At 38.1% G+C, this 56646-nt stretch overlaps 7 protein-coding genes and 1 long non-coding RNA gene across 8 annotated transcripts in view; 4 read left to right on the forward strand and 4 right to left on the reverse strand.

Moving 5' to 3' along the window:
• Window positions 1-3418: 3418 nt before the first annotated feature.
• On the forward strand, window positions 3419-6241 carry LOC141609384 (GDSL esterase/lipase At4g10955-like). Its single transcript, XM_074428449.1, has 3 exons — window positions 3419-3508; window positions 4211-4346; window positions 5101-6241. Exons 2-3 carry the CDS (start codon window positions 4243-4245, stop codon window positions 6074-6076), a joined length of 1080 nt encoding a protein of 359 aa, XP_074284550.1. The 5' UTR covers window positions 3419-3508; window positions 4211-4242; the 3' UTR covers window positions 6077-6241.
• An 11059-nt stretch (window positions 6242-17300) lies between these two features.
• LOC141609385 (GDSL esterase/lipase At4g10955-like) lies at window positions 17301-19127 on the reverse strand. Its single transcript, XM_074428450.1, has 3 exons — window positions 19047-19127; window positions 18789-18888; window positions 17301-18624 (listed from the first exon to the last, which is right to left on the reverse strand). Exons 2-3 carry the CDS (start codon window positions 18866-18868, stop codon window positions 17646-17648), a joined length of 1059 nt encoding a protein of 352 aa, XP_074284551.1. The 5' UTR covers window positions 18869-18888; window positions 19047-19127; the 3' UTR covers window positions 17301-17645.
• A 2639-nt stretch (window positions 19128-21766) lies between these two features.
• Window positions 21767-22702, forward strand: LOC141609386 (uncharacterized). Its single transcript, XR_012527398.1, has 3 exons — window positions 21767-22221; window positions 22373-22459; window positions 22551-22702. It is a non-coding gene; the product is annotated as an uncharacterized LOC141609386 (long non-coding RNA).
• A 1094-nt stretch (window positions 22703-23796) lies between these two features.
• LOC141609387 (putative mitochondrial import receptor subunit TOM40-2) lies at window positions 23797-28003 on the forward strand. Its single transcript, XM_074428452.1, has 5 exons — window positions 23797-23871; window positions 23969-24068; window positions 24188-24283; window positions 24514-24631; window positions 26432-28003. Exons 2-5 carry the CDS (start codon window positions 23976-23978, stop codon window positions 26440-26442), a joined length of 318 nt encoding a protein of 105 aa, XP_074284553.1. The 5' UTR covers window positions 23797-23871; window positions 23969-23975; the 3' UTR covers window positions 26443-28003.
• Window positions 28004-32274: 4271 nt separating this feature from the next.
• LOC141608610 (GDSL esterase/lipase At4g10955-like) lies at window positions 32275-33046 on the forward strand. The gene is made up of 3 exons (XM_074427951.1): window positions 32275-32584; window positions 32703-32801; window positions 33027-33046. The coding sequence occupies exons 1-3, from the start codon at window positions 32275-32277 to the stop codon at window positions 33044-33046; spliced, it is 429 nt and encodes a 142-aa protein (XP_074284052.1).
• An 819-nt stretch (window positions 33047-33865) lies between these two features.
• Window positions 33866-35335, reverse strand: LOC141608611 (GDSL esterase/lipase At4g10955-like). Its single transcript, XM_074427952.1, has 2 exons — window positions 35238-35335; window positions 33866-34808 (listed from the first exon to the last, which is right to left on the reverse strand). The coding sequence occupies exons 1-2, from the start codon at window positions 35333-35335 to the stop codon at window positions 33866-33868; spliced, it is 1041 nt and encodes a 346-aa protein (XP_074284053.1).
• Window positions 35336-42072: 6737 nt separating this feature from the next.
• Window positions 42073-44729, reverse strand: LOC141606444 (glutathione S-transferase U17-like). Its single transcript, XM_074425575.1, has 2 exons — window positions 44187-44729; window positions 42073-42765 (listed from the first exon to the last, which is right to left on the reverse strand). The coding sequence occupies exons 1-2, from the start codon at window positions 44508-44510 to the stop codon at window positions 42391-42393; spliced, it is 699 nt and encodes a 232-aa protein (XP_074281676.1). The 5' UTR covers window positions 44511-44729; the 3' UTR covers window positions 42073-42390.
• A 10400-nt stretch (window positions 44730-55129) lies between these two features.
• The window catches only part of LOC141609388 (uncharacterized), a 2988-nt gene continuing 1471 nt past the window's right edge, over window positions 55130-56646 (reverse strand). The window contains exon 3 of the mRNA XM_074428453.1: window positions 55130-55561. Within this exon, the coding sequence (XP_074284554.1) occupies window positions 55389-55561 (173 nt within the window). The 3' untranslated portion in view covers window positions 55130-55388. The remainder of the gene's footprint in view (window positions 55562-56646) is intronic.

A 56646-nucleotide genomic window follows, 5' to 3' on the forward strand; every position in this document is an offset into this window, starting at 1 on the left:
TTGCCCCGCAAACCACTATCATCATCCTCGCCCGAACCGGCCACAAGAACCCGATCACCACTAACAGGTATCCCAAGAATATGCTGGACATCATGGAGCATGATACTAATCTCTCCAAAAGGCATATGGAAAGTGTTAGTATCCGGGTGCCACCTCTCGATAAAAGCACTAAGGAGGTTATCATCTAGACCGGTGGTAAAACACCCCTTCAAAACCCCAAGCCCGCTCGCCTCTACCCTAGCTGCAACACCCTCAGTGAGAACCATGTGCCTAATCTCCCTCGCAGCTTTCGGCCTCTCGTAGAGCTTGATCCACGACCTCATATTCTCCGGGTTAGGGTCCGACCAACTGTTGAACGCAACGTGACCACCAAAACTCCGTAGGGTGCTAATGTTCCTAGGACCACCAGGAACGGGCTCTCTCAGGACCCAAGAACTATCCCTACTCGGCCTCCTCGACCTATCGGTGCTAGAGGACTCTCTAACACTCGAGTAACGTCCTCTACTATCCCGGCCCAACTTCAGACTCAACACTCTCGGCGGTGCCGGGTTCGGTTGGACCACATACTCTCCAGCGTCCTCCTCCTCCTCCCCAGAACCGTCATCCGACGGCCATCATCTCTATCATGCCGGTAACTACCAAAGAACCTCCCGAGACCTCGCCTCCTCCGACTCGCTAACGACGTGACCGGGAGTAGGCATCATAACCATACCGACGTCTCTCGAAGTGGGGGTGGCTGCTTGTGGGCTCGCTTAACTCGCAAACGACGCTTCGAGCCGTAACATAACGCCTGCCGGTACGGCGTGTATGTTAGGCGAGCGAGCATTCATGATTGCCTTTCCTCTCTCATTTCGATCCGCCATCCGCATTAGGAAATTGGAAGTTGTTAGAAAACACGTTAATCGACTAAATATCATATAAAGTAACAAAAATCGGCAAATAATAGCATAAAACACGGTTTTTTAAAAAAAAAAATTAATTTACCGCGGACAAACATTTTTTTTTTTTTTTGGACCGCGGTTGAACAAAAAAATCCCTTACTTGACGGTGGCTAAACATTTTTTTTTTTTTTTTACCGCGGGCAAACATTTTTTTTTTTTTTAACCGCGGCCAAACAACGAAAATGGATGTTTGACCACGGCCAAACCTCCAAAACCAACGTTTGACCACGGTCAAACGTGAGAATTAAACGTTTGACCGCGGCCAAACCTCCAAATCCCACGTTCCACTGCCCTTTAACGTTGGAATTCAACGTTTCACCACGGCCCAAACGTCCAATTCCATCGTTTGGCCGTGGTTTCGCCCACAAAACGCAACAAATTCACTCCCAATCCGATTAACAACAACAAATTTCGACTCAAAAATAAATCCCAATCAACTATATTTCGCAAACAACATATAACAATACCAAAATTTACATAATAACAATTAATTAACATGAATTTTAATAGAAAAACTATCAATTTCTAAACTAATTCAATTAATTTTAATAAAAACCTAACACATAACCTAATTTCAATTCTAAAACAAAATCTAATCAATTTAATCGATTAACAATAATAATAAAGGAAACAAAACAATTTAATTTCATAGTTTAATTCAATTACATTCAATTTCTAAACTAGTTTAACAAAAAAAAAAAAAAAAAAAACACTTACCTTATGTAGCAAATGCGGCGGGGCGTGGTGGTAAAAGGTGGCCGTGGTGGTGGCAGTCGCGTGGTCGTAGCAGCGGCGGGGGTGTGGTAGTGGTGGTGGACGAATGGATTGAATGTTGGTGGAAGTTGAATGTTGGTGGAAGTTGAGTTTTGAGTTAGAGAGAATAGAGAGAAATGGTGAAGTGAGATAGCAGGGGCAATGACGTCTTTTTTATGAAAAACGTCGTCGACGTTTACTAAAACGTCGTCGATATTAACGAATCCGGTATTTTAATTAGTGACCTTATTCCATTGAAATTAACTAGTTTTTGAACCCTTATATGTCCATGTTCTTTTTTTTTTTTTTAGGAAAAAGATCTTGAGAATAGTACTTTGTCAAAGACAACTCGAAAATTGAATCATATTCGAGTTGAGATGAATCATGTTTTTTTTGCTTAGGATAAAATGGATAATACTCCTTCGATTCCACTTTCATTGTCTTACATTCCATTTTGAATTGTCTTACATTTCATTTTGGGAAAATTTAAGAAATAAGGGTGAAATTATTACTGTATCTTTTTAAGAAAGTGGATAATAAAAATTGAATAAAGGGAGTAATTGGGACAAATGTAATTTTTTTTTTTATAGATGGAGAACTAGACAATCGTCTCAAATCCACGATAGTACAGGGGAATCATTATAGTGTCATTAATTTACGTATAAACTAGTATTGATGTCCAACCCTGCCCGAACTACCTCTACTTTTACTATATTCGTTATTATTATTGTTACTTTCACTACTTCCGCCGTAATTATTGTTACTTCCACTCCTGCCGCATTAATATTGATAATTTCATTACTCCCGTTGTTATTTCTATAACTTTCACTTCACCGCTAATATTGTTACTTTGACTATTCAAATGAGTGATTACTTTTATATTACTATATCCAATATTACTACAATTCTTTTCACTACTAATAGAATTACTTTTACTATTTAGCCATGCAATTTTAAAAGGCTTATATATTTATATAAATATATTACATATATGCATTAAATCAAATCGAAGTAATTATGGAATATTATATTTGTGTATGTTAAATAATTAACATCTTTATACTAATTAATACCATAAGTGGGCCATGTATATTTTAAGGAAAATCACCATATTCTGGTGTTCTCTAAATTTATACTTCAACCAAAACTATATAATATTTACATTAAAGTCACTTGGTCAGGTCTATTACAGAGCGTTACCGATTAAAAACTATATAGTATAATTAATTTGTATAAATTTATTTAATTACATTGAAATCCCTTGATTTCCGGATTATATATATAGTATTGATTGATTGATTTACGGAAATTATATTAAAAGCCTAAGTCAAAGGATCAGCAAACCACAACTCTAAAGAAGGTAGTGTGGTACTTAATTTCAGTATCATCATATATATTAACCATAACTAGTACAAAGTTTATAAAATTATTTTAAGAAAATATTTTAATTTATTATTAAGGCCCTGTTTGATAGTCAACAGATTAATTTCCACAATCTATTATCTTGAATTATTAACGAATTGGTTAGGTTTTGAGAGGAACGGGTAATTATGAAATATATCAGAGGCAAAATGCATGAAATTTAATAAAATAATGCGCGGGATTTAGCACGTCCCTACAAATATAGTAATATAAATTCTAGTACCCAAAATCAAGTAACACCCGATATGGCAATATCACTTTCCATATATAAAGCCTTTGGAACGTTCATTTGAGTTTCCTTCATTCTCTCTCTCTATATATGTTAGAGCAACACCTCTAAAGCCGCTCTCGCAAAAAGAAATACAATTGCTCTTCCCATCACCATTGATTTGGTAATTCTCTTCTTATATTTTTTAATTTCTTACTTTTTATTGAGTTTTATTATCTTGTTTATTTATTTGATTAATTTACACTCGTTGACATTTGCATGCATTCTTGTGAACCAAGTAATCTTTTCTTTATTTAATTCATGCATCCCTTTTGCTTTGATGTGTTGGTAAATGGTAATCTTGTTATTATTATGCATCTTAATATGAATTGATTATATTTCGACCATGATTTTACATATAAATTGGCACATACCGGTTCAGTTTTGGATCGGATAAACTAAACAAAGGCGTTGGAGGACTTGGTAAACCGATTATGCACCTTATAAAAGTTATTATAACCCCTTTAACTCATTTGAAGATCTGATTTGATTTAATTTTAATCAATACACCTAGTAACTCTTGTAACACACAAATCATGTACGAGCAGTGGTGGAGCTAGGCGGTCGCCCCCCTGGCGGATGAAATTTTCGAAGTTTTTAGTTAAATTTTTCGAAATTTTTTCGAGGGTGCCTTATGAAATTAGTCGTCCGCCCTCCTAAAAATTTTCGCCTCCTAAGTTCAAATCCTGGCTCCGCCACTGTGTACGAGATCATCTCACACTAAATCAGTATACATCCGTCTCTTTGTGAGTTACACGCTAATTTAATTTGAGACCGTCTCTTAGGAAACTAAATAGCTCACAACTCTTTAACCGAAAATTTGCAGGTGTTCTACATTATTGACCAAGTTGGGAGCAAATGACAAAGGGAAAAAAAGAGGAAGAAGAAGAGGAGACAAAGGCCCCTTCAGAGAGGGAGATATTTGGCGTGTGTGGACCTATCCACCTTAATATTGTTGACTGGTACTCTTCTACTTTTTCCTATTTTGTAACATCGCTGTAAGTGTGAAACCGATCTAAACTCTAATGCAACTAAAATTCTTGTATATCATTAGTAATGAACATTATACTTCCTCCATTCAACTTCACTCTACCACTTTCAATTTTCTACACTATTCACAAATATACATTCAATTTTAATTTTCTCTCAATACTTAAAGTGAAAATATATTCATGTGAGATCTTATTTGATTCGTCTTTACGAGTACATTAAAAATATCTAACTTTTATAATTTTTTAAAATACGTAGCTAACGATATTTACCGCGCAAAACACGCATTGACAAACGTGATAAAGTAAAGTGGTAGAGTGGAGTTGAATGGAGGAAGTATTAGTTAATGTTCAACATAATACTTAGATATAGTGGTGGAGCGAGAGGGGGTTAGCATGGGCGGTCGCCCCTGTTGAAGTTTGAAAATTTTGAAATTTTTAGTTAAAATTTTCAAATTTTTTCTAGGCTCCCTTGTAATATTTCCCTTTCGCCCCCGCTGCCTTAAAATCCTGGCTCCACCTTAGATAAGTGTAGCCTTTACAACGGTTTTAAGAGAGACTGGATGATTAATGACTGATTTAGTGATATTAGAGTCGAGTTTTTGATATTAGAGTCGAGTTTTTAATATTAGAACTTTAATTTGGTTAATATTAACCTGGTTAGGCCAAACATGCTCTATATATAAAATGAACTACTCATTCTTAGAACTTTAATTTGATTAATTAGGAGGGTACCTGATCAAAGAAGGTCAATTGCAGCAAGCTTGGTCCAAGGAGTGTATGTACTCGAACGAGATCGTCAAAACAAGAGAACCAACTACGAAGCACTTGCTCCGATTTGGTGGGACTTCTTCCATTTCCAATGCATACAAATCCTCGTCGATAAAGTCGATTCCTCCACATTCGGAGCCATTTTTCAGTATAAACCCTATAACCCGAACCAATATTATAACATTCCACCTCAATGCCTACCCCCCAAATATGTCATTGCCTTTAGAGGAACACTCATTAAACCCGGATCAAGAAAACGAGACATAATGTTGGATATGCAACTCGCATTAAACGGGTTAACCCGAAATACCCGATACCAAACCTCGCTTCAAACCGTCCAAGACCTAATTGCCAGAGTCGGTCCACAAAATGTTTGGTTAGCAGGGCATTCCTTAGGAGCTGCAATTGCCTTACAAATTGGAAAAACTGTGGCAAGAACCGGACTTTACATTGAATCATATTTATTTAACCCGCCATACTCGTCTGCACCGATTGAAAAACTCACTGACCCGATTTTGAAAAACGGGTTCCGAGTTGCTGGTAGTATTTTAACTGCAGGGCTCTCTGTTGCATTAAAAGGTACCTCATCCCAACACAATGACCCGTTTACTATCTTACGTCCGTGGATACCGTATTTGTTTGTGAACGAGAACGACCCGATTAGCTGCGAGTATATAGGGTATTTTGAGCATAGAGAGAAGATGGAAGCATGGGGTGTAGGTGGAATTGAGAGGATTGCGGCGAAAGATACATTGGTGAGTTTAGTATCAGGAGTATGTGGAAGAGACGGCGAGGCGCTTCATTTAATTCCGTCTGCTTTCGTTGTTAAGAATTTGCATCCTTTGAAAGATGAAGTTAAGCTTGCTCATGGTATTCATCAATGGTGGGAGTGTCATCCTTATTGGCAACCTAAATTGTTTCAATTCAGATGATTTTTTGTAATTAATGAGGTTCGAGATTAGTACTCCGTAACATGAAAATTGAGAATTGAGAATTGTATTTAATTTTTTTTTTAATTAATTTAGTTTTGATTGATCAATTGAAATGTGAAAATGGACTGATTGATAATTAGTTAATGATATTGATCTTTATTTTGACATTGATGTTGAATTACAAAACTTGATTGATAATGAGTTAATCAATATGTCTAAATTTTGTCAAGGTCTTGAAATCAAAGTTGGTTGGTGTAACTGGTAAGAGCTCACGTCTTTTTAAAATGGGGTAAAAGGTTTGATTCATAATTCTTGCGAATGAAAAAACCAATCAATAATAGAGATTGAACCAATTTAATTTGATTGAACTATCAAAGAAATTGTGTTAGAAAAATTCTGTGTTACAGGTTCTCCTTATTTGGCCATAACAGAGATAATGGGCTTGGGCCACCCAAATTGTGGGCTTATTTTATAGCAACCTGCTAAACGACATCGACAAATTACTAAATATCGGCGACAATTTATAATGACACTCCTAATCTACCTCTCACTCAAAATCCCCCATATTAACATGTTTTTTCAGGTACGAACGACATTTCCGTCACCACCGCTTTAATTCCGCCACCAAATTAAAGGAATCGACGACGCACGTAATTTAAAGTAGTTTAATTTTTTAAAATTTTGTAATTAGTTAGTAGATTTAGGTGGTTTAGAATAGAATCGTTATTGTTAGAATGGATTAACGATTATCGATTATCGCGCCCAAAACTAATCTAAGTCGAAACATGTTTTTTTTTTTAAATATTTTTTTTTCGGCCGAAATTTTTTTTCGTCTGGGACGAAGAAATTTTTCGTCCAGAATTTGCTTCCGATGGACGAGGATGATCTAAAGGGAGCTCATACTCTTCAGCAATGGTGGACACCTCATACCCAATGGCAAACTCGATGTATAATTTAAATGTATACTGAAATTATATGTAAACCAAAAGTGCCCTCCCAAACAAATTTCCTATGGATTTGGACATGTATCCTGTGTTGATGACTATAAATTTCTTCGAATTTTGACAGTGGTTGAAGGATATGAAGAAAGTGGGACTAATACCGTTGTTAAACCCGACCTCTGAAATGGTCGGGTTCACGAGGAATGACAAGTTTTTTGTGACGGGGTGTCACGGTCCGCTACTTTTGCCGGACCGTGGCGCGCACCTTTGCCGGTCTCAAGGCAAGATGCAAGCGACAAGGGTCTTCGTACTAGTGAGGGATCGCCCACTAGCACGATACTCGGGTCTCGGGGTGTGAGTCGGGATCCTAGTGTCGATCCCACCAACACGGCTTGTTAGTAAAGTGAAGGCTAAGAGTCGTTCACAACAAAGCAACAACAAGCAATACGAAGGCACAAGGTAGGAAGTAGATTTTCATTCACTAGTACTCCCTAAAGAGGGAAATTTGATTATTACATCCTGGTAGCAGGAGACATTGATTTTACAAGTTTAGTTCAGAATAGCGATATACCTATTTATGGAAACCTATTCTAAAACTACTAAGAAAATACTTACTACAAATGTACAAGGGAAATGAAATTACATAAGCGTAAATAAATCTAAGGGTTCAAGTGTGCGGATCGTCACACTCTCCCCCACCTAATCTGTTGCCGCCCTCGGCAACACAAAAAATCTTGAATGGTGCTTCATGAGACATCCTCGGTGAGCTCGACCGTCCACGCAAGTGTTGGGGATTGGCTTGTACAACTCGGCTTGAATGTGCGCTTCGTCCCAAACAATGACTGGCCTCTTCGTCCCTTCAAGGATAGGTTGGAGTTCCTTGACATAGAAATTGCCGAACATCATGTTCTCCAAGTCCACCACGTGCTCCTTGTCTCTCGGGAAAGTCCACTTTGCCGCTGCTTGAAAAGTCCTCTCTCGGGATTCCTTCAAGTACTGGCCCCAACGGACCTTCATCTTGTCTCTCGTCACTTCAAAGACTCGCATTCAAGGGAATATGAGATCTCCGGACGCCGAATCAGCATTTCGGCGCGGCCCCCTGATGGTACGAGGCCTTCTCTCTTGGGTCGACCGACCCGCAAACTAGGACGTCGATTCAAGACATCGACGCGGCCCCGATGGTACGAGGCCTTATCTCTTGGGTCGATGACCCGCAAACCAGACGTCGATTCGGACATCGACGCGGCCCCCTGATGGTATGAGGCCTACTTCTTTGGGCATCTCGGCCCTCATTGTCTACTCCTCGGTGAGGGGGTAGACTCTTCTTTCGTCTCCCAGGCCACTTAGCATCGTAGTTAGCCTGGGTCTTGTTCGCCCTCGGCTCCACCGAACCTTTAGGCATTCTCCAAGGTCGCACCCCTTGTTTCGGCGTCGGTATCACCCTCATAGCCGAAATTCGATCTTGCTCCTTGTCTTCGTCGTCTCACCGTCTTCACTACGATAGACCCCATTAGCAGCATCGATCCGTCACTCGGTTTCAATACCACCAATGCTTTCTGAAAGAACTGCATCCCGAGTACTAACTTGAAGTCATCCAGCGGAACGGTGGTGAAGTCGAGCTCCCCTGCCCACTCACCCACTTGGACTGCGACCTTCTTAGCTACTCCTTGGACGCGTCTCACTTTCCCATTGACCGGCTTTAGGCAGCTGTTGGCATCCCGCAGAACTAGCCCCAACCGATCAGCTTCCTCTTTCGTAACAAAGTTGTGGGAGGCGCTCGAGTCGATCAACGCTCGTGCTTTCTTCCCATTCACCATCAAGTCCACGTACATGAGCCCGGTTGATTTCTTGGCGGAGGAATCTTCGTACTTCCCCATCGCGCTAATCCTTTGAAGTGAGCCCATCCGTGGTTGGTCTTCACCATCACTCGAGTCTTCGTTACACTCTTGGTGATAGTCGGCCAACGCCCCATCAAGACGTTCTTGAGCCCCTTTCGGCATCTTCTTGAACATGGCATTGAACTCCGCTTGGTTCAGACAATCAGCCATATTGTGAGGACCCTTGCACACAAAACACGCTAACGGTCTCTTCGTTGTGGAAGCAGTAGATTTTCCCGCCTTCGAAGACGAGCTTGAGGGCGAGTTTGTAGTGCTCACCGATTGGGCTTGACTTCCTTGCGAGCGGAACCGATTGTTCCCAACTGAAATGGCGCTGTTTTGTGGCCTTTGTCCATTATACCCACTTTGTGACGTACCAGCATTCCCCGTTGGTGCCACAACTCTTGGTGCCTCTCGCTCCCCGTGAAAGTCCAGCAGGCGCTCCGCAGCCGATATGGCCGAAGACAGAGTTTTGGGATTTTGCCTCATGACCTCCTGTTGTGCCCACCTCTTCAATCCGTCAATGAACTCGAATGTCCTATCCGTCTCGGACATTTCGGTAATCTCGAGCATGCACGCTGAGAATTCCCTCACATATTCCCGGATTGATTTGGTGTGCTTGATTTCCTTCAACTTCTTCCGAGCAACAAACTCCGTGTTCTCGGGGTGGAAGTGATCCTTCAAGATCCTCTTAAAGTCGGCCCACGATGTCACCGTAATCGTGCCCGCATCGATTTCCTTGTACCTAGCCCTCCACCACATCTTGGCATCGTCGACTAGATACATACTTGCCGTGACAACTTCCGCGTCTTCGTCGAGCCCACTTACTCGGAAGTATTGCTCCATATCGAAGATAAAGTTATCCACCGCTTTCGAATCCCTCGCCCCATCGTAGGCACGAGGTGGAGGTGCCTTCACCTTATGGCTCCCCACAGATTTCCCGTCATTGGCCACCGCTTTCACGAGCGTGGCGCAAGTGTTCTCTAACATCTCGACCTTTCGATGCAGATGATTGATCTCTTCCTCCCGATCGTCGGGGATCGCACCACTGATCGCTTGGATGCGGGTATCCATCCCGTCCACCTTTGTCTCAAGGTCACAAACCTTCTTTTGCAACTCCTCGAGGCTCGCGGCCATCCGCATAACGATGTCCTCGAGTTTGGGAAGCTTGACGTCGATTGCGTCCTCTAAGGCATCCACTCGGTCCTCGATTGTTTCGCCCATTTTCTCGATCTCGATGAACAAATGCGGCGTGCAGAAACCCCGTCCGAAGACCGGGCTCTGATACCAAATGTCACGGTCCGCTACTTTTGCCGGACCGTGGCGCGCACCTTTGCCCGTCTCAAGGCAAGATGTAAGCGACAAGGGTCTTCGTACTAGTGAGGGATCGCCCACTAGTACGATACTCGGGTCTCGGGGTGTGAGTCGGGATCCTAGTGTCGATCCCACCAACACGGCTTGTTAGTAAAGTGAAGGCTAAGAGTCGTTCACAACAAAGCAACAACAAGCAATACGAAGGCACAAGGTAGGAAGTAGATTTTCATTCACTAGTACTCCCTAAAGAGGGAAATTTGATTATTACATCCTGGTAGCAGGAAACATTGATTTTACAAGTTTAGTTCAGAATAGCGATATACCTATTTATGGAAACCTATTCTAAAACTACTAAGAAAATACTTACTACAAATGTACAAGGGAAATGAAATTACATAAGCGTAAATAAATCTAAGGGTTCAAGTGTGCGGATCGTCACACTCTCCCCCACCTAATCTGTTGCCGCCCTCGGCAACACAAAAAATCTTGAATGGTGCTTCAGTGAGACATCCTCGGTGAGCTCTGACTGTCCACGCAGTGTTGGGGATTGGCTTGTACAACTCGGCTTGAATGTGCGCTTCGTCCCAAACAATGACTGGCCTCTTCGTCCCTTCAAGGATAGGCTGGAGTTCCTTGACATAGAAATTGCCGAACATCATGTTCTCCAAGTCCACCACGTTCTCCTTGTCTCTCGGGAAAGTCCACTTTGCCGCTGCTTGAAAAGTCCTCTCTCGGGATTCCTTCAAGTACTGGCCCCAACGGACCTTCATCTTGTCTCTCGTCACTTCAAAGACTTTTGCATTCAAGGGAATATGAGATCTCCGGGGCCGAATCGCATTTCGGCGCGGCCCCCGATGGTACGAGGCCTTCTCTCTTGGTCGACCCGACCCGAAACTAGGACGTCGATTCAGCACATCGACGCGACCCCTTGATGGTACGAGGCCTTATCTCTTGGGTCGACCGACCCGCAAACCAGGGCGTCGATTCAAAGACATCGACGCGGCCCCCGATGGTACGAGGCTTACTTCTTTGGGCATCTCGGCCCTCATTGTCTACTCCTCGGTGAGGGGGTAGACTCTTCTTTCGTCCCCCAGGCCACTTAGCATCGTAGTTAGCCTGGGTCTTGTTCGCCCTCGGCTCCACCGAACCTTTAGGCATTCTCCAAGGTCGCACCCCTTGTTTCGGCGTCGGTATCACCCTCATAGCCGAAATTCGATGCTGCTCCTTGTCTTCGTCGCTGTCTACCGTCTTCACTACGATAGACCCCATTAGCAGCATCGATCCGTCACTCGGTTTCATTACCACCAATGCTTTCTGAAAGAACTGCATCCCGAGTACTAACTTGAAGTCATCCAGCGGAACGGTGGTGAAGTCGAGCTCCCCTGCCCACTCACCCACTTGGACCGCGACCTTCTTAGCTACTCCTTGGACGCGTCTCACTTTCCCATTGACCGGCTTTAGGCAGCTGTTGGCATCCCGCAGAACTAGCCCCAACCGATCAGCTTCCTCTTTCGTAACAAAGTTGTGGGAGGCGCCCGAGTCGATCAACGCTCGTGCTTTCTTCCCATTCACCATCAAGTCCACGTACATGAGCCCGTTGGATTTCTTGGCGGAGGAATCTTCGTACTTCCCCATCGCGCTAATCCTTTGAAGTGAGCCCATCCGTGGTTGGTCTTCACCATCACTCGAGTCTTCGTTACACTCTTGGTGATAGTCGGCCAACGCCCCATCAAGACGTTCTTGAGCCCCTTTCGGCATCTTCTTGAACATGGCATTGAACTCCGCTTGGTTCGGACAATCAGCCATATTGTGAGGACCCTTGTACACAAAACACGCTAACGGTCTCTTCGTTGTGGAAGCAGTAGAGTTTCCCGCCTTCGAAGACGAGCTTGAGGGCGAGTTTGTAGTGCTCACCGATTGGGCTTGACTTCCTTGCGAGCGGAACCGACTGTTCCCAACTGAAATGGCGCTGTTTTGTGGCCTTTGTCCATTATACCCACTTTGTGACGTACCAGCATTCCCCGTTGGTGCCACAACTCTTGGTGCCTCTCGCTCCCCGTGAAAGTCGAGCAGGCGCTCCGCAGCCGATATGGCCGAAGACAGAGTTTTGGGATTCTGCCTCATGACCTCCTGTTGTGCCCACCTCTTCAATCCGTCAATGAATTCGAATGTCCTATCCGTCTCGGACATTTCGGTAATCTCGAGCATGCACACTGAGAATTCCCTCACATATTCCCAGATTGATTTGGTGTGCTTGATTTCCTTCAACTTCTTCCGAGCAACAAACTCCGTGTTCTCGGGGTAGAAGTGATCCTTCAAGATCCTCTTAAAGTCGGCCCACGATGTCACCGTAATCGTGCCCGCATCGATTTCCTTGTACCTAGCCCTCCACCACATCTTGGCATCGTCGGCTAGATACATACTTGCCGTGACAACTTCCGCGTCTTCGTCGAGCCCACTTACTCGGAAGTATTGCTCCATATCGAAGATAAAGTTATCCACCGCTTTCGAATCCCTCGCCCCATCGTAGGCACGAGGTGGAGGTGCCTTCACCTTATGGCTCCCCACGATTTCCGTCATTGGCCACCGCTTTCACGAGCGTGGCGCAAGTGTTCTCTAACATCTCGACCTTTCGATGCAGATGATTGATCTCTTCCTCCCGATCGTCGGGGATCGCACCACTGATCGCTTGGATGCGGGTATCCATCCCGTCCACCTTTGTCTCAAGGTCACAAACCGTCTTTTGCAACTCCTCGAGGCTCGCGGCCATCCGCATAACGATGTCCTCGAGTTTGGGAAGCTTGACGTCGATTGCGTCCTCTAAGGCATCCACTTGGTCCTCGATTGTTTCGCCCATTTTCTCGATCTCGATGAACAAATGCGGCGTGCAGAAACCCGTCCGAAGACCGGGCTCTGATACCAAATGTCACGGTCCGCTACTTTTGCCGGACCGTGGCGCGCACCTTTGCCCGTCTCAAGGCAAGATGCAAGCGACAAGGGTCTTCGTACTAGTGAGGGATCGCCCACTAGCACGATACTCGGGTCTCGGGGTGTGAGTCGGGATCCTAGTGTCGATCCCACCAACACGGCTTGTTAGTAAAGTGAAGGCTAAGAGTCGTTCACAACAAAGCAACAACAAGCAATACGAAGGCACAAGGTAGGAAGTAGATTTTCATTCACTAGTACTCCCTAAAGAGGGAAATTTGACTATTACATCCTGGTAGCAGGAGACATTGATTTTACAAGTTTAGTTCAGAATAACGATATACCTATTTATGGAAACCTATTCTAAAACTACTAAGAAAATACTTACTACAAATGTACAAGGGAAATGAAATTACATAAGCGTAAATAAATCTAAGGGTTCAAATGTGCGGATCGTCACACGGGGCCACTGCTTTTCAAGGGAATAATACAATACCCAAATAGAACGTTGGATTGAGATTGCAAGATATGTTCCAAGCCTAGTTTCGCCCTTTCCCATTAAGGAGCGTTCAGAGGCATAGAGATATAATAATTTTTTCCTTGCTCCTTGGCTTGTTTGAAGGCATTGTATGATGTACTCAAAAAACTAAGTCGCTTAGCTATTCTGTGACTGTATTGTTCGTCTTCAGTGTAGTCCTTTGCATTTTGTTCATTTACTTGTACCATGTCTCTAGTAAAGCCGTTTAGCCATTAATTCATCGTCGTAATACAGGCTTTTCTTCATTTGTGTTTGTTTGGCATGTTATGCTCTAGTTCAGCTCTCTGTCCTTATTTGGTGCGCTCAATCAAGTTTTGGAACTAGAACGAATTGTTCCGGATTCATCTAGTAAAAATTGAACTGATATGTACTGTGTTTTTCTTGCAACTTCGGAACAAATTCATAGTAAGCTGTGTTAATCATTTTGTATCTGAGATTAACAAAATGATTATGTTATTTATGCCTATCTGATTTGTTTGTCAAGTACCCTCTGGGTTTGCTGTCTTTTTGCCATTTTTCTGCAGACAGTCGACAACATCAGTTGTTAAGCTATCTTCATATGAGAGCACATCAATGATGGAGTCTATAGCAGTCAGCAAAGATCATCAAAAAGACGGTGAAGGAAGTCAACGAATCGCTCAGGCTCCCTTTGCTCAGTATGTGTTTGCTTCATTGCTGGCTTGCATAAACAATTAACAAAACTTGAATGAAAATAAATGTAAACAAATGAAATTAAGTGAGAGAATTATACCAACATGGAAACTTTGAATTGATGGAAGAACTTGGATAAACAAGAGAACAATTGTATTAATTTTTGAGTAAAGATTACAACTTGGGTAAGAGGAAAATTAATTTAGGGTTCTAAAATATTTGAGAGAAAGATGAACTAGTCTAATTTTCTAATCTAATTTCTAAGGTAAAGTAATGAGTAATGTGTAATGAGTGGTACTTTATACTAGTTTATTAATTAATAATATTACTAATTACTCCTAATTACTAATAATAATGATAGTAATAATAATAATAACAAAACTCATCCACCCCCTAAATTTCGACACATCTCACTGAAACAAACCAAAGGGAAAAGATCAAAAAGGGAAAGGGGAAAAACGGGACTCAAATCACCAAAAGGGTGTTCTGCCGGTCCACCGGCGGCCGGGGCTTGTGCCGGCAGCGAGGGCAGTGAAGCAAGGGACTGAAATTAATGTGAAGTGTGTTGTGCCGGTATGACGGCTGCCGGGGCACCGGTAGAGTAGACAAAGATTGATGCGGGATTGTTGATTTGGTGCGTTTTGCCAGCTAGACGGCTGCCGGTCCCTATACCGGCAGCGAGGCCATCACAAAAAGGAGGAAAAATGGGTGTGTTCTGCCGGTAGGGGATGTCGACTGCCGGGGCACCGGCATGGAGCACAAAGCTTCATAAAAGCTCGGTTTCGATCCCGAGTTCGAATCTGATTATGCATTGGAGATGGTGGGGTTGCTGTTGTTGATTGGTTATGCAGGTGAGATGGTGGTCGGAATTGGGCTGTTCCATGGTGATGGAGGCGATGTCGTCGGTGATGGTGAAATGGTGGTGAAGGAAGTTAATGACGACAATGGAATCGGGTTTCTGGGTTGTTGTCGATATTGTTGATGTACGGAGGAGCAATGGTGATGATGAACGTGAATTGGAGAGGAGGTGGAGCAGCAGCAATGGTGCAGGTGGTTGAATTGAGGATTAATGTCGAGTTTGATACCGGGTTGGTGAATGTTGAAGATGGCGTTGATGGTGGATTAATGGAGGTATGTTAATGGCGGTTGTTTGGCTATGGTGAAATGGAGAAGCAGGGGAAAAAAGACGCATGATGATGGTGATGCGAAAATGGAGGGAGACGGGTTTGATTGTTATCGTTAATGGAGGTGAGTGTTGATGCAGGTAATGGTGAAGGTGGCGAATTAATGGTGGTGACTGAATTTGGAGATGATGATGAATGCGAAAATGGTGATGAAATGGTGATGTTTGATGGATTGGTGCGGGTGGTAATGATGGAGAAGATGAATGAAGGAGGCGTGAATGGAGGAGCAGATGTTGCGTGTTGTTGATGTTGTTACAGGGAAGGTGATGCTTGGCAAGGGTGATTGAATTTGTCAACCTTTGACTTTGCTACTTTTGTTTAATACTAGATCTCGCATTGACCCGTCTCGCTCCTCGATTTCCGTCCTCTTTTATTCTAACTCGAATCTCCACTTTATTATACCGTCTCGCCTACAAATTATAATGAAACGATATTAATGTTAATATTAAATAAAAATTCAACTAATTAATAAATATAACCAATACGACTAATTATTATAAATTAGTAATTAAATGAGCTTTTTAGACAATTAAGCACACAAAATCGAGTCAGAATAAGGTATAAATGCGGGACAAAATACGACTAAAATGCTACTTATCAACGAGTCAGATGGGTATTTTGAGCGTGTTGACCCAAATTACCCAAAGTGCCATCCCAAACAAATTTCCTATGGATTTGGACATGTATCCTGTGTTGATGACTATAAATTTCTTCGAATTTTGACAGTGGTTGAAGGATATGAAGAAAGTGGGACAAATACCGTTCATATATTTTCTCGCAGTGAAAATAAGTGGAGAGAAATTAATTTTGATTTTGATTATCTTGTTATTCTAGGACGAGGAATGCTTATTGATGAAAAATTGTATTGGGTTGCTCGTAGTAATGGAACTCGGGTACTTGTTAGCTTTGATTTGGGTGTTGAGAGGTTTGATATAATTAAGCTCAACTTGGACAGTTTCGACAACTTAGGAGTCCTAGGAGGGGACTTGAGCAAGTGCAACTGTGACGATGAATATGAAGGTGACAAGTTTATGTACATATTGGAATCTCCTACAATTGTGAAGAAATCTATTGGTCTTCCAAAAGGATTGTTGTTAAACCCGACCTCTGAAATGGTCGGGTTCACGAGGAATGACAAGTTTTTTGTGACGGGGCCACTCATTTTTGAGGGAATACAATACCCAAATAGAACGTTGGGGATAGTTGACACATGTACTAGACCTATGCAATACACAACACTTTCCACGTTCAATATGTGGATTGAGATTGCAAGATATGTTCCAAGCCTAGTTTCGCCCTTTCCCATTAAGGAGCCTTCAGAGGCATAGAGATATAATAATTTTTTCCTTGCTCCTTGGCTTGTTTGAAGGCATTGTATGATGTACTCAAAAAACTAAGCCGCTTAGCTGTTCTGTGACTGTGTTGTTCACTTGTTCGTCTTCAGTGTAGTTCTTTGCATTTTGTTCATTTACTTGCACCATGTCTCTAGTAAAGCCGTTTAGCCATTAATTCATCATCGTAATACAGGCTTTTTTTCATTTGTGTTTGTTTGGCATGTTATGCTCTAGTTCAGCTCTCTGTCCTTATTTGGTGCGCCCAATCAGGTTTTGGAACTAGAACGAATTGTTCCGGATTCATCTAGTAAAAATTGAACTGATATGTACTGTGTTTTTCTTGCAACTTCGGAACAAACTCATAGTAAGCTGTGTTAATCATTTTGTGTCTGAGATTAACAAAATGATTATGTTATTTATGCCTATCTGATTTGTTTGTCAAGTACCCTCTGGGTTTGCTGTCTTTTTGCCATTTTTCTGCAGACAGTCGACAACATCAGTTGTTAAGCTATCTTCATATGAGAGCACATCAATGATGGAGTCTATAGCAGTCAGCAAAGATCATCAAAAAGACGGTGAAGGAAGTCAACGAATCGCTCAGGCTCCCTTTGCTCAGTATGTGTTTGCTTCATTGCTGGCTTGCTTATTTGTCTCCCTTTACCCCATTACTATATGACCACATATCAAAACAAACCCGCAAAAATATCACGGGTTCAAACCTAATAAAATATATTATGAATATGAAAATTCAGTAAATCCATATTCACACTTGGAGTTGATAAATCAAAACACATGCAATACTATTTCAGCTAAAATTGTAGGTTTGAGAATGCAAATTTAGATCAGGAGCCCACCATTGATGAATGCCATGGGCGATCTTGAACTCAAGTTTCTTAGGATGCAAATTCTTAACAAGAACAGCAGACGGAATCAGGTGAAGTGCTTCATTATCTCTTCCGAATGCTCCTGATACTAAACTTACTAATGTTTCTTTTGCTGCAATTCTCTCAATTCCGCCTACACCCCATGATTTCATTTTCTCCCGATGCTCAAAATACCCGATATACCCACAGCAAATTGGATCATATGGGTTCACAAACAAGTTTGGAATCCATGTGCATAGTTTCGTAAATGGGTCATAATGTTCGGTATTAGTACTAGAATTCTTATGAGTGTTGGTGCCCTTTAATGCAACAGAGAGCCCTGCAATTAAAAGACTACTAGCCAACTGAAACCCGTCCTTATGTATCGGGATAGATGGGTATGGAGGGTTAAATAAATAAGCATCAATGAGAAACCCTTCTCTAGCCGCGCTTTTGCCAATTTGTAAGGCAATTGCAGCGCCTAGGGAATGTCCCGCTAACCAGACATTCTGTGCACCTGCTCGGGATATTACGTCTTGTACTGCTTGCAGCGATGTTTGGTATCGTGTGTCGTGGGTTAGCCGGTTTAAAGGGAGCTTCACACCCAATTTCCCATCTCGTAATTGTGTGTCGGGTTTGAAGAGACTTCCCCTAAAAGCGATGACATACTTTGGAGGCCGGCTTTCAGGCGGTATATGGTCATCTTGGTTAGTGTTAATAGGTTGGTACTCAAAAATGGCTCCAACTATGGAGGAATCAACATGATCTTCAAGCATTTGGATGAGTCGGAAATCGAAGAATTGCCACCAGATAGGGGCTAGTGCATTGTGGTCAATTCTCTTTTGCTGGCGATCGCGTTCTAATACATAGACTCCTTGGATCAAGCTAGCTGCTATTGACCTCCTTTGATTTGGTTCACTCCTAAAACAATTTTCTATGGATTAGTACTTCAAGCTCAACTAATAGGCCATATGGCACCATTCACCGGCAATCCGGCATGGTTGGACTTGGACATGACACAACACAACACGACACAACAGTTGAGGATGAGGGATTAAAAAAAGATCAAGAATTTCGAAGATTACCAATCAACATTATTGAGGTGAATAGGTCCAGTCACGTCAAAAAGTTCCCTCTTAGAAGGGGACATCACCATTTGTTCCATACCTAATTAAGGTTGAACACCTGTCATGATTAAGCATGCATCAACAATCATTAAATGACTACAAAAACTCAAAACGCAAATAATATAAAAAAGGTAAACGAATGGACGAGACCCCAAAATAAATATGTAAGCAAATAATCAGAGCAGGGGGAGTAATTATCTTGTAGGAGAGAATTACCAAACAAATGGTGAAGTCGTAAGATTCTAAAGAGAGATGATCAGATGAATCAGTTTAGTTCAATAGTGTTTGTAAAGAACGCGTAGAAACAAAAGATGTGAAGGTACGTCGAAATAACATAAATCGGCATCATAAAATATGCGTACTTTGAGTAATTGACCTTTGACTAGTTGACAAATTATTGTTTAAAATGGACGTATTTGTTTTAAAATTTAAGACGGATCAAATAGATATCAAATAGGATAACAAGTTGTCTAGAAAAATGTCAAACGTTTTGTCCCTATTATCACCCATGTGCTAGCTAGTATTTGGGTCCGTTTTATAGATGAAACATTGAAACAGATATCCAATCTTAAACGAGAAGGAAAAAGAAAAATAGGCTCATTCGGTAGGCTTGACTAGGCCCGACCCGATCTGTGCCCGTGCCCGTGCCCTGATCTATTCAAGATGAAAATGAAAATAACGTGGAGCATTTCATGGCTCATGGCTCATGGCTTATAACATGAAGTTATGAACAAGTATTTATACGCGGTTTTCATGAATCCAGACCACCTCTCATGATTAGCTTACATATGCAAACTTAATATATTTAACCATGTCAAAATGTACTAACATAGACCCTGTTTTTTCGGCTGTTGAATTGAACTGAATCGAGCTAAGGCCCTGTTTGGCAAACAGCAGAAGCAGATTAATGATAGCAGATAGCGTTAGCAGAATACGGTTGGCAGATTTTAGTAGCAGGTTTGACCATCATATGAAATTAGCAGAATTAAGAAAGCGTGTTTGGTAATTAGCAGATTATAGGACAAATCTACCATTTCCATGTATAAACTCAATATCTTTATTACAATATCTTTGCTATTAGCGATATTCAAAAACGATGAGATTAAGCCAATATGCTATCTGAATATGCTATTAACCAAACATGTAAAATTAGTAGATTGATTGGTCAAACTACTATTTAAGCCGGAATCTACTAATTTCACCTAATATGCTGTTTACCAAACAGGGCCTAAGTTGAATTGAATCAAACTGAACTTAATTAAATGGAGGTGAGTTAAACTGAAATGAACTAAAATTAAGTTAAAAAGAACAAGTACTTAGATTGCTTTAGTTTTCTTTACTTGTTTCCCTCCAAACAAAGGAGAAAAATACTTTATCGAATTTCCTTTCAAATTCCTCTATCAAAATGCAAGCGGGTTAGTCATGAGACTCATGACCTTTTTTTTCTTCTTCTCGAAATTAAAATGTAATATGACATAATCCAATTTCAATATCCGACTATCAATAAATACACTTAAAAATGATATTTGATCAACAATCCCACGTCCTTTCTTTTCTAATCTTTAGGACTATGGCCATTTATTTGGTAAGTTTCTGTTTTTCACTATAATATAATTTCTTTTTGTTTTTGATTTGTGATACGAAAATATAACAATTTTCGATAGATGCGGAAGCAACCTGTGAACTAAGAGTCACACGCCTGATTGTTTAATGAATTAAGGGTCAATTTTGGTTTGATGATGAACGAAGTAAGGTAAAGAAATAAAGGATATTTGAGCGATTGCTTGCTAGACCTATAGCTCACAATCAGGTTAACACTCGAAACGCGTCAAGTAATAACGGAGTCGGAACGATCGCGTCGTACCAAAGTTTACACCAAATATGCAAACGAGAAATTCTGAGTTTTTATTAAAATTCGATGATTAATAACAAAGAAATCGACTCCTATTTATAGTGTAGGAAACCGGTCCCTGCCTTGCTCCACACGAAATCAACTATGGCATATTTGACTTATTTGCTAATAACCAAATCTAAACAATACTCCTAATAATTCTTTACTAAATAAAATTATAAAAGTTTTTAGGAAACTTTATCTTATTCCTAATAATAATAGAAATTGAAATAAGTAATCTTCAATGAACTATGGTTCCTTGTTCCGATTCCTCATCGACTTCACTTGACTTATTCATTTTCGTATCAATTTGTTATATTGTTCATTCTTTTTATGATACGGAGTACGGAGTATATGATACAGAGTTTATTCTAATATACGTGAAATCATTTTGGATTACAAAATAAAACGTTCATTTTACATAATGAATCATATTATGGCTATGAGAATGCTCTTTTATTATCTTTTTTTCTTCATTAATCGTTATGTTATCCATCGAAAATGTTGACAATTATTGTCCGGCGTATGTATAAGGATGTGGAGAATAATACTCCGTATGTTGTTTGATGATTGTTCATCGACCTATGGTTCCATCGTCTACTTTAGTTTTATGATTAGTGTTCATAAATTACTAGTAATGTTAACGCTGAAATTCGATCTGATTGCATATTGTTCTCTTAATCAAGGCAAGCGGTTCGATCATCTTGACGATCTTGGGAACAAATGACAAAGGACCCTTCCGAGACATAACTTTTTGTTGGGTCGTGACCCAATTAGTGTCCAGCCCAAAAGTTCTCTTTAGAACTTGGTCTTATGTAATAAAATAAGGGTGTTTGTTTGGTGGACTTGGTCCCACGGTTTGACCTAAGAAGCCAATTATGTTGGCTGGTAATCCTTACCCTTTAAAAAGAGGGAACTTCATTGTACTGTAGCAATGAATAGTACCCCCAAAACCCCCCTCCTGCCGTTGGATTTCCACATTTGATCTTCACCTTCCATCTTGCTATACTCCCAACCACAGATTTAGGTCATCACTCTCCACTCTCCACTCTCCACTCTCATCCGCTTATTTCCATCTCCCTCTAAAAAAGCCCTCTCAATCCTTTTTACTCCATAACTCCACCATCTCAATGTTCCATTAAATCCAACATGATAACAACCTTTCTCTCTTTTCCCTTCAATATCACACTACAATGACGATTGCGTGATGGCGATGACAGTGCTAATGGTAAGTAGGCGACGGCGGGACAACCTCCGATGATGCCGATGGCAACGCTTTATGGTTACATCGTCTTTCTGCTCCTCGTTGTTCATTATTGTAGGCTTTGTTATCTGTTATTTTTTGGGTCTAGCACTTTCAATTTGATCATCGTTTCTCATATATTCAATTTGATCTTATATTTTGTTCTTTGTTCTTCTATTGCAGCTTTCAACTCGTTCTTATTGTTTATTATTTTGTTATTTCTCGGGGTTGAAATTAGATTGGCTAAAATTTAATTGGTGAGGGTTTCACTGTAGAACTGCTCTCTTTGTATGTTTATTTACGAGGTTATATGCTTATTTTATATTTTAGATTGATTTTATCTAATAGCTAAAGATTTGTTTGATTTTGCCGCTGCTCATAACTGACTTTTTGGAGGTGTGGTTGCAGTTGTTTGTAAGGGCTACGAAAATCAGCCTTGAGTTGAGGTTGTCGATATGTACAACAATTTCTAATTGTTCATGTTGCTTGTTAAAGGTATCCTGCTATTTCAACCTTCCATTGGTAGTAAAGTTTATTCGCTGTTTTGATTTGCATTTAAATTTAAGTTTGTTTTTGATGATTTTAGGTGTTGAGAAATGTGGCTGCCGTTTGGTTTTGGGGGATTGCAGGTATCGCTGAAAGGACATTCATTTTGAATGGTATGTTAGATTTTGTTGATTACGTTATGCTTTGATTCTTGTTGCAGTACAGTTGGGCTTGTCCCTTAAGCTTTGAGTTTGTTTTGATTCTTTGGTTGCGTCTATTAATTTGGAGTGTTTCAAGTTTGTTTATGATATTAGATTTTACCTTAAATCTAATTGTACCCTGAATTACAGAGGGGGGCAGTTTTTGCAAAGAGATGCTTCTGGATTTGCTTGCATGTTTCTCCAGGTGGTTATTTCATACTTTCGATTTATTCACTGTTTTGCCACATTGTTTTGTTGGATATTTCAAGTGATTTGAAAATTTCCCCTGCCTATCTTAGTTGGTTACATCTCTTTTCTCTCTTTCACTCGCCACACCCATTTCACAATTCACCTTACCAAATTTTATTTCCTCAGACCTATTCTCTCCTATCTATAATTCGTTTTTAGGCTCTTTGTTAATTTGTTTGTGTTTTTTTGTTGACGATTCATGTATTGTTGATGGGTTATTATGTATACCCTCCTCTTAAATGACTCCTCCACTCCATCAAATCTCTGTCCATTATTCAATTTAATTTGCTCTTATTATGACCATGCCTTCTAATGTTGTTGGTGGAGGAAAAGGTGTTAATTGTTGTTGGATTAATTGTTGGTATTATTTTCACGTCTGATTTAGGGTTACGATTGGCTGTAATGAACTCGATTGTCGAGGTGTTGTTTCTAACCCTAATTCTTTGCAGATTGAGACGTTATGGAATGACCAATATGAAACAAATTTGAATTCAGTGTTGGTCATGAAAATTGTGTGATACTGTGATCATGGTAGCTTTGTGTAGATTTGTGAAAACGTAATATTTGATAGTTTACTGGAATTAATCTTCTCACTTGTTAGTGGACTCAAATCTTCTCAAATTTGATCTGACCATAGGTTAACCAGCAAGGTTGTTTACAGATGATCGTAATTAAGCGAATCCATCTTCTGAAAGTAGTTTGGCTACATGTTTTTAATTCAAAGATATCTGTTTGGTTCTTGCATTCTATAAGACGGTCTCATGCTCTCTTGCGAGAATAGTTATCAATGTGAATGCTTGTAGGTAACTTTACGGATTAGTTCTAGGAACAAAAAACTAAACCATGCTTTGCTTGTGTGCAAAAATTTGAATTTGCCGTTGTTGTTGACAAGTGTCTCTGGCCGGAAGTTTTTGAAGGGGCGCGATTTGATTTCAATAAAGCACTTACCCCAAATTTCTTCCTTAGTCACAGGTAATGTCTACTAATCTTTTGCTAATTAGTGATGTTGATTTTTAATTCTTACTGCTGTTATTTATATGATTTTAATAGCTTCTTGAATAATTATCAGTGCGACCATGGGGCCTATGGAAGTCCAGTCTCGGTCTTCAGATATTATCAAAATCTCTACCGCCAATTACGAGTTTGGTGCTAATTATATAGACCCAAAGGTATGAATGGCCTGTTAGGCACTGATGTTGACGGTTGACATTACGACCCTGTTAAATTAGCCTACTGCCTATCTCATGTTTTGCAATAATATTTTGTCGAATCCCCGTGCGTTTTACAGCTGATGCTTATTGGAAGGATAACACAAGAAGGTAGATTAACCGGAAGATTTAAGTATGACTTGCTTGATAATATTACCTTGAAGGCTAACGGTCAGGTAAGTTTTTTTTTTTAAAAATCAATTGTTGTTGATTAAGCGAATCCATTTTAGTGCGTTATTTTGCTTTATAAAATTATAATTCGGTACCAATGAATATTGAGTATTTGCCTCCATAGGAAATAGGAGAAACACTCCTTATAATGGATACATGCTAATTTCTTTGATCTTAAAATTTTGTCTCGCTGTATGTCAATTCTCATTCCTGCTGCTGCTCTTGAGATTTCCAGAGCTTATGTGGTCACAACACTCCAGTACAAAATTTGGCCTTCGATTCAGCAGAGACGTTGGTTCTTCATGGAGCAGATTTCGGTACTGTTAAGTTGTGCAATCTAGAAGAGGCAAAAGGTCAGTTTGTTTATGGCTATGTCTCTCCTCCTACATGCTTCGTTGATGGTTTACTTATTGGTAGCTCACAAATAACGGATAAAAATTAGCATAAATTCTCCTATGAGACCGTTATGATAAGTTATAATGAGATTGACTTGAATAATGGGGTAATCATTGCTTAATCGGCGGCTTTTAGTGGGTCAATCCAGTAACTGGTACAGTAGTGTTTTGTTGATTGGGTTGGTCTCACATTAAAAAAAAAATGAGACCGTCTTTGAGGAGGCTAATTGATAAATTAGACATTGCATTTCCTGATATGACGTAGCTGTTTTTTTTTTTTTTTTTTTTTTGAAGTGTGGTGGTGCGGAGTCTTATTGGTCAAAGGTCCAACTGTACGTTTGTTGAATTCTATCCGTTTGGGGAGTTTTTTTGCTTCTGGCTCAGCGGATACTAACCTAAAGATATGGGATATAAGAAAAAGAGGGTGCATTTTCACATATAAGGGCCACAAGCTCGGGATAAATACTAGGGCTGTAAATGAGCTGAGCCTGCTCGACAAGCCTTCGGGATCGGCTCGGTCAAAGCTCGGCTTGAGATCGGTCAAATTGAGCTCGAGCCAAGCTGTGCCCAAACCGAGCCGAGCCTGAACACACTTAGGCTCGGCTCGGCTCGGAAGCTCGTTTGAGCTCGTTATTTTATAAATTACTTAACTTTCAACAATACTCTTACTTAACTTGTATCAATTTTATGATAAATTAATTATAATATTAGTTTAGAAAAGAAAATAACATAAGAAATGTTATTTTAAGCTAATAAACGGGAAAAATAATAGCTTAAAATGAAAATATTTAATTTAAAAATTATGTTAGAAGTTAAATAATATTCGGAAATATGGTACTTGAACAAAGCTCGAGCTTGAGCTCGGGCTCGTTAAATATCTAATGAGCCGATCCCGAGCCTTGATTCCAATAGCTCGGGTTCGGGCTCGAACTCGACTGTTACAATATGAGCCGAGCTCGATCATAGTTGAGTTCGAGCTCGGCTCGTCTCGTTTACACCCCTAATAAATACCATCTAATTCTTACCCGATGGCCGATGGGTCGTTTCGGCTAGATTTGATAATGCTGCAAAGGTATGATTGCTTCCGGGTGTGCGCTCTTTACTCCTAATTGGCTTAGGTGGCTTGGAGATTCTTAGGGTTTGATAACTAAAAATGCTTATGTTTCTGCGTAGATATGAGATTTGATAGCTGGAAAGTTGTTGCTAAGTTGCACAACGGTCATATCAGATCCATCGACTTTTACTACCCTCTTGAGTGTCTTATCATACAGTGGAAATAAGAGTCTCAAATAGTCTCTAATACATTTTTTCAATGATGAGCACCGACTGTTTTATGAAAGTCTGCAATCAATTCTTTTTGTGTGTCATAGTCTTGGACTCTTGGCTGTTCGAGTATATTATACATGTTGCAAGTTAGAAAACTGTATACACTACCGTAAAGACAAATTCATTATTTTTAACGCTGTATTTTGAAATCTTACATTTATGTCCAAAAGGGTGTGCTGATGTTTGTGTATCTCAATTATTAGTACAAAGAGTATTGTAATATGTATAATAACTTGACGGATAGGTGAAAACTTGTTAACTTTGAGTCCATGGTCTTTAATATTTGACAATTTCTTAGAAGTTTCGTTCATAAGCCATACAAAGATTACGTCAGTATTCTTATCTATGATTTAAGATGCTGTTGTTTTGCTTTTTACTTATATTTTGTTATTTTCAATTATTTGTCTCATGATTATATAAACCTCTTTCCAGGTTCGGCGTAAAAAAACAAGCAAATTTTGGGATTTGGAAATTTTTAAGATGACTGGGTCTACGAAACCTGAGGTACTACTGCTTTTAGTTGACCCACATCTTCTTTAATAGCATTTTTTCTGAGCATGTGTGGGTTTAGGCTGTAATCCTTTAGCCTGCGAAAAACCAAGTGCTAGAATGATTCTCGTGGAAGCATGAGAAGCTATTCGCAAGGTCCCTGGGGATTGAGTCATACTTTTTTTCTTTATTAATTTGAGATATTGGCCTTGATACTGCATCACAACTGAATTATAAAGATTCTGGAGGTTATTGAGGCTGTTTTTTTAGTCATTATCAACCTTATTTATTTTTCAACTAGAGAGATTAGGCCACGGCGATTAACTATTTGATCGCCTTGAACTAAGATTTACTACCATGATCTCATACGCCACTTCCCTGAGATTCTCTATGCTGCGGGCTATGAAAAGAAAAAGAGGATTTGTGACAATGAAGTAGTACATTCTCCTTTTGCGGTTTCCTGCATCCATTTTCTATGTTTCATGCTTATACTGCTTTGATGATTTTCTGTAATTGCTTCAATGGAGTACTTGTCTTGTAGCTATAGGAGGCGGGCATTGACCTTTCATACTGATGGGAGGTCCCTCTTCTCTGGATATGACAATAACCTGAAGGTCTGAATATTGCTCGAAGGAAGTTTTATAAGGGACTTCTTAAGTAAAGGATTGCTCACAAAAACTTGTGTCAAGACGGATTTACATATGAGGCCAACCCATTAACTATATAACTAAATGACGCGTACAAAATAATTGGGTTGGTTTCACATGTGAAATCCTCATACAAGACTCATCGTAGATTACTCACTTTACACCCTTATATCATTCTCTCAGGTTTATTCATGGGAGCCTGTCATATGCCATGATGCAATCATTATGGAATGGTCGACAATTGGGGGGTCTCTGAATTAATGACGGGAAACTAATTGGTTGCTCTTACAACCGTAATTCGATTGAAGTTTGGGTTGTTGATGTCTCGGTGTGAATTTACTTTTGCTGCTTTTGGTACTCACTTTGTAGCGTGTTGCCCCGTATGGGACCGACATTTCAGGCTCATCTCAAGATTGTAGCACTCCAGAATTAAAGCTTGAAGTAGACGGAAAACAATCTGCTGATGACGTAAGCGTGCCTGCCACTCCTGCCATGCCCTCTTCTGACTTGCATTCTTCTTCAGATGTTGATGATAAAGATAGGGTAAAGAATTCTATGTGCATTGTATACTTTTCTAAATTTATGAAGTTGCAAGTTTGTCTTTGGTGCTTCCAATTACAGCCTCTTTCACTGATCTACATTCTTTATATGTCAAAGTGAATGACGGATATAAGTGGGATTGCGGAAGACCCAGTTCATAATGCACAAGATTGGGACATCAGTAATCTGGTTATTTAAGCTGAACGAGGCAAGAAATGATATGCTTGCTTAGTACTTCGGACTTGGTTTATTTGATGCCATAATGAAACCATGATGAGGTTCTTTTTATTTTTTCTTTTTTTTTTTTTTACCGAGAATGCTCTATCAATGGATTGCTACAATAGTTTGCTTTTAGTTTTGATTTGTCTATGCTCTTCTCGGTATTTCTTCTACCGGTAAGTGTGTCAACAAATATTAACTCGACTTATTTCCGAGTACTTCAATTGGACTACAAACTACGCTCGGGTTCCCCAATGAAGCCAGACATGAAGGCCAACTGCTTACTAATGCACATGGTTGTATGCGCATACATTGTTGTCCGTCTCTCCTTATGCGGCCTGCACTCAAACTGTTGTAAAGAAACTGAAAGAGTAACTTTTGAAACATCTCATGTTGTAGTCTGGCATTTGTATTGCTATCTTGTCTTCTATTCCTGTTTGCACAGTGTACTTTAGTTTTCAGAGAAAACAGGTCTCCCTTATTGGGCATGGGTTTTCGATTTATGTTTATTCTAATGCCGTGCTTAAAATATCTTACGTATATATCTTTCTTTTATGCGCTTGTCTTACATGTAGTATAATAATTGCTATATTCTACAATCTTTTCTACCGAGGTGAAAGACATTTTTCGTTTTCATTTTGATGCCTCTCACAACGATATCTAAACAATTTACCAAATTGGGGTTCCGCGCCCGGTAGGGCGCGGAGCAACGACTAGTTTGATAAAAGGGAAATCCCTTGTTTTGGCAGAGCATATACGAAGAGTATAGCACACAAACACAAAGGCAAACTTGCAGGTTTAATTGAGCGTGTGCTCAATTGGTGCCATATCTTCTAACAAGAAACGGGTCTGTTTTCTTGGGTCTTCTCACACACGGTTTGACACAAGACGGTTCTTGTCTTGGGTTAGTGTGTGGTTGGGTGGCAGGAGCAAGGTGATTTTGTGGTCGAGATTCTTATCTCGGGTTCAGTTAATCGAGGTCAGTATAGTTCTTTGTATACGGATTTACACATTATTTAGGTGGTTTAATCTAGACCGTCTTACTAGTCAGTTGGTGGAATTTGTCAATTGTTCTAGGGTTTAGATTTGGTTTTTCCTAAATCATTGTGGTTCCGAATTGGTGTATTATTCGGGACAGTGGACTGTACTGGTACTATTATTATAGTGGATTGCTCGATTGGCTGTGGGTTTTACCTCCAGATTTGGAGGGTTTTGCCCTGGGTATTTACCCTATATTTCTGTCTCGTCTTATTGTTGTTTACAGTTATCTACTTTTGGTTTTATATTGTCGATTAAGCTTCCGTTGCGTGTGGGTAATTTGGCGTAAATTTCCCAACAAGTGGTATCAGAGCCAGGTTGGGCTCGGTCCTAGGTGGCGGTTTAATTGACAATGACGTCAAATATGGGGTCTCAGTTTGGTGTACCGAAGTTTGACGGAAAAAGTAGCTTCACCCTCTGGCAAAGGAGGATGAAAGACCTCTTGGTTCATCTTGGCTTGGCTAGAGCCTTGAAGGGGGTTAGTGGTAAACCGGAAAAGATGAGTGATGATGACTGGGAAGAGATGTGTACTAAGTGTGCTAGTACCATCAGTACGTGTATTTGATTGATCATTAATTGCGTTCTTGATGAAGACTCTCCATCGGCTATATGGGAAAAATTGGAAAAGCTGTATATGGCTAAAAGCTTGACCAATAAGTTGCTTTTGAAGCGGCGGTTGTATCGGCTGAGGATGGATGAGGATGGAAATCTTATTGGGCATACGAACATGTTTAATGGACTCTTAGATGAGTTGAATAAAATCGAGGTAAAGTTGGAGGAGGAAGACAAAGCATTGTTACTCCTTAACTCTCTCCCGGATACATATGAAAATTATGTGGATACTATCTTGTGCGGGAAGGATACCATTACTATGGATCAAGCGCAAGCAGCTCTATTGTCTTTTGATGCGAGGAAGAAGGACAAGGCTGGGGTGCAAAGTGGCAGTGGAGATACGGCTGCCGTTGCTCATGGTGGGAGAGGTCGATCATTAAACAGGGGTGATGGGTCAAAGCATGGCCGGTCTCAATCCAGGAATGCTTCTACAAGCAAGGATGTGAAATGTTACAAGTGTGGTAAATTCGGCATATTAGGAGGTTTTGTCCTAATAAAAGCGGGAAAGGCAAGAGTGACACCAACTTGGTTGTCGGTGAAGGAAGTGAAGGGAGTAGTAGCTGCTTCTTAACCGATGGTGATGAATTACTTGCGGTCTCAAATGGGCACGATGCTTCTTCTGAGGAGGAATGGATTTTAGATTCGGGTAGTGTCAATCATGTTTGCTTCCGGAAAGAATGTTTTGAAGAGCTCCAATTGGGTGTGACTAAGAAGTTGAGTTTGGCGGATAATTCAACGGTGGATGTCATGGGTATTGGGGTGGTGAAATTCAAGACTTCTAATGGGGTGGTGAACACTTTGGATCGGGTTGCTTATGCTCAAAGTTGAGACGGAATCTAATTTCACTTAGTCAATTAGACTCTCAAGGTTATGGGTTTAAAGCTCATGGGGGAGTGGTGAAAGTGACTAAGGGTTCAATGGTCCTTATGAAGGGGGAGTTGCATCGTGGGTTATACCGTCTGAAGAGCTCACATGTTGCCTGGAAAAACGAAAGGCGTCGACATGTTAGTTTCCAGGTTGCAGACGGGGGCAAGGGTGGTAAGAGTGAGGGGGAGAGGCTCCTCTCCAAATTCAAGTGATGCTACTAACTTGGTACGGCTGTACACGGTGCATTGGCCGTGGTTGTGAGTTAGGTGAGGATACTAACTCGGGTGTGCAGCTGGTAAGTACGGTAGGTCAATGGTTGATTCCTCGGTTCCCCTTGGGCTGGAGGGGGAGATTTGTTGGGTCGTGACTCAATTAGTGTCCAGCCCAAAAGTTCTCTTTAGAACTTGGTCTTATGTAATAAAATAAGGGTGTTTGTTTGGTGGGCTTGGTCCCACGGTTTGACCTAAGAAGCCAATTATGTTGGCTGGTAATTTGATAAAAGGGAAATCCCTTGTTTTGGCAGAGCATATACGAAGAGTATAGCACACAAACACAAAGGCAAACTTGCTGGTTTAATTGAGCGTGTGCTCAATTGGTGCCATATCTTCTAACAAGAAACGGGTATGTTTTCTTGGGTCTTCTCACACACGGTTTGACACAAGACGGTTCTTGTCTTGGGTTAGTGTGTGGTTGGGTGGCAGGAGCAAGGTGATTTTGTGGTCGAGATTCTTATCTCGGGTTCAGTTAATCGAGGTCAGTATAGTTCTTTGTATACGGATTTACACATTATTTAGGTGGTTTAATCTAGACCGTCTTACTAGTCAGTTGGTGGAATTTGTCAATTGTTCTAGAGTTTAGATTTGGTTTTTCCTAAATCATTGTGGTTCCGAATTGGTGTATTATTCGGGACGGCGGACTTATCTTGGTACTATTATTATAGTGGATTGCTCGATTGGTCTGTGGGTTTTACCTCCGGTTTGGAGGGTTTTGCCCTGGGTATTTACCCTATATTTCTGTCTCGTCTTATTGTTGTTTACAGTTATCTACTTTTGGTTTTATATTGTCGATTGTGCTTCCGTTGCGTGTGGGTAATTTGGCGTAAATTTCCCAACACTTTTCGACATTTGTGGACCCTCCACCTCCAAAATATTGACCGGTATTCTTCTAAACGCCCTTATTTGTTATAACAGAAGCAAGAAAGAACAAATAAAAGAACAATAAAGAGACAAATGCACAAATTTACGTGGTTCACTAACGGTGTGTTAACTACGTCCACAGGGCAGAAGGGAGAGAGTTTTATTGATATGTGAGGAGTTTACAGATTACAGATTCAGACAGTATGACTGCTAGGTAGAGGCTTAGAGAGTTTATATACTACTCTCTAAGACCAAATACAGAATGACCTAATAAAGGCCCAAGACAGACCTAACCTAATAATAGATACAGATAGTCGTTCGAACGCCGACTAACAGAATCGAGGCACAAACCCAACATTATTTATCATAGCCTTCTACCCAAATTTTTGTTCAAGATGTAAATATCCGTCTTTAACTTAAAACAAGTCAAATATGATAGATGACACAAAAGGATGATGACCAAAAACTCCCTAAGAGTGACTTAAGAGGCTTATTGGGCATCTTTTTCTTTGAGTGTTATTAGTAATATACATTTGTTTGTGAAAACCTTAAGGTGATGGTTAAGACCCCAATCAATTATCTTATACGCTCATATCTAATATTCCACATTAGAAAGGACAGGTAGTGATACTTGAACCTATGACCTCTTGGTCATACCGACCCTGATACTGTGTGAGAAGACTATCTGAACCAAAACCTTAAGATAATAGTTGAGGCACAATCAATAATGTTATACTCTAACACCAGAACACTGTTAAGGAGTGAGCCAAATCAAAAGAGGTCTATCACAGCTAGCTTGATCCAAGGAGTTTACGTATCGGAACGAGATCACCAACAAAACAGAGTTGATCACAATGCACTGGCACTAATCTGGTGGAAAATCTTCGATTTCGAGCTCATCCAATTACTTGTTGATAATGATGTAGAATCCACCATTTTCGGAGCCATTTTCGAGTACAAACCTCGTGATAACCGTAATGAAAACGATGACATACCGCCCCAAAACCGGCCTCCAAAGTATGTCATTGCCTTCAGGGGTTGTCTCATGAAACCCAAAACACGGTATCGATCAAGACCTACACAAAGGTGCAAGACTCTTCCTAAACAAGTTAACTCGAGACCCACGATACCAAACCTCGCTCGAATATATACAAGACATAGTCGCGCAAGTAAGCCCTGAAAATGTTTGGTTAACAGGGCACTCCTTAGGTGCTGCAATAGCCTTACAAATTGGCAAAACGATGGCTAGACAAGGCAAGCCTACTTATTCAACCCTCCATACCCGTCTGCCCCGTTTGATATGCTCACTAACCAGAAGTATAAGACCCGGTTCCGCGTTGTTAGCAGTCTTGCAACTGCTGCGGTCTCTGTTGTTTTCAAGGGTACTACCGACAATACCCAACAGTATGATCCATTTATGATACTATCCCCATGGAAGCCGTACTTGTTTGTGAACCAGTATGATCCGTTTTGCTGCAGGTATATCGGGTATTTTGTAATCGCACTCTCAGATTTTTAATATTTGACGTTATTTGATATATTAATGTTTTTATTTAATTTTTAAAATTTTTTTGTTCTTTTTGAATTTATTACCCTTTTTACCAACAACTTTCGTATATATTAATACTTGGTTCATTTCTAAGTTTTTCCGGATCCTTAAGTTTTACTTCGGTTTTCAGAATCTTTTTAATATTTATCCTCTATTTAAATTCTAAGTTTTTATAAAAGAAATTTGGAATTCGATTCTAAAACCTATGAGTTTACCAGACTTTTATATTATGTTTCACTACACCTTTGTTTTTCACTTTTTCGCATTTTTGAGTTGTGCTTTCACCCATGGACGATTCTAAAGGATGATTCATGTTAGCCGACCCCAAATCATTTTGGTATTAAGGCTCTGATGTTGTTGTTGTTGACTCTTAGTTTTTTGGTTTTCATTAAAGCTAATATGGTTATGTCTCTCGGGTTTATGGATCCTTTTTACACTATGTTATTGTTAAAAACTTCACTGTTTTATTATCATGATAACATTTCATATACAGAGATTACCGGAAAACAATAATGCCGGAACAATGACAACAAGAAGTCAAGAACCGATCTTTATTCTAGTTAACCACGGTAATCACATTTTATCTCCATATTCTACCATACTACTCTGTACTCTGTTTAGTATTTTATTCGTTAATACTCCCTCTCCATTCAGACCAAAAGTAACATAGATCCACTTTTTCCTCACAAAAAGTGGGTCCATGTTATCTTTGGTCTGGATGGGAGAGAGTAACATGTTCGATTGTTCAATGTGTCGCGGGTGGAAATTATCAGTGAAACTGAAATCGTCGAGTTTGCCATTGGGTATGAGGTGCCCACCATTGCTGAAGGGTATGAGCTCCTTTTAGATCGTCTTCGTCCATCGGAAGCAAATTCTGAACAAGATACGCCGAGGGAACCAAATGAAGTGCCTCACGGTCACTTTTAGCATCAAATAATAAACCAATTAATGGTTTTCTCGATCCAATATTCGCTAAATTTTCCAGTCCCATTGATTCCATCTTCTCTCGCTGCTCAAAGTACCCGATATACTCTCTACAAATTGGATCGTTTCTGTTCACAAACATGTACGGGAACCACGAGCGTAGTTCGCCATGTGGGTCAGAGGAATCTGTACTATGAGCATCGGTTAAAATTTTTGTTGCAACATAACCTGCCCTATGGGCCGCGAATCTGAAACCCTCGTTATTGATTTTCTCCAAAGGTAACGAGACGTATGGACGGTTGAATAAGTATGTTTTAATCGGACATTTTTTGCGAGCCATAGCTTTGCCAACTTGCAAGGCTATAGAGGCTCCTAGGGAGTGCCCGGCTAACCAAACATCCTCTGGGCTAACTTGATCAATAACGCGTTGTACAGCTACAAGAAATGTCTCATATCGAGTGCTTTCAGTAATCAAGTTTAACGCGACTTTGAAATCCGAGTAAATGTCTCGACCTATAGTAGGCCATTTTAAGAGTGTACCCCTAAACGCAATGACATACTTAGGGGGCACGCCGATATGCTCATGGTGGTTATATTTAAAAATGGCTCCGATTATAGAGCCATCGTGTATATCTTTAATTTCTTCAATGCATTTGAAATGGAAGAATTTCCACCATATTGGAGCTAGTGCTTGATTACGCCTTCGTTCATGTTGGCGGTCTCGTTCGAGTATGTATACTCCTTCAACCAAGCTAGCTGCAATTGCCCTCTTATCATCTGGTTTACTCCTAAACAAGAAGGTAAGAATTAAGTATTTATGATTTTATGTATAAATGTGCATTAGGCAAGGATAACATAGTGAAAGATTGACGTATAAATAAATTGGTCAAAAGAAAACTCGAGCTGGCAAAAGTTGACCTAGCTTGTGGAACTTATGCTTGATTGATTATTAGAATTCAGTTGTTTAATTACATTGCAATTTTAGTAAATTGCATTAGCATGTCAATCCTTCTTTGAACAGCTGCATTTTTATCCCTTTTATTTTTTATCGCATTATATTAGAGAACGAAGGAAGGACTTGAAAGGAAATTTTAGTAAATTGCATTAGCTTGTCAATCCTTCTTGAACAACTGCATTTTTATCCCTTTTTTATCCGTTTTATTTTTTATCGCATTATATTAGAGAACGAAGGAAGGACTTGTTTATAAGAAGAGTACCAGTCAACATTATTAAGGTGGAAAGGTCCTCTCAAGCCAAATATCTCTTTCTCAGAAGGGTCTCCGATGGAGATAAAAGAAGTCTCTCCGTCCGTCATTGCAATTGCTTTTGGTCGATAATGACGAACACCTGCAAATCTTCAAATGAGTAAAAACTATGAAGTAATTTTAAAATAAAATGTAGAATAATTGGTCATTTCTAACAATACCATTTTAAAAGAAATAAAAACTATGGAGTAATTTTTAAATACAATTATAAAATATAATAATCGAAAATAATCGTAATTAGTTTTAGGGTGGAATTGTCTCACACCGAAATATTTGTGTAAAGTAAGATTTATGGTGTGTGGATTAAAATCAAATTTTTTTATTAAGTTAAATTTCCTGTTTTTTTTAGTTTTTATTTTTACTTAATTTCAGTTCAATTTAACTTATTGTATTTAGTTTATTGTTGTCAAGTAATAATAGTTCAGTTTAATATACCTCAATTAAATTTAGTTTATTTTAGTTCAAATAACTTTACCATAAAACTAAATACTCCAAAAAATGGTTAACTAACCCGATCAGGCTAAGTATTAAACTAGTGAACCGATTGATAAGTAAATCACGGTCGTAACTCGTAATATACTCAATTCAAAGTAAAATGGATGATACACATGAAAGCATAAAGAGTGATCTTTGAATATGTATAACACATTACACATATGTATGATGAGTAGAAATACAATTTAACCCTTTTAAGAACAATGAGCATGATGGAAGAAATAAAACTTAAAAGTAGTGTAAGAACATTAATACTATAGGAAGAGAAAGTTACCAAATCGAATGAACGTCTATACTATAAGATAGAGAATAATGATGGAGATAAGTCTAGCTCGAATTAAATGAACGTCTCAAGGCATTATATAGGGAAGTGATATGGCTACTATACCGAAAGTTAAACATGTTGAGTTAAAATTTATCTTAAGAGGTACTATAATTAGAAAAAAAAAGAAGTTATTATAACATTAAAAAAAGTGTTTTGAAAATCAATTAATACACTCTCTGTAGGTAAGATCTAATACGAATGACTCAACGTGATAACACTGATAAGGCTGACTCGAGATCCGAAGGTAACCTAAAATTGTCTAACTCGAATGTCACCTAAAAACCATATTGCCCCACCCGACCCAAACCAAACCCAAACATTGATTGACTTAATGCTAACCTGGTTAGTAATTGACCAATCCAAATGTTTGAAATGACCCAAAATTACTACACTAAGTCATATTAAGATTATATATATCAAAATAATTAGTTTTGTGAAATACTCTTTGTTAGTCAAATCAAGACTAATAAAAGTATTTTAACCACGGATCTGAATTGAAAATAACCTGGCAAAAAATAACCTGACCCAGAATAACTCATCTCCAACTCTCGAGTTTTCTTCTTTAGGACACCAAATAATTCCTTCATCTAAAAAAATTATTTTAATTTCTGTGGTTAAATTTTGATATTTTAAGTATTAAAATAATAAAAAAACATAACATAATAAAATATTTAAATTATCATCTACAGTAATATTCTTTCACAAAAAAATTTCGGATGGTAAATAAAAAATTATATAAATGGAGAAAGATCGAGTCAAAACGACGTCGTGAAAATCCAGTAAGTAGAATATACAACCACTTGTAATGGTTGTATAGAATAGAACCGAGTTTTATGATGTGTTTACTTGAGCTTAGACCGACTGATCATGAGTTTTATTTGAAAGAATCCAAGCTCTATTATAAAAACACTGAACCTAAAAATTATAATGAAACTCAAAAATAATATATATGAGCTTAACTAGATTTTAATTTTTGACGTTAAAAAATAAAAATAAAAATAAAAAATTATAAAAGCTCGAAAAATTACAGCTCGGTTAAATTGGTTATGGTTGTACAATGTTCTTGTACAATCAGTTTTATAAATAGTATTTATGGTGAAAACCGTGTAAGTTAAACTTCGGCGATTAATTTCATACTTTGTAGTGGAACTCAACGATTGGTAATTTATTTTTCTAAATGTGAATTTGCTAATGAATCCATCAATGCGTCATTCGAATTATAGGCTTCCGACTAAGTTACCCGTAGAAGAAATTATGACGTGCTTGTGAGTTGTGACTTTGTGAATTGCTTTGTGAATTAAATGATTACATAATTAGTAATTAGTAAATATTCTTCGTCAAAAGTTGAAATTAATTGGAAATCATGTGTATTTTAGCTGAAGAGTAAGATTTTAAAGTAGATAAACATGACATGTACACTGAAATCGCGATCCACTAATTAACTTGGAAAATTTGATAGATTTGTATTTTGTAATTGGCAGAGAATGTTTATTTAACTTGCGAGCGTATATTGGTAACCTATTTTTACCACCATCATTATAAATTTTAACCAACTCAAAGTAAAATATTGAACTAGTTATAAATTTGGGTTAATTTCACTTTAATAATTATTTCGTTTTAGGCTATGTTCTTTTGGACTTAATTTCAATTTATTTCAGTTCAGTTCAGCTATATTCAGTTCAATTCAATTCAACTTCATTCAGTTTAGTTTTCTCTTCACAAATTAACTCTTTACTTATCCAGTTCAATTCAGATCTATTAAATTAAGTTCAGATCCATTAAGTTCAATTCAGTTCAGCTCTATTAAATTGTTCAGTTCAGACAATTTTAATCCAAAAGACAAATGTTGCCTTCTTAACATGATTCACATGAAATTTGAGCTAGTCTAGATCACTTTGGCAACTCAAGTTTTAAAAGAACTTCCCACGTCCGTGCCTGGTCCGAACATGGTGGCACCGCATCTTTTCTAAGGGCTTGTTTGGAATGGGAGTAATTATTATGAGAGTAATAGAGCTAAAATGAACTAAAAAATGGAGGGAATGAATGGGGTTGGAGATGGAAATGGATAAAAATGGAGAAATATAGTGTAACACTCCCTCCATTAGGGGAGTAATTGTTCCCTACCTCCCCCTCCAAGTAATAATTACCTTCATATAGAGGTAATAATTCCTCCCTCACCTCCTCTTTCCACCCTCCACAACCACCGCAAAGCACCAATCTCCTTATATTTCTTCTTATTTTAGCTCTCATTACTCCCTTAATAATTACTCTCATTCCAAGCGAGCCCTAAATGGGGATGTGGTGGTTCTATGTTCTTTCTTGGATCTGGACGTGGTGGCTCCTCGTCTTTTCCGGTTTTTTTTTTATCGATTCATTTTACGTTGATTACTTTAATATTGTTTCGATTTAATGGTGTTATTTTATAAAATTTTAGTGATAATATATTTTTAACCAAAGACCGGAATATCATAAAAAGATCAGAGTTTCACCTATTCTTTTATCATAAAAAATCCGGAATTTTTATCGTATGAAATAAATACATAAATCTAAAATATTCTGTGTATTATAGCCTACCATACTTATAGAATAATATGCTAAAAAAACTACCCTTTTTTTAGGAAATATGTTTAAGCGGGAAAACTTAGGTTTCACCTATTCTTTTAGTAAATAGAGGATTTGTTTTGCTTCAAATTAAAATAGCAAGACAATCTTCATAAAAAAGTGGCAAATCGACAAATCGGTGACAAATCGGTCCCAAAGCCAGCCATACTGGTAAGAGGGGCCAGCTATCCGTCATCATTTCGACGATCTTTATCGACTGGTATAAACTTCTACTGATGTCGGCGCTCTTATAAAGTGAAAGTTCGACAAACTCGATGATATAGAAATTAGACAAAGGTGAGATCCAAGGGCATGAATACGTAACAAACAAACCGAAGTCTACAAGACAATCTAATAATAAGGCATATATCAACGGGTAAAAAATAAAATTATGATTAAATGGTCTTTAAATGTTTTGTCCCAAGTGAAGAATGAGACGATAAATTATGTTTAACAGCCATACAAGTCTACAAGAGACTTGATTTTTTGATACATCGCAATTATGTCTAATTATGTCTTTTTTTTTTTTTTTTTTTTGGTACATAGGAGGGGCGAAGCCCCATAAACTTAGTGAATTGCTATTACACGGGGAATAGCTACCCCAAAAATGTCCTCTCTAAGAATGGAACGGAGTGCTTCATGCGGTTGGTCCATGTGCTGAACTAGGGTGCTCGAATGAACTCCTCGATTTGCTAGAAGGTCTGCCGCTCGATTAGCCTCCCGATAAGTGTGTTCAATTCTAACTATCCAACGAGGTTCCTTTATCAGCTTCTTGCATCTTTGGACTATGAATTTTAGATTGTTGCTAACCAGACCGTCCTCGAGGATAATCTTAACACATTGTGCGTTGTCCATATGAACTAGCAACTTCGGAATATGGATAGATTTTGCCCTTTCCAATCCCGCTAGAAGGGCTAGAAGCTCCGCCTTCATCGATATACAAATACCGCAAGAGAAATGAAAGGCAGTAATAAAGTTACCTGTCTCGTCTCTAAATACGCCACCTCCTCCGGCTGGACCCGAGTTTCCTTTAGAGGCACCGTCAGTATTTAATTGAGTCCATCCGTGTGGGGGAGGCAACCAGCGGACAAAGATTTCTTCACTAGATTTTCGTGACTTGGGTATGAATATGTCATGTATATCGAATGCTTGTTTCGAGCTTGCAAATTGTTGGAAAAGGAAAGCTTGAGGTTCGACTGGGTTATCACTATCTCGTCCAAAAACCAAATTATTCCTCCACCTCCAAATCCACCAACACGTAATTGCAAATTGCATTGGCCAATCTGCGACGGAGATAATGTCCTCGTTCCCCACATTCCTCGACAACCAGTTCGAAAAAAGACATGTACTGCCTTTATTCCTCCGATAACTCTTGAATGGAAAAAAGCAAAATCAGGCTTGGAACATATTTGGAATTATTAAGCGGTGCCTTGACCTTCATAAGCGTTTTGTATTGTACAGGTTTCATACCTGATTCAACTAACCACAACGTTGTACTGCGAGCATTGTTGTTAAACTCCCGATTCGGATCGTAGAATCTTACGATTCTATGATCCAAAATGTGGTGACCGATCTCGATCCTAGGTAGGATCTTAATTTTGTAAAATCTTACGATTCAACTTGTGTCAAATCTTTTTAAAATAGATTCTTAACTCGATCCTACGATCCTACGATTATACAACCCGATCTTACATTATTAACATTTCAATTTTTTCAGTTACAAAATTTAATATATGGCTTTAAGATATAAATCTACTATAAACGAAAATAATTAGTAAGCACATGCTAAGATAATAATGGTTTGACATTTACGCACAAGATTTTATAATATTTTGATAACACATTTATGTATTTTAGTTAATTTGTAGGATCTTACGATTTTACGATCCGATCCTACTGATTCGATCTTAGGAAGCTCATCGATCCAAAGTAGGATCCCGATCCTAACAACATTGACTGCGAGTCTGCGACCCTGTGTTACTTCTATCCCATCATTGGATTTCCCCGTCACAAAAAAAAAACTGCCAGTCCTCGTGTACCCAATTATTTGGCATATAATATAGTTTCCCACAAGACACTGCCTCCTCAAACGGTATAAAACTTCATCTTTTACATACAAAACTCCCCCAAACCCATAGACTTAGCGTGGCTTGGCGATACAAAAGAGTGTGACGCCTCCGAATCAAACAAGATAAAAGTAGAAACGTTGTTAACAAGAAAAGTACCGGTGATCACGTGAGCATCATCCTCTGCAGCTTGCTTGTCCTTCATGAACAGTTTTTCGATCCACTTCTCTTCTGACCTCCCCCTTGCACTGTAATGGCAGATGTAGTAGGCTTGGCAGCTGACACCTGATTGGTATTAGCTGCCGGTCGTTGATAAGAGTTACCACCGTTGCGGTTCTAACCACCATTGTTATTACTCTGCCCACCTTGGTTATTCCACAACCTAGCTGGTCGGTTACTAGCATAGCTCTGCGTCGGTCTGTCCCTGAGAAAAGTTCCCCTGTGACTGCCTCTGTTAACCCCTCCCAACTGGTACATTCATGCCTCTTGTGGCCAACACCGCCACAATTAAAACACGCGATGCTCCAGCTGCTGCCACTACCACGACCAAGCCCATTAAGAAGATCCTCAACTAAAACCCGATCCAGAAGAATAAGCCTTTGTCTGATTATGGTTACCACGCTTGTAACCAGATTGAACACCGCGTCACTCTCAGCCTTTCTCTTTTCCGAGCCCTTCTCCCTGTTTTCCTTGGCCATTTCGACCAACCTCTCAGCCCGTCTAGCTCTCTCATAAACCTTCTTAACATCAGTAAGGATCCCCACCGGTAGCTTCTCCATGATCTGGTAAGTCAACCCCTTCTCGAAACGAATTGCTAAATTCTCTCGACTTAGCCCCATATCCTCAGGATACCTCGACTTCTCGTTGAACTTATGGTAGTACTCCGCCACTGTTATGTCCTCGGTCATCTTGAAAGAATCGAACTCATCACGGAATTGCAGACTTACCTTGCTTCATGTCCCCGTTCATCTTGAAAGAATCGAACTCATCACGGAATTGCAGACTTACCCTGCTGATATGTAATGGGGGGGGGGTTGGGTTTTTTGTACGAGCTTGAATCCCAATATTTGGATGTTAATGATTGATGTTAATTTGATGAGATGTTTTTAATTTTATTAATGCTGTTTTCTTGTTAATGTTGGTGGTCTTTATGATGTTGGAGGCTGGTGACTTAGATGCTTAGGTGGGTGTTTTTTGTGTGTGTGTGTTTATTTATTAAGATTCATAGTCAAGGTAATCGGTTTTACAGGTCTCCTTTCACAAGTTCAATGAAAGTTAAATGATGGCAAAATTGAGATTTTTCTCAGTTAAACACTAATATGGATTAATATAAAAAGGAGAGGCATAATTTGAATTAGTTTCATGAAATAACCCTAATTTTTATTCAAGCCTAAAACAATCTATGACCATAAAAAAAAAAAAGTGAAAACAAATAGAAAGTACGACACAGCTAAACATTGTGTTATTTTATGGCGTACATATCTCATATTAAACATTCTTCGCTTTTTAACGTCTCCCCATATATAAATGGAAAATGACAATAAACCAACAGAAAATATGACACATAATGAGACACAAGATCATTTTTAATAATCACCATCACGTAAGATTGATTAATCTAAGTGGAAGAGGAAGGCTTATTCTTAGCCATGATGATCTTAGCAAACTCAACAAGCTTATCAGTATCAGGCATAACATCCTTAACAGCTTCATGAGCACAAAACTTGTCAGCCCAAGCTACAAGTGAAGGAGTGGTTTCCTCATCAAGTAGCTTGACATTGTTATTCCTCTCTGACACCCTGACCCAACCGAGGAAGCTCCCAAAGGCAATGTCGACGTACCCGATTTGGTCGCCTCCAAAAAAGGGCTTCCCGTTGCTCAGCTTCACAAAGGTCTCCTCAAGTAGAATGGTCCATTCTTTAAGTTGCTCTAAGGCTGTTGCCTTTGCTTCAGCTGTTTCAGCCTTGGATGCTGCCATCATAGCTGGAAACCACTGAAATCCAAACAATGTAATTATGTTAATTAATGTGCATCGAAAAATCAAAACCATTACATATATTCAACGAAATTGTATACCATAAATAGGAGATATAGATAGTTCCTCGAAGAAATATAAATTTGGCCATAATAAGGGTTTTTTTTAATTAAAAACTACTCCCTCCATTTACCTATTTTCTTCCCATTTGCTTTTTGAAGGTCAAAGTATCCGAACTTTGACCGCAGATAAGTTGGGGAATAAAATATATAAATTTGTAAAACAAAAACATTTACACTTATTGTCAATGCATCTTTCACTTCAAAAAATTCCGACAAAAAAAAGTAACATATAGATGTAAAAAAATACAGTCAAAGTTCAGTCTTGGAGACCGCAATAAAGCAAATGGGAAGAAAATAGATAAATGGAGGGAGTACCTTATATTTAGGGGTATTTGTAAAAAAACTACCTTATATTATTTTTCTTGTTTTAGACTACCTTTGTTTTCTCATTTTTTGGTCAAAAACTACCTACGCTAAAAATATGGCGAGATTTGGTCGATTTAGTGACATTAACCTATCTCACATGACTTTCTTAACATCAAACAACAATGATCAATCACAGCGTCAAACCAAAATTTAACTTCAGATAAGCAAAATTAATAAATTTCACATTTCAATAATAACTACAAACATCTACTAAAGTTTAGCGTAAGTACTTTATGACTTCCCAAAATCGGGCCTTAGTAAGATTAAAATATAAAAGAGTCATATGAGATATGTTAAAGCCGGAAAATAGACCAAATATGTCTAGATTCTTAGCGTAAGTAGTTATTGACCAAAAATAAAGAAATCAAAGGTAGTTGAAAAAAAAAAATATATAAGGTAGTTTTACAAATACACCTAAATATAAAGTAGTTTTTGACAAAAATACCCCATATTAATAATATACTTCGTAACTTTGTTAGGTGTTCGTTTGTTAATCACAACTCAATGAATTTTTAATTTCACCTCCAAGTTATTCTTCATTTGTCGGTACTCAGTACTCACCCACCTATTAAAAGTAAAAATATTAAAGCTTAAAACAATTCAAGTGTTGTGTTCTCCCTCCCTAATAAGAATCATCTCCATCTCTTTTTAAAATGTAGGTCTATTATCTTTTTAATGGTCGAGATTTAATTCCAAACTCTATTATGGAGTAATTTCTTAACCCACTCCATATTTGTGTCTAATTTATTTGTTTAAATCTCTATAATAGGAATGCTATTAATGTTAATATGATTTTTCACATCAATATTTATCATGCAATAAAAATAATCATAAGTGGTTCTCTTTTATTTTTTTGAGTTTTGTGTCAAAAGTAAGGTAAACTACTAAAAGTGCGAAAACATTTGTAATTTGTAATTTGTAACAACAAGAAGGGAAACCGAAAAAAAATACCTTATCATCAACAAAAGCAGCCCAGAAACGATGGACGGCACGATCGTAAGGATCGGAAGGGAGAATGGATGTCCCAGATGAGAAAGCTTCATCAATGTACTGAACAATCAGATTTGATTCACAAACCGGCTTGTCATTATGCAACAGAACCGGTATTTTCTTGTGAACCGGGTTGGATTTAAGCAAAAGCTCACTTTTGGGGTTCATAGTTTCTGCAATGAAATCATATTCAACAGATTTTAAGTTTAGTGCAATTCTTGGCCTCATCACAAATGGGCTTGGCCATGCTCCTAACACTTTCACCTCACAATTTGCCTCTACCATTTTGCTTCTCTCTTATTTTCTACAAAAATTGATGTGATGTGAATTCTTGAACAAATGTGTGTTGATTTTTGATGATTTTATGTAATTGTGTGGTTACGATGCTGTTTTGGAGACTGTATTTATAGATAGGTTTTGGAAGAAGTCAAAATGATTTGTCCACAAATTCTCATTATTTAAGGATACACGAAGGGTAATCGTAGTCTTTTCAATTTTGGAGTATTCGAGGTTTACAAAGTGGCGTTACTCTTTACATAGGCACTGACGTATCACGTATGGTATTGTGATTAAAGTCAGTCGCCAATAAATGTGTATTCCCATTTCCAAATTATTTAATTTGCTTTGACGACTTTAATATATGTCGGTCAATTAAACGAGTAGTTGGTCCTTTAATCTATCCGTCTCATTTAATGTACTCGAAGTCTGACTCTGCACCATGATAATTTATTTTCAATATCCTCGATATTTGTTGTTCTATTTTATTTTGTAGTGTTTCAATCAATTATTATTTTTTCTATTTAAAAATAAATTTAATGAATAATTTAATCATTCACATTTAATTTGATCCTCATTTAGTAATTGATGACCTCCTCCTTTTTCTTTAATACTAGGTAGTATTCCGCGCTTCGCGTGACCTGTTTTAAAATTTTATTATTATAATTGAAGAAAAATAATATAATTCATATATGATCTTTAATATTTTTACTTATAAACAAAAATAAATTAATTTTTTTCAAATTTAATTTTTTTAGGTTTAACTTCAATGTTTTAAAATAAAATACATACAATTTTAATTATTAAAACTAATAAGTGATAATTAATTATGCATGATCAACATTTTATAAATAGATTTGTTACTTATCTAATATCATATTAATTAAAATAAAATTTATTCGAATAACGCAACGATCAACATTGAGTTCTAAAATTATATTATTTGACGATACATTATGTCCCGAATCAGTTAATATTTGTTCAAATGATGTGAATAAAATTTTAAGTAATTTATTTTTTTTTATGTATAACTTGTGATATTTATGTATCAAACATATAGCGTCCAAACTCAACTTATTCAATTCTTTTGATTGTGTGTTGCAAGTGTTATGTGTCAAACATATCTATAAGAAATTTGCACATTTTGTTTTTTTAAACAACTATCAATTATATTATTTTCCTACAATGATGTTTAATAAATTACCTGTAAATAAAATAGGTTGAACTTCCTCAAATATTATTTTTTGAGGTTTAACTTCAAAATATTTAAAAGATAACAAATAAAATATTTAACTAAAAGTAATATTTAGTTAGTCATAATCAATATTTTATAGTTGACGCATAAATATTTAATTGAAAATATTAAAGAAAAATATAACGTGTTTTCTACTTTTTCATATCGTTTATAATACTATATTACTTAATAATCACTACTTTTATTTTGATTATTTAAATGTACTCGCGATCAATGTGTTACTGTGTACATACATACATACATACATACATACATACATACATACATACATACATACATACATACATACATACATACATACATACATACATACATACATACATACATACATACATACATACATACATACATACATACATACATACATACATACATACATACATACATACATACATACATACCACACTATTTAAACTTATCAAAATCTCATATGTATTCAATTTCTTGCAATATAATTTTTTTCATTCTCACACTATAAAAACTTGTCTCTTAGTAGTTTTCTTTTAAGTTCTACATTTAATAAATACAATGATTCTCCCGAATATAGTTTTCTTACCAGATTTAATAGTCTAAGTTTTATAATTTTCTCAAAATGTTTTTTTACGTAAATGTAAAATACTCTGAGACACATACTTTAATCATCTCTACATATCAAAATATTTCAATAAATATAATCAAAATTATACTCAATTGAAAGCATTTTTCGCAATGAACGTAATTATTTACATTTTAGAATTTTTATCAAAATAATTTTTTACTAAATTTAAAATCAAATTACCGTAATTTATTTATATAATTTTATAATAAATTTATTAAACTATAATTAATATTTTGCTGAGATTTATACAACATTTATTATGCTCATTAGCTGTAATTAATGTTTGTCATTAAGGCTGTATAGGACACGTGGCGCATCCACAACGTTTCAACCCAGTTTTATATATATATATATAAAAGACTAGCTTAGAATCCGTACAAAATTACAAGGTCGATAATGAAGAAGATAATGATGCCAGGGACGGTGTTGTTGAGGGAGACAGTGTGAGCGCGTGGTTGTGCGGTTTTAGATGCAGGGGGAGGACGACTAGGGACTTGGATGGTTGGATGGGTGGCTTGGAAACCCGGGCAGATTTGAAGGAAGTGAGCAGTGGCATGACACCATTGGCACTTGCCTTTGAATGCCGTGGTGGGTTGGGAGTTCGGGGCAGCGGAAGGTGTGGGAAGGAGAGCAGGCGAGGGAGAGACACGGGGGGGGGGAGGGGTAACGAGATTGCTTATGATGATAAGCAACCATAGCCGAGGCAGGGGTGAGTTGGGTAGGAGAGTGCTTAAGGGATAGGTCAAATTGAATGAGACGTTCATGGAGGGCATCAAAGGATATGGTGGTGTCCCGATTTTTGACAGCATCAATAAGCGAGCGATATGTTTCGCGATCTAACCCATCTAACACTTGAGCGACGATGTCTTCATCGTCCATTGGTTTGCCCATATGAGCAAGTTCATCAATACAGGTACAGAGGGACTGCATATAGTCAGTAGCAGAGGAGTCTCCTTTGGAGATCGATTTGAGTCGATCCTTGAGTTGGAGTATATGTCCCCTCGAAGTGCTGGCATAAGTCGACTGCAGCCGAGTCCAAATTTCTTGCGATGTTTTTGCATTGAGAAGTAAGGGGGTGATGCTAGAGTGGATGGTGCCGCGAAGAGCGCCACTGAGCAAGCGATCTTGACGCATCCAAGTGTTATAGGACTTGTTTGGGATGCGTGCCTTCTTGTCATCCTCGATTGTAGGAGGAGGACATGGATGAGAGTTATCCAAATATTTGAATAAATCATAACCGAAGAGCAGATCTTCGATTTGTTTGGACCAAGTTCGATAAGTGGAGGATGTGAGTTGGGTGACATTCGAGAAACTGACGGCCACAAAAGGAACGAGTGGCTCGGCAGGGTTAGGGAGGATGGAGGCGTTACCAGCCATGGAAAAAAAAATTGCAGAGAGAAAGGTGGATTTGTTTTGGAATTTTGGATCTCAAGCTCTTGGTACCATGAAGAAGATAATGATGCCAAAGATGATTTCTATTGACTGATGACCAACGTATAAATACAAGATTGATCCTATAAACAATCCTATAAACTAGGCAACAAATAAGCTAGAATATTTACTTAACAAAATAAGAGATATAGCCTACCTAAGATACAAGATATTATAGCCTACCTAATATACAAGATATTAAAAAGATATACAATTATACATGTTTATCTCTAATAGATAAAATGATGTGTTTTGTTGCACGGTATAGATAAAATGGTATACTTATTTTGGTTTCAGATTGTTTTAGAGAAGTTTTAATACCCCACCGTATGTATGGAGCATGTATGAGATTGAGGACAATGGGTGACTGCTTGTTCCAATGCTTCTTTATATGAGTGGTTGTGTACGGGGATCGCAGTGTTTAACTTGGGGAAATACCGGCATAAGACGATTACCACCGCGGTCGTGTCGATATAGTTTTTAAGTTAGTGGCTACATTACCACGGCACTGCTTTTCTCTTCCGGTCTCGATAAGTTTTCTTCTCTCGTCCATTGTTGCCTCGTTACTTTTCCAACAAAATAACTCTATAAACTTATTGTAACTAGAGATGAGAGATCCAATTTTCTAATGAAAGAAACTATGTCATTCAACTATGAACAAACACTTACTCAATTTAGATTATCGATTAAAAACAATTTAAAGATATATAAATAGAATGGAGATATGCAAATTGAAAACAAAGTCTCTTTAGATGAGCAATAATGGCCATAAAACAGAGACCATGCTCACGTTCCTATTTCCTTGAGTATGATCAGCGTTAGGTGAAACACGTCCAACACTATTAATGAGCTAAGAGTTACATGTACATAAAATTGGTGGTGTACAAGTAACACTAGGATGGTGTTAATGCATTTGCTTAACTTACGTACAATTGCTTTAACATTGGGTGAAAACGAGTGAATTGTTTAATTATTGTCCTTTGATTTTGGCAGAAAGATAAGGAAAGAAGAAGAGGCCAATTACTAAGTGATAAGTTCAATAAATTGAGTGTGAATGATTAAATTGCTCATTAAATTCATTTTTAAAGTAGAAAGAACAACAATTGACTGAGACACCCAAAATAAAAAAGGATAACAAATGACGAGACAGAGGGAGTACATCACAATTATGTCTTTATAGTGGCCAAGAAGCAAGGAAACAAAGGGTTAATCATACCACAATGTACTGCCTTTATTCCTCCGACAACTTCTCAATGAAAAAAGGCGAAACCAGACTTGGAACATATTTGGCAATATTAAGCGGTGCCTTGACCTTCATATATAAGCGTTTTGTATTGCACAGGTTTCATACCTGATTCAACTAACCACAATGTTGTACTGCGACCCTGTGTTACTTCTACCTCATCATTGGATTTCCCCGTCATAAAAAAAACTGCCAATTCTCGTGTAAATATTTCTCTACTGCAGTAGATTCAATTATTTGCATTATTAACTCGTAACCTGTACTCGTGCTATTATGGTTGAACCGGCTTAAACCCCCTCCCATGACTCCTAAGTAGACGAAGGCGGTCGGGTTCAACTTAATTATGTCAAACTTCTCTAGACCCAAATGAAAGCAAACAATAAGATTAGAATTACGTCCAGCTTGTTTACATTGACCCGTCCAATATAATTTTTCGTCAACAAGAACTGCTTGTCTATAAAGAATAACAACATCATCGTTGTAGAAATCAATTTTTCTCCTCTTATTTCTCTAAGAGAGAAGACATGAACAGTATAACTTGCTGGTTTAGCTCCCAAATAATTCACTGTCAAAATTCGAACATATTTATAGTCATCATCAGATGATGTATACCCAAATCCATGAGCTATAAAACAAGTGTAATTGTGTCCATTAAAACGCTTTTGTTAAGGAAATATGAGGGGAATGATAATCTATTAGCTTTGGCTTGAATGACCTTATATAGTTACATCATACGATAACAATATCCCGCAAATTAGGCTAGGATATTGCTATGATTACCATATTAATAATAATAGCAACAATAAGATTACGGAATAATATAAATCATATATTCCTAATACCCCCTCAAGCTGGAGCATGGAGATCAAGAGTGCCCAGCTTGAGAAGAAGAGCAAGAAATTGTGAGGCGCCCAATGCTTTTGTAAGAATATCCGCGAGTTGATCTTTAGTAGAGACGTGATGTAACGATAAGGCCCTCGGTAATGGCATCGCGCACGAAATATGACAGTCAATTTCAATGTGTTTCGTGCGCTTATGAAAGACCGGATTACTTGCAAGTTGAAGGGCGGATTGGCTATCGGAGAAAACGGCCATAGACCGAGACAATGTAACCCGAGAGCTGTAAGGAGCTCTTTCAACCACTTCAATTCGCAAACAATATTCGCCATAGAACGATATTCAGCCTCCGCGGATGACAAAGAGACCGTATGTTGTTTGCGGGTCTTCCACGAAATAGGGGAGCCACCGAGAAAAATACACCACCCCGTAACGGATCATCGGGACAGCGAGCAAGCACCCCAATTGGAGTCACACCAGCCGGTAATGGTGAAGTCACTATCGGCCCCAATGATTTGTTCACGTTTTGTAGTCCACCATATATGAACGATGCTCCTGTCGTTTTGTTCATAGCCTTTGTGGTGCGAGATACCTCAAGCCCCAAAAAATACTTCAACACTCCCAGATCCTTCATATGAAAACAAGTCCCCAAATATTCCTTAAATTTTGCAAGAACGGAAGAATCATTACAAGCAATGACTAAGTCGTCAACATAAGTAAGAATGAATAGACGAACTTCGCCTTGCAGGTAAGAAAATAATGAATAGTCGGAGTAAGACTGGGTGAAACCATAAGATTTGAGAGCAGAAGTGAGTTTAGCAAACCAGCATCGTGGAGCTTGTCGAAGGCCATAAAGTGACTTCTTGAGACGACAAACCTTATCTTCCTTACCTCGACTGAAACCAGGGGGCAAGCGCACATAAATCATATATTCCTAATAGCTTTATATAGGTGTCTAAGTCATATTTGAGTTGTTTGCGTGTAGCTGGGTTCCATAAAAGGAAATATTCGGCAGAAAGTCGGCTGAAACAAATCAACCCATTGCAGCATCCGGCAAGTACAAGAAAAATTTTCACGGGCAAGTTGACGTCGTCTAGTTTAACCAAATTATCTATTAGAGAATATTATGAAATATGATTAGAGAATATATTATCCTAAGATAATAATTATAGTTATATTATCTTAGGATAATATATTCTCTAATCATATTTCATAATATTCTCTAATATTATCTTCTAAGTTACCAGAATTCCGATCATCATCATAAGAAAATAGGTAACAACCCTTAACACACTCGATAAACAAGGTGTTTACCGGAGCAGAAGGGTGAGAGAAGGGGGATTTGTTAAGGTGAAAAATAGCAAATTTGGAAGAAGAAAGAGTAGACTACCAAAGTTCTGAAACTGATTTAAATCGAAGAATGGATTTAACGGGTAATCTTGTAAGAATTTCGTGAATAATAAGATCATCAGAGAGGTAGCTTCGTTGTACAATAACTCCTTTATTCTTAGTCTCTGTCATGGAATCCGATCCAAACTTTGGTGCAAACGTGAATTCAGCCGTAGGAAACAGTCTCTCCGTCTTGTATTTCTGCTGTTAGTGTTAAACAACGCTTTCTTTTTTCGGTTTTTTTTTGTAAACCCTAAGTTAGGGTACGTTTGGTTCCTTTATTAAAAATTGAATTTACAGCAAGTTTACATAATCTTGTTCCATTCTTTACTCCGTCTAGAACATTGTCGCCTTTTCCTAATTTGGAGTCGGTCTAAAACCTATTGTTCGCTTGTTGCTTGGTCGGTATTTTTTGACGACATTGTATGCTGTATTACTGAAAAATCAAGTCTCTTGTAAGGTTGTCAAACCATAAATTATCGTCGCCATTTTTTTCATTGTTGTTGTTATTCTTGTGGTTATCGTTATTGTTACCGTTAGTATCATTAGTACTATTATTAACATTCCTTCGACTTTCCATCTCTGTTTTCTCCTCTGTTTTTTCACTTTTAAGGTTTATTGGTTATAGAATGTCCTATGAAATTGTCATACGGAGTACATGTATTTCATGAACGACACGACATAACACATATATATAACAATGTTGTCATACAGTCCAATGATCAAGGGAACAATGGGTTAATCATACCACAATGTATCGTCTATATCCCACCGACAACTCCTCATCAACGAATCAATTGGAAAGGGCGAAACAAGGCTTGGAACATATTTTACGATATTAAGCGACCCATAGAATTTCTTGAGTATTGAGTGTTGCATTCGTTGTCTACCTGTGTCAAGTAAACCCAGTGTTTTCCGGGAATCCCTAAAGCACTTCTCTATATCATCATTGCGGAATGGTCCTGTCACAAAAACCTTGCCAGTCCTCGTAAACCCGATCATTTGAGAGTAATTGGTTAAAAGCAACCCCTTTGGCAGACAAATAGACCTCACTTTTTGATGTGACAATTCCTTTATGTATATTAAATTGTCATCTCCATTTTTACTACCATGGCCACACATGCTCAAACATCCTCCCATGCCTCCTAATATTGAATTTTGAAGGTCCGAGTTGAAGTGAATTATATCAAACCTCTCGACATTCAAATCAAAGCTAATAATTACATTAGCATCTTGGGTCCGCCAATTCATTTTTTCATCAACGAGCACTGCTGCTTCGTTAGCAATGAACGTATCATGATCAAATTCTATTTTTCTCCACTTTTTTTCCCTAAGAGAGAAGATATGAACAATACTATTATACCTTTTCTTAATTCGAACATATTTATAGTCATCAATAGACGATGCATACCCAAATCCACGAGCTACTGACCGGTCATTAACATCATGAATATGTTCTAAATAACCATCAGACTTGTATTTTTGCAGTTCTCGAGCAGCAGGGTTCCATATAATAAAGTATTCATTATCAGACGGATTTGGAGAATAATCGTACGAGATAAAAAATATAGTTAAACAAATCAACCCATTGCAGGAGCCTGTAAGTTCAACATTACAATTCTTGACCTTAAAGTCTAGGTCTAGTTTAACCAAATTATCTTCAAAATTACTCGAACTTTGATCATAATAATCATCATATGAAAATAGGTAATAATTTTTATGATTCTTGATAAACAAGGTGTTAACAGGAGCACATGGTTGAGAAAAGGGGGATTTCTTAAGGTGGGCATTGACGAAATCGGAAGAAGAAAGAGTAGAGTACCAATGTTTGGAAACTGACTTAAATCTAAGAACGGATTTGACGGGCAATCTTGTAAGAATTTCTTCGATAATAAAATCATCAGACAGGTAGTTTTGTTGCTCGATAACTTGTTTCTCCTCGGCATTAATTGGCAGATTGTCTCCCATATTCCACAAACTTCAATTGTAATTTGTGAAGGGAAGAATTGAAGTAAAGAGACAAAGGAGGTTGTGATTATGGTTGTGTTAATTAGGGTTTCTATATATAATATAATTAAAATTAAAAATTTAATGTTTTAGAAATTTCCTTAAGGAAAATGATATTGCGACACCGGGTGTTACTCAAATTGAGCGACACCCGGGATATTATTGTAATTTACTTATGTATTTTGTTTTCCCTCCTTCAAAATTTACATTTTAAACTAATTAGTTTTAAAGGGTAGTTTAGGAACTTAACACCAATTAATTAATGGATTAACAAAATGATAATAACAAATTAGAAAAAGAGAATATTTTGAAAGATTTGGTGCGATTTGGTTTAACAATTCGTAGCCTTTGACCAAGAGTCACCATGTACCATGTTCAAGTTCATCTCTTCATCTTTAATGATAATAACAACATACCTTGAACACTCATGTTAAACAACCAATGAATATTATGGAGTACTAAATAACTAATTTGTTCTTCTATATGTAAATCAAACCTAAACAAATTCAATGAACAAATTATATTTCATCCTTCATTCAATACAATTAAACATACATACGTCAACAACTATCAATACAGACGCATTATTATATATTTGGAGAAAATTTTCATAGGGTAATTGTTGTTTGACAAGTGATTTCTCTCTTTTTTTTTTTGTTAAATTGATGAATGTATATGATTTGATGAAGATAAACAAGTGTTATGATTTGTATTGCTAGTTTGCTACCATATATATATTTGATTAGTATCTCTTATATATTTGATTTTATTAATACAATACATTGTGAATTACGATTTTATCCTTACGATATTGGCGCAAAAACGAAAACTACTTTCTAATTTTTTATTTTTTTCTATTTTTTTATTAGGGTGTTACCGAGTTTCGGTAACACCCGGTGTCGCCATAGCACTCCCCTTTTCTTAATTAGGATTATTTATTTAGGTTACCATATATGATAAAGATCATTATGCAACCTCGGATCAACTTGCATTGTTCCAAAGTTATAGAGTACATTACATATTTGCTCGATTAATAATCTGAATCCTTCGCGACCAAGAATACCCGCTTCCTAATGGGTCTCGCCAATCAAGGACAGAATTCATGTGAGGAGTATTTAATCAAAGTTAAACAAAAAAATTGATTGGGACAAGGGAGTAGTACCGTTTAAAAACCAATAATATTATGATAGTAGAAAAAACAACTATGGCTCAATAGAAAAAGAAAAAGAAAAGACGAAAATTAGATGTTCGAATCCTCATTCTCAGGAGTCGGAGTGACTCCTTAACGTGAGCACAATAACTAACAAGATTCATCAACCGTGAGTGCTCCAAAGTCCGCGGATTTATAATGGTTATCCCCTCGTATCATCACCGCCATTCATTGAATTCTACTGGGATAGATTATTGTCAGAAAAAATATAAGGCAAATTCGATTTTAGGCAGTGATATTCATCACACCATAAACATTCTTATCCATTTCAAAGATAAGCTCTTTTCTTTTACCTTTTGCTATTTGTCGATTGCCAGTATTATCGCTTATTAAAAGTCATACGGAGCATATAATTTCTAACAAATGCTTGACAATTTTTAGTGGAACATAAGTATCTCAAAACGTGAAAAAGTGAAAAAGACCGTCGTACAAGAGCATTACTGTACACAACATCATAGTAGTTTGAGTTCCTTATAGCCAGGTAAGTTTTATACAATCCCAGATATACTTGAGCAAGTGAACAAGTTTAACTTTCATAATTAAAAGACAGGAGCTACCAAATCCTAGATTTAACACAATGCATTAAGCCATTAAGTACGGAGTAAGTTTAAAAACATCAAATACTTGTATTTAAGAAACAATATAAATTACTCTAATCAACGTATAATAACACGTTTTTAAGGTGACGTAACACTAGCTGATCCTGATCGGTCCCCCACTCCGACCAACAGAGGACAAAGGCCTAAACTAGAGAAAAACATTTCAAACAAACACAAATCCATGTGCCCAACAATCTTATAATAAGCGTATTTTGTTGGTTTGGCGATAAATTAATAGAATGTAAGGGTATAAAGGACTACACTGACATGAGTGACATCAAACAAGCCAAGAAGCGAGCAAGGGAACAATTAATATATCTATCCCTCCGAAGGCTCTTCAATGGGAAAAGGTGAAATTAGGGTTGGAACATATCTTGATATCTCAATCACCTCATGGAACCTCAAAAGCATTGTGTATTTCATAGGTCTCGTATTTGTGTCAACTATCCCAAGCGTTCTATTGAAACCCGTTGCCTTGTAACCCAATGGCCCTGTTACAAAAAATTTCCCAGTCTTTGTAAACCCGATCATTTCAGAGACCTCGTCTAAATTCAACTCATCTGGTAAATCAATAGATTTCACTATTGCAGGAGGTTCCAATATGTGCATTACATCTGAGAACTCGTCACAGTATATAATGCTCAAACACCCGCTCATAACTCCCAACACGTCTGACCTATCAAGGTCCATATTATAAATTACGTCAAACCTCTCAACCCCTAAATCAAAGCTAAGAAGTAAATCGCCGGCTTCGTTACTATAAGCATACCAATATAACTTTTCACTAACAAGCATTGCTTGTCCAAAAATAGAGAAATGATCATTACCAAAATCAATTTTTCTCCACTTATTTTCCCTAAGGGAGAAGATACAAACAATACAATCACTTATCACGTCTTCTTGATATGCTGTCAAAATTCCTACATATTTGTAGTCGAGGATGCATATCCAAATCCAGAAGCTACGTAAACATCACTGACTTATAACCCCTAAATGTCTCTTTATAGATACACAATTGCGCGAGGTTCCCCTATATATGTATTAACTTGCCGAAAGCACCCCAATACAATTTTTCAATTAACTACTGCTTGTCCATAAAAATAGAAGCGGTTTTGATGATAAAATTCAATTTTACATGTCATTACATGAACAACAATAAATGAATAGAGGCTTGCATGACAAGTTTTAACGATCTATGCATTGTGTTGTAATAAATCAATCTATGCATTGTACGTACATCGGTACATGAGAAAGGCTTGTGTTAGGGTGCAAATCCATGTCCTCACATCGGTAGAATAAAGATGGAAGATCGTTTTTATAAGTGTCCAAAGAATATAATAGTACGAAGTCTTTTGGGAAGGAGCCCAAGAGTAAATTCGTGAGGACTTGGTCCAAATGGGACAATATCGTACTATTATGGGTTGTGGACACAGATACAGCACAGATTCAACACGAGATATTCACACTTCCACACAAAAGCTGGCATGACAAGTTTTATCGATGTTGGGCTCTAAAATGTTAGTATTGTGTAAAGCAAGTTGTGCATTACCAGTGTTCCATGGATCGTGGACTCATC

Source organism: Silene latifolia, chromosome 10 (genome assembly GCF_048544455.1).
Source record: "Silene latifolia isolate original U9 population chromosome 10, ASM4854445v1, whole genome shotgun sequence".
In the NCBI taxonomy this organism is placed as follows: Eukaryota; Viridiplantae; Streptophyta; class Magnoliopsida; order Caryophyllales; family Caryophyllaceae; genus Silene; species Silene latifolia.

Coding starts and splice junctions, on each gene's coding strand:
- LOC141609384 (XM_074428449.1), top strand. CDS start 4,243: ATGACAAAGGGAAAAAAAGAGGAAGAAGAAGAGGAGACAAAGGCCCCT. Junction 4,347..5,100: donor CACCTTAATATTGTTGACTG/GTACTCTTCTAC, acceptor TTGATTAATTAG/GAGGGTACCTGATCAAAGAA.
- LOC141609385 (XM_074428450.1), bottom strand. CDS start 18,868: ATGGAACAAATGGTGATGTCCCCTTCTAAGAGGGAACTTTTTGACGTG. Junction 18,625..18,788: donor CACCTCAATAATGTTGATTG/GTAATCTTCGAA, acceptor AAATTGTTTTAG/GAGTGAACCAAATCAAAGGA.
- LOC141609387 (XM_074428452.1), top strand. CDS start 23,976: ATGGGGCCTATGGAAGTCCAGTCTCGGTCTTCAGATATTATCAAAATC. Junction 24,069..24,187: donor CTAATTATATAGACCCAAAG/GTATGAATGGCC, acceptor TGCGTTTTACAG/CTGATGCTTATTGGAAGGAT. Junction 24,284..24,513: donor CCTTGAAGGCTAACGGTCAG/GTAAGTTTTTTT, acceptor TGAGATTTCCAG/AGCTTATGTGGTCACAACAC.
- LOC141608610 (XM_074427951.1), top strand. CDS start 32,275: ATGTTATACTCTAACACCAGAACACTGTTAAGGAGTGAGCCAAATCAA. Junction 32,585..32,702: donor GTATGTCATTGCCTTCAGGG/GTTGTCTCATGA, acceptor AATATATACAAG/ACATAGTCGCGCAAGTAAGC. Junction 32,802..33,026: donor CAAAACGATGGCTAGACAAG/GCAAGCCTACTT, acceptor GTTTTGCTGCAG/GTATATCGGGTATTTTGTAA.
- LOC141608611 (XM_074427952.1), bottom strand. CDS start 35,335: ATGACGGACGGAGAGACTTCTTTTATCTCCATCGGAGACCCTTCTGAG. Junction 34,809..35,237: donor CACCTTAATAATGTTGACTG/GTACTCTTCTTA, acceptor CTTCTTGTTTAG/GAGTAAACCAGATGATAAGA.
- LOC141606444 (XM_074425575.1), bottom strand. CDS start 44,510: ATGGTAGAGGCAAATTGTGAGGTGAAAGTGTTAGGAGCATGGCCAAGC. Junction 42,766..44,186: donor CTGCTTTTGTTGATGATAAG/GTATTTTTTTTC, acceptor TTTGGATTTCAG/TGGTTTCCAGCTATGATGGC.